At 48.3% G+C, this 71,656-nt stretch overlaps 2 protein-coding genes across 3 annotated transcripts in view; one reads left to right on the top strand and one right to left on the bottom strand.

Moving 5' to 3' along the window:
- LOC141131130 (mitochondrial amidoxime-reducing component 1-like) overlaps positions 1-9,657 on the top strand; it is a 13,930-nt gene extending 4,273 nt beyond the window's left edge. The window contains exons 1-2 of one of the 2 annotated variants that reach the window (XM_073618191.1): positions 1,615-1,751; positions 6,448-9,657. In XM_073618191.1, the coding sequence (XP_073474292.1) occupies positions 6,484-7,509 (1,026 nt within the window). In that variant the 5' untranslated portion in view covers positions 1,615-1,751; positions 6,448-6,483 and the 3' untranslated portion in view covers positions 7,510-9,657. Of the gene's footprint in view, positions 1-1,614; positions 1,752-6,447 lie in introns of those variants that run through there. The other variant, XM_073618196.1, reaches the window with a different exon arrangement.
- A 20,535-nt stretch (positions 9,658-30,192) lies between these two features.
- Positions 30,193-46,306, bottom strand: LOC141131114 (14 kDa phosphohistidine phosphatase-like). The gene is made up of 3 exons (XM_073618189.1): positions 46,097-46,306; positions 33,488-33,612; positions 30,193-30,401 (listed from the first exon to the last, which is right to left on the bottom strand). Exons 1-3 carry the CDS (start codon positions 46,239-46,241, stop codon positions 30,312-30,314), a joined length of 360 nt encoding a protein of 119 aa, XP_073474290.1. The 5' UTR covers positions 46,242-46,306; the 3' UTR covers positions 30,193-30,311.
- Positions 46,307-71,656: the final 25,350 nt, after the last annotated feature.

Here is a 71,656-nt window from a genome sequence, read left to right as displayed (position 1 = left end):
CACACACGATCGGGATTTTGGTCGGAAAAAGGTATGATGGCTTTTCTAGAAGTAGCAGAGTAAGAAAGAAATCACCGCTTCTAGGAAGGCCGATTGAAAACGAACATCTCCATGCTGGAGGTAACAGGTGCTGGCAATGCTTGTACAATGAAGTAATTAGAAAAAGTCCTGGACAGCTGCACTCAAAATGATATCGTTGCCTTTATTGAATAAAAGTCATCAAAGATACATGCCACAGCAGAAAAATGCAGGAAAACTGACGCGTTTCACACTGTAGTCAGTGCTTAATCATAGCTACAGTGTGAAACAGTGTGAAACGCGTCAGTTTTCTGCATTTTTCTGCTGTGGCATGTATCTTTTATTCAATAAAGGCAACATATCATTTTGAGTGTGGCTGTCCAGGACTTTTTCTAATTACTTCATGATGGCTTTTCCGACGGAATTGAAGCTTGCCTTGCATACACACGGTCACACAAAAGTTCGCTGAACTTTCGACCGTCAAGAACGCGGTGAGGTACAACACTACGACGAGCCGAGAAAATGAAGTTCAATGCTTCCGAGCTCGCGTCGAATTGTTTCCGAGCATGTGTAGGAATTTTGCGCGTCGGAAATTGCTACAGACGATCGCATTTTCGAATAGGAGCTTTTTCCGACCGAAAAATTGAGAACCTGCTCTCAATCTTTTGCTGGCTGGAATTCGGCCAGCAAAAGTCCGATGGAGCCTATACACGGTCGCATTTTCCGACCAAAAGCTCTCAACGGTCTTTTGCTGGCCGAATTTCCGATCGTGTGTACGCGGCATAAGACCATCATTTTTACACGGTCAAAAGTGATGTCTTCATCATACACAGGGTGAATGGTGGAGAATTCTTAGGAGGAGTAATCTGCGGAAGTTGAGCAGAGGAGTAACATCAGTCTGCAGGTAAATGCAGGAGGAGATTCACATCTTCTGGCTCTAACCTTGTACTACCCTGTTTCCCCAAAAATAAGACCTAGCGTGATTGTGGGTGATGGCTGCAATATAAGCCCTACCCCCCAAATAAGCCCTAGTTAAAGTCCTTGTAGGTCTTATTTTCAGGGTAGGGCTTATTTTCGGGGAAACAGGGTAGGGCTTATTTGGGGGTAGGGCTTATATTGCAGCCATCACTGACAATCATGCTAGGTCTTATTTTCGGGGAAACAGGGTAATATCTTCTATGGGCATCCCAGATTCCTATTCCCTATCCAAGTGTAAATGAGCCCTTAAACAAACTATTTTAGGAGGCAACATACCACCTCCTCACTACCTTTGAAACTACCACTGTTAGCAATCCACCATAGATCTCTTTTCAGAGGGGCGGTAAGGGCAGGTGCAGTGAGAACAAGCCCTTAAAGTGGAAGCAGACAAAACTATTAACATTGTAAGATGGATAGAAAAACTTTTCATTACTCTTTGTAGAGACTGAGGTCCCCGACATTCCAGTTCACTTACTGAAATCTTTTGAGTGTTAAGTGGCGGAGTCTGCCTGCTAGAACCACCTGATCGGTTACAGTTTTCTAATTAAAGAAAAATGTTTTTTGCCCTGGCACATGTGAATGGGACAAGGCAGGCTCAGTGTGAATGGTGGACTTTGCTCAGAGAATGTCCCCGCCTGTTGCTGGAGCTGTGAATAGCTCAGGCCTCCACCCGCCCCATTCTAGGAAGGTGGAGGACATTGTGGATTCCACACTCTGCTCCGGCCTGCAGACACACAGGACTTTCCAAAAGGACGGTGAGATCTTTTTTTATTCTCTGCTATTCCATGAATTCTCATTCCATCCGAAGCCAAACTTAGAAAACTCTCCTCTGGAGTTCTTATATGCAGACTCAGCATTGTCCACCTAATCCCACATTCTCCGGATTAATCAGAATGTTTACAGCAATGTATACATACACCAGCTGTGCCCATTATGGGGGGCTCCCACCATCCCTGTGCTGAGTTCCCTGGTCTGTACACCTGCTGTGCCCATTATGAGGGGCTCCCACCATCCCTGTGCTGAGTTCCCTGGTCTGTACACCTGCTGTGCCCATTATGAAGGGCTCCCACCATCTCTGTGCTGAGTTCCCTGGTCTGTACACCTGCTGTGCCCATTATGAAGGGCTCCCACCATCCCTGTGCTGAGTTCCCTGGTTTGTACGCCTGCTGTGCCCATTATGAGGGGTTCTCATCATCCCCATGTTGAGTTCCCAGGTCTGTACACCAGCTGTGCCCATTATGAGGGGTTCTCATCATCCCCATGTTGAGTTCCCAGGTTTGCACACCAGCTGTGCCCATTATGAGGGGCTCCCACCATCCCTGTGCTGAGTTCCCTGGTCTGTACGCCTGCTGTGCCCATTATGAGGGGTTCTCATCATCCCCATGTTGAGTTCCCAGGTCTGTACACCAGCTGTGCCCATTATGAGGGGTTCTCATCATCCCCATGTTGAGTTCCCAGGTCTGTACACCTGCTGTGCCCATTATGAGGGGCTCCCACCATCCCTGTACTGAGTTCCCTGGTCTGTACGCCTGCTGTGCCCATTATGAGGGGTTCTCATCATCCCCATGTTGAGTTCCCAAGTCTGTACACCAGCTGTGCCCATTATGAGGGGTTCTCATCATCCCCATGTTGAGTTCCCAGGTTTGCACACCAGCTGTGCCCATTATGAGGGGTTCCCACCATCCCTGTGCTGAGTTCCCAGGTCTGCACACCTGCTGTGCCCATTATGAGGGGTTCTCACCATCCCTGTGCTGAGTTCCCAGGTTTGCACACCAGCTGTGCCCATTATGAGGGGTTCCCACCATCCCTGTGCTGAGTTCACAGGTTTGCACACCAGCTGTGCCCATTATGAGGGGTTCCCACCATCCCTGTGCTGAGTTATCAGGTGTGTACACCTGCTGTGCTCTGTAATACTCTTTATTTACACTTTGTTCATTTCTTCAGGATAAGATTTGGGGAATCAGGTCTTATGCCCCATACACACGATCAGAAATTCCGTCAGAAAAAACTTGGATGGTTTTTCCGACAGAATTCCGCTCAAGCTTGCCTTGCATACACACGGTCACACAAAAGTTTGCTGAACTTTCGACCGTCAAGAACGCGGTGACGTACAACACTACGACGAGCCGAGAAAATGAAGTTCAATGCTTCCGAGCACGCGTCTAATGCCGCGTACACACGAGCGGACTTTACGGCAGACTTTGCCCGGCGGACTTTTCGACTGACTTTACGACGGACTTTCTGAATGAACGGACTTGCCTACACACTATCCACCAAAGTCCGTCGAATTTGTACGTGATGACGTACGACCGGACTAAAACAAGGAAGTTCATAGCCAGTAGCCAATAGCTACCCTAGCTTGGCTTTTTGTCCGTCGAACTAGCATACAGACGAGCGGACTTTTCGACCGGACTCGATTTCGACGGATTGATTTAAAACATGTTTCAAATCTAAGTCCGTCCAACTTTTGAGAAAACAAAGTCCGCTGGAGCCCACACACGATCGAATTGTCAGACGAAATCCCGTCCGCCGGGCAAAGTCTGCCGTAAAGTCCGCTCGTGTGTACGCGACATTATTGTTTCTGAGCATGCATGATTTTTTGCGAGTCCGAATTGCATACAGACGATCGCATTTCCGGATAGGAACTTTTTCCGACCGAAAAAAAGAGAACCTGCTCTCAATCTTTTGCTGGCTGGAATTCTGCCAGCAAAAGTCTGATGGAGCTACACACGGTCGGAATTTCTGACCAAAAGCTCTCATCCGACTTTTGCTAGCAGAATTTCTGATCGTGTGTATGGGGCATTAGTTTAGCAGAATGCCAGGGGGAAGAATGTGAAACTAGTTCTGGCTTGCTCAGCTGGTTATTGAAAAAACAAATGCTGACTATTAACGTTTATAGGTGATAAAACCAGAGATTGCTGATTCCAGGAATATTCGCCTTCTGGGGGTCGGGAAGGACATTTTTCCCTGTTAGAGTAGAAACATACTTAATAAGGTTTTTTTTTTTTTTTTTACCTTCCTCTGGATTACCTGTGGGTATAAGGTGGGGGACTCCAAACTTTTCGGTATAATTTAGAAATAATCATGGGCCAAAAAAAATCATTTTCATAAATCAATTAATAATAACCAAATGAATACTTATTTTGGAATAAGTATAACACGTTTCAGACCAAAAACGGGAGAACTTCAGAAAATTCCCCCCTAACAAACCCCCCCCCCCCATACATCAGGGTTCACCTTTAAAGTCCCCCTTACATTGGGGTCCCCATCAGAGTACCCCTCCCCTTTACATCATGGTCCCCATCAGAGTCCCCTCCTCTTACATTGTGGTCCCCCATCAGAGTCCCCTCCTCTCCTCTTGCATCGTGGTCTCCTCTCCCCCCTTACATTGTTGTGCCCATCAGAATCCCCTACCCTCCCCTTTACATCATGGTCCCCATCAGAGTTCCCCCCCTTTTCATTGAGTTCCCCAGCGGTGCTCCCCTCTTTTCATCAAGGTCCTCATCAGAGCTTCCCCTCTTTACGTCGGGGTCCCCATGAGAATCCCCCCTTTACATCAGGGTCTCCATCAGAGTCCCCTCCTCCCTTTTACATCGTGGCCCCCTTCAGAGTCCCCTCCTCTTACATCGTAGCCCCCTTCAGAGTCCCCTCCTATTTATTACATTGTGGCCCCCCATCAGAGTCCCCTCCCCTCCTCTTACATCGTGGCCCCTCATCAGAGTCCCCTCCTCTCCTCTTGCATTGTGGTCTCCTCTCCCCCCTTACATTGTTGTGCCCATCAGAATCCCCTACCCTCCCCTTTACATCATGGTCCCCATCAGAGTTCCCCCCCTTTTCATTGAGTTCCCCAGCGGTGCTCCCCTCTTTTCATCAAGGTCCTCATCAGAGCTTCCCCTCTTTACATCGGGGTCCCCATGAGAATCCCCTCTTTACATCAGGGTCTCCATCAGAGTCCCCTCCTCCCTTTTACATCGTGGCCCCCTTCAGAGTCCCCTCCTCTTACATCGTAGCCCCCTTAAGAGTCCCCTCCTATTTATTACATTGTGGCCCCCCATCAGAGTCCCCTCCCCTCCTCTTACATCGTGGCCCCTCATCAGAGTCCCCTCCTCTCCTCTTGCATTGTGGTCTCCTCTCCCCCCTTACATTGTTGTGCCCATCAGAATCCCCTACCCTCCCCTTTACATCATGGTCCCCATCAGAGTTCCCCCCCTTTTCATTGAGTTCCCCAGCGGTGCTCCCCTCTTTTCATGAAGGTCCTCATCAGAGCTTCCCCTCTTTACATCGGGGTCCCCATGAGAATCCCCCCTTTACATCAGGGTCTCCATCAGAGTCCCCTCCTCCCTTTTACATTGTGGCCCCCTTCAGAGTCCCCTCCTCTTACATCGTAGCCCCCATCAGAGTCCCCTCCTATTTATTACATTGTGGCCCCCCATCAGAGTCCCCTCCCCTCCTCTTACATCGTGGCCCCTCATCAGAGTCCCCTCCTCTTACATCGTGGCCCCCCATCAGAGCCCCCTTCTCTTACATCTTGGCCCCCCATCAGAGTCCCCTCCTCGTACATCATGGTTCCCCCATCAGAGTCCCCTCCCCTCCTCTTGCATTGTGGTCTCCTCTCCCCCCTTACATTGTTGTGCCCATCAGAATCCCCTCCCCTCCTCTTTACATCGTGGTCCCCATCAGAGCCCCCCCCCCCTTTTCATTGAGTTCCCCAGCGGTGCTCCCCTTTTTCATCAAGGTCCTCATCAGAGCTTTCCCTCTTTACATCGGGGTCCCCATGAGAATCCCCCCCTTTACATCAGGGTCTCCATCAGATTCCCCTCCTCCCTTTTACATTGTGGCCCCCCATCAGAGTCCCCTCCTCTTACATCGTGGCTCCCCATCAGAGCCCCCTACTCTTACATCGTGGCCCCCCATCAGAGTCCCCTCCTCGTACATCATGGTTCCCCCATCAGAGTCCCCTCCCCTCCTCTTGCAGTGTGGTCCCCTCTCCCCCCTTACATCGTTGTGCTCATCATAATCCCCTACCCTCCCCTTTACATCTGGGGTCCCCATCAGAGTCCCCTCCCCTCTTCTTGCATCCTTTTTATTATTGGTTTCCTGTATTTTACACTGTTGAAGGAAGTGCAGTATTGATGGTCAATTAGGCATCCACAGAATTGTGCAGTGCTGTCAGTCTAACACTAGGAGCTTCCTGACAGGGTGATGGAGCAGAGTGATGATTGGTGTGGTGATGCTTCTTGACTGCCCAATCAGCAGCCTGGAAGGTGGGTCAGTCACGGAGCTGTAATGCAGTAGAGACAATGTAACTCACAACTGGCAATACTGTCTTGGCTGCTGAAACGCAAGATTAGCTAAGAGAGATCCCTTAACTTAATTAGCATTTTGTTCAGCTTTAGGTAAATATCTTTTGTTACAATGATAATATGTTGACCCGTTTTTTTGTCATTCTAGGGTTTGACAGTGAAACAGTGACCTCAGCCTTTGACCATGTCGAATTTTCTTCACTCCTTTGTATCAAGCATCTCTGGAGCTGTGCATGACTTTCCTCATCATCGCTTTCCTCTGCTCTGCGCAGCTGGCCTGGGCATCACCGCCATCGCCTCCTGGGTGTGGTGGAGAAGAAAGCAATGGCAGCTGTGTCAGGTGGGCACGGTGTCACAGCTCCTCATATACCCCATTAAGTCATGCCGCCCTATCTCTGTTCAAGAGGCTGAATGCCTAGAACTTGGTTTGAGGAATGGGGAGCTGGAAGATCGGCACTGGCTGGTGGTGACCGAGGACGGTCACATGGTGACGGGCAGGCAGGAGCCACGAATTGTCCTCATCAATGTGAATAAACTTGGAGACTCTCTTTGTCTTGATGCTCCTGGAATGGAGAAGATAACGGTGCCCTTTTCTCAGCCAAAGACCAACAAGGTGTTGGACTGCCGGGTCTTTTCAAGTGACATCCAAGGCCGTGACTGCGGAGATGATGTGTCTCGGTGGCTCACAACTTATTTTCAAAGCAGCCAGCCATACCGCTTGGTGCACTATGAGCCTGGGGTCATGAAACCACGAAAGGCAAAAGATCAGGAAAAACCTTTCCGGGATAAAGACATCATTCCCTATTCAGATGCCGGCCCTGTCATGCTCCTTTCTGAAACGTCCCTGGAGGAGCTGAACAAGCGTTTGGAGAAGCCAGTCACTCTGGGAAATTTCAGGCCCTGCATTGTGGTGTCTGGATGTGAGGCCTTTGCTGAAGATGGCTGGCATGACGTGATAGTGGGCACCACAAGGCTGAAGAGGGTCATGGCCTGTGGCCGTTGTATACTGACCACAGTGGATCCGGATACTGGAGTCATGAGCCGGAAGGAGCCTCTGGAAACACTGAGGACCTTCCGAAACAGCGATTCCTCTTTGAGCCACCTCTACAAGAACTCTCCGCTTTTTGGCCAATACTACGGAGTGGAGCAAACTGGGAAACTAAGTGTGGGAGATCCAGTCTACTCGTATGTCAAGGTCTGCAAAGATTGAAGTTAGCTCTTTACACTGAAGAATCTTTAACCAACTAAATAAATTGAAGTCCAATAAAGGTATCAATAAAAACTTGCTGAACTAACTTCTGTTTTGTTTAGGAAATTTAATCATAGTGTCAATGCCCCACCAAGGCCAAAAGTGCTTTTAAAATTTAACCACTTCCAGACCAGCAACGTACCCATATGCCACTGGACCCTTGGGTGGTTATAACGGGAAGATAAGGCATCACCCTGGTACCGTGTTTTTAGAGCCGGCTGTTGGCTCTCTTTGTAAAAGCAATCCTAGCAGCTAACTAGCCTCTGGACTGCTTTTACAAGCAGTGGAAGGGGACGTCTTCCACCCCCCTCTTCCGCAGCTTGCACAGGCTCTCCTGTCCGACTGGGAGACCCAAGCGACCAGCGGCCACGTCTGCCGTCTGGTTGGACAGCTGAACAAAGACTGGATCAACTTTTTATTTGGCTCTCCGCTAGGATATCCCAGAAGTGATGACCTGACATCACTTCCGGTTTACCCTGATGTCAACAGCGCCTTTTAAAGGAAAAAATTAAAGTATCTGAAAACACGGATCTTGATGTCATCAAATGCTTTTAACGGCAGAGGAGGGATTTATAGTCCCCACATCTCTCTATAAGAGTACCTGTCACATGCCTATTGCTGTCAAGGGGATTTACATTCCTTGTGACAGCAATTAAAGTGATCAAAAATAATAAAGCAACAGTGTAAAAATAAATAAAATAAATGAATGCATGCAAACAGCGAACGTCCCACAGATGTGAACATCAGATCATGGGCAGTAATTCTAGCACCAGACCTCCTGTGTAAATCTGAAGTGGTAACCTGTAAAGGCTTTTAATGCATCGCTATGGATAAATTTACGGTGTTTGCCACCGTTGCATGGGTGAGCTCAATTTTAAAGCGTGACATGTTTGATATCTATGTGCTTGGCATAAGATTATGTTTTATATTTTACAAAAAAATTGGGTTATGTATTGTATTTTTTTTTTTTTGCATTAAAATTCAAATAGTGTATCCCCCCCCTCCAAAACATTGTGTTTGAAAAACTGCTGCGCAAAAACCACCCCCATTTTACTCTCTATGGCCTCTGCTTTAAAAAAAAATGGGGGGGAGGGGATTCTAAGTAATTTTCTAGCAAAAATGACTGTTTGTTACATGTAAACAAAGTGTCAGAAAAGGCCTGGCCTTTAATTAAACTATATGACCAAAAGCATGTAAAAAGAACAGATACCCGCTCCCAACCCCTCCCGGCCCACCCCCGCCGAAAGGTGCCAAATGTGGCACCAGATGGGGAGGAATCGGATAAGCGGAAGTTCCACTTTTGGGTGGAACTCCGTTTTAAAAAAAGTTTTGCCTTTAGTTATACTTTAAAGTTAAGGGACCTATGTAGTACCCCATTGCTGACCTTCTGAAAAAAAAATTCTCAGGAAGTGAAGTGAACAAATGATCGCATATCTACTTCAATCTCTTATCAGAACTTTTAAGTCTCTAATTGCAATTATGAACAATAACAAATTCTTCTAATAATCTTCTAATGAATTGTCTGCAATTCTATATGGAATGCTGCATTTGCTATTGGGTTGAAGCTTCAGAAAACATTTTTTTTGCATATACATACTTCTTATAATTGCTCTTTTCTGTGCCAACATATCCTTTGCATCTACTGCAATTCTTTATGGATACATTTACATTTCACATATTAGTTTTGGACAGATACTGTTCATAATCACCAATTGGCTTCCTGTATTGCTCAGGGCACCCCATGGATAAGAATTTCACAGCTCTGCCAACTTGCTGTGAACATTTTAACAGTGTCTTGGTCCCTGTTAGATTTTTAAAATTTACTATATATTTATAGTTATGCAGCTGCCATGCTCGACTGTGGACCGTGTAATGGTTTATCTGGTAGCATTACTGGGAAATTTAAAGCTGAGTTCCAACTGTGAAATTTTTTTATTTTTGGGATGAATATCTTCATTTTAAAAGATTTATTACTAGCGGAGTGGATGGCATTTATTAAGCGAATGGAAATGTTTGATTTATGCTGTTCCATATCATTGTGAACTATTACTGTGAAATTTTGCCGTATCATTTTCTTTTAATACTTTAATAAAAATGATTGAAACAAAAGATTTATTACTAGCACTCGCGTTTCTCTTTTTATAATAAAAAATTTTATTTATTTATTTTAAACACATTCTGCGTAAATTTTACATGCTCCAACTCTTATTTATAACTTATATCTATGTACATTCAATATTTCACCACCAATACTTTATACATTATTATGGAAAGAGAGAAAAAAAAAACAATAAATAAATAATTCCCTCCTCTTCCCCTCCCTCCCCTCCCCCCCCCATATTTAAATACCAAACACACCCTATCCCCCCTTACTTCACCTTTAAGTTCCCCCCCACTTCATTTATATTACCCACACCACATCATAAGATCAAAGGTCCCTAATCCAAATCTCCACCACAAAAATATTTTCCCCCTTTATATATGTGTATTCCCCCCCTCCCTCCATCCCCATGCTCCCCAAATATCTTCTATGCTCTTGTACCGTTCCCCTTGCTTACACCAGTAGCTCTATATTTAACAGTTTTACATCGTTATATTCACACACATTTCTTCAACAAAATCTCCACCACCAAAAATACATTTCCCCTCACTTCATTTATATTTAACCACTCCACCTGATAAATTCAAAAATCCTTCCACCAAGTCCCCACCGCAAAAATACATACCCCCTTCATCCATGTATTCCCCCCCTCCCTCCATCCCCGTTCTCCCCAAATATCTCCTGTGCTCTTAATCTCTTTCCCTCTTCCACCAGTGTCTTTATATTTTGCTCAAATTTCTTTTTCAAAATCACTATCACAAAAACGCATTCCCCTTTATACATATATATGTCTTCCCCCTTCCCCTCTCCCTCCCTTGTGCGGAGGGGATAGAGAAAAGGTGGGAGAAGAGGAAAAAAAGAAAAAGGAAAAAAAAAAAAAAACCCTTCCAACAACAACCCCCCCTCCTTTCCCTCCCCCTTCTCTCAGATATTTGTTAAGGATAGTTAGGTAGAGCGGGAACTTATCCCTCCACACTCCCCTTCCCCTTCTACACCAGGCACATCCCAATGGGACAAATGCTCCCCCCCTTACTTTGAACGGAGCGGCACGGAAACATCAAACTCATCTGGTATCTCCATATTTCCCATATATCATTAAATTCCTCATATTTATCTTTAATCATATGTACCCATTTTTCAGATTCCATTATTGTATCTACTTCCCTTTTCCATTCAAGCAGTGTAGGGCAATTAAATTGCTTCCAATACCTTGGTATCAATGCCTTTGCCGCGTTCAACAAGTGTGGGGTATGTTTTATTCAAGGCTGGCATTCCGTGGAACAAGAAGTGCATAACCGAAAATTCTATAGGTCTTAAAGTCAACTTCTTGATCCAAGGGGCCACTGCCTCCCAAAATTTTTTAATCTTAGGGCATGTCCACCATAAGTGGAGGAATGTACCCCTTTCATCACATCCCCTCCAACAGCATGCATCGGCTTTTGGAAACATTTGTGCTAAACGAGCTGGGGTAAGATACCATCTAGTCAAAAATGTATATGCCATCTCCTGAATATTATTGAGGAGCTTATTGAGGAGCTAAGGGTTGTTTTAATCATCTTTTGTGTCTGTAAAGCTGAGAACCTCTGTCCTATTTCTCTTTCCCACTCCTTAATATAATAGGGTGTTGATATGTTTTGGGTTTTGAGTATCAATTTATACATCTTAGATAATAAGTGCGTAGCTTCTGGGTTTTCTATACACCAAGATTCAAATGTGGTGAGGGAATTTAGGGGTCTAATCATTGATTTCCTTTTATTATAAAAATCTATTTGGAAATATCTCCAGGTAGACATTGGAATATCTCCCCAGGTCAATATTAAGTCCTTTAAGGGTACCAATGTACCTGATGGGGCTATCCTAGCGCACGTTACCCCGCCATCTCTACCCCAACCTTCTAAATTTCTTCCATCCTCCCCCGGGTAGAACCATGGGTATCCCTCCATTGGTGCTAATGGGGATATTACGGGAGCAAACTTACCGAGGGCATTTAACTTATCCCATACCAAGTAGTCTTAGTTATTGGAGATGTCCATACCGATAATCCCCTACTCCCAGCTGGAATCCAGGGCGCCCCTTCTAAATTCCTGCCAGCTATTTTCTTCTCTAAATTTACCCAAAGTTTATTTAAGGAATCATGTCGCCAATTCATTATTCATACTGAGGCCATAGCTTTATAATACAAATTTATATCTGGGAGTCCTAACCCTCCTTCCGATTTATATCTCCTTAATATGTCATATGACAGCCTTGGGTGCTTATCTCCCCACACAAAGTTCGACAGGGCCCTTCTCATCTGCCTAAAAAAGGATTGTGGGAGCGTCACAGGGACCGTTGATAAAATATAGATGATTCTTGGCAATACATTTATTTTGAGAGCGTTCACTCTTCCAAACCAGGTCAGAAGGTGGCCCTTCCAACTTTGAAAATCCTTTAGTACATTCACTAGCAGCGGGTCATAGTTCAGATCATATAACTTTTTTAAATCTGCTGTAATATGAATACCTAGGTATACCAATGAATCTAAATTCCAAATAAAAGGGAAATTATGTTGGATGGAGGTCATCATCCTAGTAGGGACTTGGCATCAAAACTGATTTTCCAAAGTTTATTTTAAAATTGGACAACACCCCAAATTTATCTATTTCCTGCATTAATTCTTTCAATGATTCTTGAGGTTTAGATAGATAGAATAAAAGGTCATCCGCATATGCCAACACCTTGTGCTCCACTCCCCCAATGCGGATCACTAATTTCTCCTAATCATGCATAGAAAAGGCTCAAGGACCAAGGCGAACAACAATGGGGAAAGTGGGCACCCTTGTCTAGTCCCATTGCGAATACTAAAATGCTCTGATAACCCACCATTTATCTTAACCCTTGCTCTAGGGTTGTTATATAATGCCAAAAACCATCCCATCATACGTTCTCTTAGACCCACCTCCCTCAGAACCTCCGACATAAAGACCCAGCTGACCCTATCAAATGCTTTCTCAGCATCCATTGACAGCACCAGCCTTGGGATTTGCTCTGGTCCATTTTGGGCCCAGTGTAATATCTGTAAAGCTCGGATTGTATTGTCTCTAGCTTCCCGGCCTTTTATAAATCCTGTTTGATCTAGGTGTACTATCTTTGCTATATGATCTTGCATTCTAAGGGCCAGAATTTTTGATAGGATCTTCGTGTCCGAGTTCAGGAGGGAGATGGGTCTATAATTGACACAAAACTGGGGGTCCTTCCCCACCTTCGGGGGAACCGTCACATGTGCCATTAATGATTCCGGAGGCAAAGGGCTAGATGTTGTTATAGAATTAAAGTAGTCGCATAAGGTATGTATTAAAACTGGGAGAAACTTTTTATAATATGCATCATAATAAGCAATCTGGGCCTGGACTTTTACCCAGTGACAGTGCCTTTATTACTTTGCCCAACTCCTCCACCGTAATTGGCTGTTCCAATTCCTCAAGCGCTGCAGTTGGAATAGCGGGTAATTCCGAGGCCCTTAGGTATTCTCGGATCTTATTCAGTACCCTTCCATCCACAGCTCCTGTTGAAACCGAATCTATATTATACAAAGATTTATAATAGCTTTAGAACTCAGCTGCTATCTTTTCGGTGTCAATTATTTGTTTATTGTTTGCTATTAAATTATGAACATGCCTTGCCTCCTGTTGTTTCTTTAATTGTCTTGCCAACAGCTTTCCCCCTTTACTACCCTGTTCGTAAAAGCGATGGGCATAATACCTTTGCTTATTTAGAGGTTTTTATTAAACATATCAATCAACATAGTGATACATATAGACATCGAAGGACACATCATGTATACAAATTTGCATAGATTATAAAGTTGCAAAGAATGGTAATCTAAAATATCAGGATTTGCACTAGATTCCAAAATTACACTAATGCCCCGTACACACAGTCGGACTTTGTTCGGACATTCCGACAACAAAATCCTAGGATTTTTTCCGACGGATGTTGGCTCAAACTTGTCTTGCATACACACGGTCACACAAAGTTGTCGGAAAATCCGATCGTTCTGAACGCGGTGACGTAAAACACGTACGTCGGGACTATAAACGGGGTAGTGGCCAATAGCTTTCATCTCTTTATTTATTCTGAGCATGCGTGGCACTTTGTCCGTCGGATTTGTGTACACACGATCGGAATTCCCGACAACGGATTTTGTTGTTGGAAAATTTTATATCCTGCTCTCAAACTTTGTGTGTCGGAAAATCCGATGGAAAATGTGTGATGGAGCCCACACGGTCGGAATTTCCGACAACAAGGTCCTATCACACATTTTCCGTCGGAAAATCCGACCATGTGTACGGGGCATAAGAATCTTATAAGAGCAACATATACAGATAATATAGCGAAATGCTAATTTCCACTGTTTTTACAAATATATTTGCAGAACTTTATATAACCATTATGATAAAGAAAAAAAAGAAAGAGAAAAAGAGAGATAAATGCAAAACATAACTCGTCAATGTGGAATTAAAGAAGGGCAAGATATTTTCGTAAGTTGGTTCTCATCATGTGTCCGAGCCCAGCAGGACATAGACTGTAGGCTAGAGAGACCTAGAAAAGGGAAGGTAAAAAGAAGGAAGAAGAGGAGAGAGGACCAGAAGAAGGGTAAAAAAGTGAGTGGGACAAAGAATATAGAGAACAATCAGGGAAAAGAAAAGAGGGGGAGAGGGAAGTCCACGGGGTGAGAGGGGTGGAGACTTACTATAGAGAGAGTAATGCTGAGTCAAAACGGGAAGGGTGGGAATATGCCACCCATGGTTGCCAGGTCCGAAGAAATTTATCATGCGTATCTGATAATACGGCTGTCAGTTTTTCATTAACCATGATCTCATTTACACAGTTTTTAACTGCCTCAAAGCTGAGAGCGGGAGTTTTCCAAGCCTTAGCTATGGTTCATTTAGTTGCAGTAAAAATATGGGATGCCAATTGGCGTTCTGGTCTTAGTAATTCTGTGATCAGTTTCCCCAGGATAGCTTCCCTTCCACAGGCGGTGGTCTCAGCGGGGAGCATTGATAGCTTCAAGAAACTATTAGATAATCACCTGAATGACCGCAACATACAGGGATATACAATGTAATACTGACACATAATCACACACATAGGTTGGACTTGATGGACTTGTGTCTTTTTTCAACCTCACCTACTATGTAACTATGTAACTATGTAGCTTCAAAGGGGTCTCTCTTTATATTAGTATTGAAGAGGTTACGCAGCAATGCATAAACTCTAATGCCGCGTACACACGGTCGGACTTTTCGTCTACAAAAGTCCAACGGACGCTGACGGACTAAAGCTGGCTGGTAATCCGATCGTGTGTGGGCTTCTCCGGACTTTCAACGGACTTTTTTAGCCTCAAATCCGACGGACTTTAGATTTGAAACATGCTTCAAATCTTTACGTCGTAAGTACGACGGACCCCGAAATCCGCTCGTCTGTGTGCTAGTCCGACGGACAAAAACCCATGCTAGGGCAGCTATTGGCTACTGGCTATGAACTTCCTTATTTTAGTCCGTTGTACGTCATCACGTACGAATCCGTCGGACTTTTGTGTGGTTGTGTGTAGGCAAGTCCGTTCGTTAGAAAGTCTGCCGCAAGTCCGCCGAAAGTCCGCCGGAAGTCTGTCGGACAGGCTGTCGGACTTTTGTAGCTGAAAAGTCCGACCGTGTGTACGCAGCATAACCCATAGTCTGCATACCTTGGGACACTGCCACCAAATGTGTGCCAGTACCCTCCCGAGAACACCCACGAAAACACAGGGAGGAATAATTTGGGATAAAACTAGTTAATCTGGCTGGGGTGTAATACCATCTATAAAGCACTTTATAGGCATTTTCCAAGAAAAGAACATTCCTGGAGCGTTTGGACAATGCAATAGTCATGACCTGCCAATCCTCCGGGTCCAACTGCTTCCCAAATTCCGCCTCCCACTGGAGATGGTATGATCTCAAGGGTGGTCTTTTGGAGTTAATTATAGCTGTATATATTAAAGAAATCAAACCCGAGGATTGAGGTCGTGATCTACAAAGGCTTTCAAAGGGGGTTAACGTGTAGGGGGTTGGTTGAGATTTTATAAGGGTTTGAAGGAAATGTCGGAGTTGTATATAGCTATAGTTCTCCCTAAGGGGGATAGTATGGGAGGAGCGTAAGACTGCAAATGGGATGATCTTGGTAGGGGTAAGCATTGAGTGGATATCTACAAAGCCACTCTCGGTCCACCACATAAATTGTAATGGGTTATCGCAACAAGGTGGAAATAATGGACACTGAAGAAGGCGAAGTAGGGGGAGGTGGGGAGAGATTAAGCCCGCCGAATATTTGACCGTGTCCCATAACTGAAGAGAGTGGGCCAAACATGGACCAATAGTGGTTGGGCGATAGGCTCGGGGGAGCCAGGGAAGGGAGGCCAATGGTGTCGGGTGCGAGTCCATCAGATCAATAGTGGCCCATAGCGGCATTTGTTGTTTCTCATGAAGGTGAGATAGTGGAGCAATAGCAGCTGCCGTATAATAAGTGTATAGGTTGGGAACCGAGAGGCCACCATTGATCCTTCGGGCGTACAACACCTGCCGTTAAATCCTAGGTTTTTTAGAGCCCCATATAAATTGCATAATTTTACGTTGGTGTATGCGTAGAACATATAAAGGGACCTGGACCGGCAAGACCCGAAAATAATATAGCAGCTTTGGAAGATAGGTCATACGGATGGTTGCAATCCTACCAAACCAGGACAACGGAAGGGTGGACCAGGAAGAAAGCATAGCCGTCAGCTTTCTAAACAATGAAGGAAAGTTAGCTTGATATAGGCCTGAGTATTTTGGGGTGAGCCGAATCACAAGATAGGGTAATGACTCTAGCCATTGGAAGGGAAATGCAGATTGCAGGGCTCCCAACTCAGAGGAGAGTTTGATTGACATTGCTTTGGATTTAGCGGGATTGACTGATAGGCCCGAAAAGGTGGCAAAGGTATCCAAAAGTGTGAGCAGGTTCGGGAGGGAGATTCTAGGTTTAGTGATGGTCAGCAGGATATCATTTGCGAATAATGATAACTTATGCGGAGTACCCGCAGGTTCCATTGTAAGATTAAAATCACCCCCCAGTACTAGAACGCCTTCCCTAGTCCTCTCTAGTTTCTTCAATGTTTTCGATAAGAAATCTATCGTACAGTTATTAGGGGCATAAATTGAGGCGAATGTATACCCCTGTCCGTGTAGTCTCCCCTTTACAAACAAAAAGCGACCTTCAGGATCCACCTCCACTTCCATAAGTGAAAATGGACATGATCTGTTAAAGGCTATTGTGACTCCCCTAGCTCCCCGAATAGGAGAGGACGTATGAAACCATTGGTTGAATGGAAAACAGGGCATACGGGGGATTGACCCTGCTGCGAAGTGCGTCTCCTGGAGAAATACAATATCTGCTCCCAGGGTACGCAGTTCACACCAGAGACGACCCCTCTTGCACGGAGATCCCACACCCCTTACATTATGTGATACTATCTTCACCTCTGCCATTTAATCCTGAATATATATACTTTCCTGTACCCATAGCCGTGCCACTCCATTCCGGGGTTCCCCTTGCCATCTCCACTGAATATATCCGGTCCAAGAGAAAAAAGTGCCTGGGATGGAGAGAAGAAGGGAGAGAGAGAAAAAAAAAAAGGACCCCCCACCCCCCTTTCCTTCCATATTGCAAAACCTGAATGTACAAATTTATATGTGAAAAAAAAAGAGGAAAAAAAAATTCCTATTACCTCCACTAAGGGGAAGACCACTCCCCATGGGGGTGTACCACCCCTCCCTGGGTTTGTCCTCCCTTCTACCAAAATGCAGAATAAGAAGTCCTCCTTTTTGGACCCTTCCTATTGGGGTATAGATGGTTAATGGTATGGATAAGATACCCGGTTTTCCCCCGGGCCCTGAGAGCAAAAAGAGCACCCGCATAAGAAGGAAAAAAAAAGAAGAAAGAAAAGAACCAAAAAAGGAGAGAGAGGAGAGAGAAAAAAAAATACTCCCCTTCCTCCCTCCTAATATGACACCCCCCTTCCAAGGAGGATACATTTCTATGCCTCTCCTCCTCTCCTCTGCCCCTCCCATCCCCTTCCTCTCCTCCTATAGCCAGCTTTCCCTTTAATTAGCTCCAGTTCCATTTTTAAATATGCCCCTTTATAGTTGAATTTTGTCCTTCTTTATTTATCTTCCTCCCTCTGCTTCTAATTGGGATTTGATTCCACTGCTCTGGACGATGCAAAGGAGATCTGATGCTGTTCATTCTCCAATCAGGAAAATCAACGAACGGCAAGCCCAATATTTCTGTAAACTTTTGTAGGTTGTCTTTAGATCTAAGTACTGCTGACTTTCCATCTCGGGTGGCCGTTAAACGGAAAGGGAAACCCCACCGGTATTTCACTTCAGCAGCCTGCATAGCTTCTAATAAGGGTCTAACAGTCCGGCGTTGCATCAATGTTCGATAAGGTCTGGGAACAAGGGTATCTGACAACCTTCATGCTCTATCCTGGGATTATTGCGGGCTGCTTTCATAATTGCCTCTTTCATTGTAAACTTATGCATTTTACAAACAATATCTCGGGGTCTATCCGTATTCTGATGGACATAAGATAGAGATCGGTGTACTCTATCTATTTCGATAACATCTGGTGCCTGGGGCCCCAATATTTGGCAAAACAGACCAGTCACTGTTTGAAACAAGTCCATGGCCCCTTTTACCTCAGCTAGACCCCGTATGCGGATATTCTGCCTGCGGTCTCTATTTTCCTGGTCGTCCATTTGATCTAATAGAGAGTTTAATTTTTCTTCATGATTCTTTACTGCTTCTTGAGTGTCAGCCACTGCTTGCTTAATATCATCTTGACTTATCTCCATCTCCTCCACTCTATGTCCCAAAGCTATCGTATCCTCTCTGAGCCCATCCACCATTTGCTTACATGACAGTTCAACTGCAGAAATAAGTAGTTGTATATAATTTTTAGTAGGAAGGGATCTCAGATGTTCTCTGAGTTCTTTGTCCAAGTCTATACTTGTTACTTCCGCTTGGGATATCACTTGGTCTAAGGCGGGGATTTGAGTCGGAGGTATCAATTGCTGTATTTGTATATCTGAGTGATCATCTCCCCTCAGGGTTAATCCCTGGTTAGCAGACACCTAATCCCAGCCAGGGGTTTCATCCTCACATTCAGCCCCCCGGACATTCTCCCCCAGGATATCCCCCAGTATCACCACTCCACTTCCTCCTATATCTTGCCCCCACAGTCCACCTTCAGACTCAATACCTGCTCCCAGATGGTCTTTAGGGCTCAATCCAGCATTCAAATGGTTATCCCTCTCAGAGAAAACATCCCGCTCAGCCCTCTCAGGTCCTCACACCGCCAGGTCCTCTGTCACCACTGGGCTCCTCCGGCCATAACCCGGTGAGCCCCGGCCCTTCAGTGGTGTCTCCTTATCGTACCTTTGTCTGTTTTTGAGCTCAGGGGGATCGATCTTTATCCCTTCATGCTCAGATACCCTCCGGTCTGTCTTTCCTCGATCCGCGCTCTGTGGGGATAGATATGCTCTCAATCCGCCTGTCTGTACCTTCCCTTTGCTAGGAGGGTGTGGGGTAGTACGCCGGAGTGTCGCCATTCCTAGGCTGCGATTTCCGGAAGGATGAGGAGAAGGGAAGCTATCACTGCAGCTCGCTGCTCTTCGTGTCTCTCAGAGCCCGGGATCCTCCGCACATTCACGCAGCGTGTCTTCTCTCCATACCACGCCCCCCTCGCGTTTATCTTTTTAATCGCTGCCCGATTGCCGATTTAATGGAGCAAGATTTGTTATATTCCTTGTTCTTGGCACTTTCCATCTTGCTTGTGGGCATGTGAAGCCCACAAGCACTATCTTCCGGGCTCTGGTGCAGCTGAGCGACCAGCATGCACCGTCCGTGCTCGCGCATGCGCCGTATGTACGGCGCAGCGCCGTACACTCCTGACTTTACCATCACAACGGGCGTCGTCGTCGGAAGTGCTGCCCCCATTGTGATGGCAACGAAGCCCTCAGCGCTGCCTACTGACTCCTGGGAAATGATGACAAGCATCTCCCAGGAACACTAGTGAGCACGGGCGCCGAGGGAAATGACGTCAGGCGCCAGGGAGAGGAAGAGGCAGATTCCAAGGCACCCCTTAGCAACAGACATCAAAACGTGAGTAAAAAAAAAAATACAAATGTTGTTTATTAGGTTTAATACTGCTGAATAATGAAAAGATCTCAAAGAAACACAGATGAGTGACAGTGGACAGAAGACCAAGAGGCAAATCAAGTCTGCCTTACTTTCCCCTTTTTTTTTTCCGATTTCAAATATAATTATTATTTTTTTTCTCAATAAATTTTTATTGATGAATAAAAGCAATATACATCCATATTATTTGTACAAATGAGTGCAAAAGAGAACAGTTTGGGTTTTATTTGTTTTTTTTTTTTTACTTTTTCGCTGAAGTATAGATCTAAGTTTGTCAAGCATCTAACCAATGCAAAACTGGAAGAGATATAAGAAAAATATATATGTGAGGGGGTTGAATCGAGATTTTTTAAAATTATTAATCGAGCAGCTCCAAATATATATATTTTAGAGCTGCACGATTAATCATTAATCCAGCATTTCCACCATTCATGTAACAAGCGCACAGCTGTCAAAAAAAGAAAAAGCAGCCACTGAAAGAGAAAAAAAAAAAGAAAAATTGTATCCTTCTGCTCTTTTAGAGATCAAAGGGGTGAACTTTGGTCTGTAAATGAGGTCAGTTTAACCACCTAAAGGCTAAACCTTTGTCTGACACTTACAATCATATAGTGATTCCGCGCTACAGCAATAATGTGCAAAAAGTGCTCAATGAATAAGATAAATAGACACTGTGTAAATGGTGCCCAATAAATTGGGGTAATAAAAGTGCAAAAGTGATTAGTCCATAAGTTGGTATATCAATCTAGGGGCATTAGATTCAATATGATGATGGTCTCTTAATTCAACATTTTTCAGTAAATGTCCAAAAAAAAGAGTGTTTTCTCAAAAATGTGTTTAAATAAATTGCACAGCAAACAGGCGAGAAGTGTATAATCCCATTAATGAGCTCACAGAACCCTCACCATCATATCTTGAAATGTCAGCATAAGGTAATATACAGGGATCTATTCCGTTATTCCAACTTCCACCGCTAGGGGGTCCTCCGTTCCATTAAGTGTAAAACCTTGATATCTTGAAATGTCAGCATAAAGTAATGTACAGGAATCTATTCCTCTATTTTAACATCCACCACCAGGGGGTCCTCCGTTCCACTAAGTATATGACCTGAATGGATACTCCACATCCACGTCCTCATGCAATCTCGTGCCCGCAGAAAGGGGGGGAGGGGGGGAGAAATGGGTAAGGATGGGAGAGATAGAAACTCCAATGCTGTGGTATGTTAGCGATTAAATATAATTTTATTAAAAGATAAAGCTTGACTCTTACATTAAAGGATTAAAAAACAAGCATAAACAACTAATTTGGCGTCTGGCGTCTGGACGCCGTTCTCACATCACTTCCGGTATACTTCAATCTCCGGCCACTCCCTACGCATTACGTCATCACGTGACTTCATCAGGGGATCCCTGATCACTTTTATTACCCCAATTTATTGGGCACCATTTACACAGTGTCTATTTACCTTATTCATTGAGCACTTTTTGCACATTATTGCTGTAGCGCGGAATCACTTTATGATTGTATGTACTTATGAGTGGAATGTGAACACTGGAAGATCCTGCTGCAGACAGCTTTTTTCACTTCATTTGATTGCACTTTAATGCACGGTACGCACTTTGGTTATTTAATTGTTTATCTATAAAATTTCATAGTTTACGAGGGTTTCCCTCTTTTAGTGATTAAGAGATTATTTTGAACACATCTTAGCGCGAAGGCCTTCTGTACTTTTACAATTTGTCTGACACTTGTTGCTTACAAGTTAAAATCAGTATTTTTTTCTATAAAATTTCTTAGAACCTAGAGAATAAAATGGCGGTCGTTGCAATATTTTATGTCACACTGTATTTGCGCAGCGGTCGTTTAAACGCACTTTTTTTGGGAAGAAATACACTTCAATGAATTAAAAAAAAAAACAAACAGTAACGTTAGCCCAATTTTTTTGTATAATTTGAAAGATGATGTTACACCACGAGAATTGTGAGAGAATCGTGATCTTTAGTTCAAGCAAAAAAAGAAAAAAATCTTGATTCTCATTTTATCCAAAATCGGGCAGCTCTAATATATATATATATATATATATATATATATATATATATATATATATATATATAATATCTAACTCAGCCTCCTGAAATATTTACTTATTGATTTTTTTTTTAAATACAAAATACATATTTTTTCTGTAAAATAGCTATCAAATGGATAATCTGTGATTAGATTTTATAAACAATCTAGTCTAATAATACTAACTAATATAAACAAGCTTTAATCAAGTAATAATTGTATTACTGTTGTAATTAAATTGCCATTAGTAGCACATTTATAATGTCATTAGCTGCTAATAAAACTACAACTGTAAATTATTTTGTGTTTGCTTCTTTAACATCATCTTTTCTGTTATTAGAAAGAAGATAATACTGAGATATGATCAAAAGGATGTAAACATCCCTCTAAATGAGTTAAATTAGTTCTAAAGCCTAAACATTTTTTACCTTAATACATTCCTTGCATTTAGGTGAAAAATATTTAGGCATCGAATTTGGCCCCTCACCCCCCTTATACTTGAACCCTCATTTGATCCAGCGCTGTGCACGTCTGCAGCTCTTCTCTCCCCTCACTTCCATTTCTCACTGGCTTTGCTGGGGCACCAGAAGCCATTGGCCCCCAGTGCTGTCAATCAAAGCCAGTGACAAGGGAGCGGGAGGACCGGGCCGAGTCCCACTGTCTGTGTCAATGGACACGGCAGCGGTGCTCAGGAGGGCGCACGCACAAGTGCGCCTATATGCACTGGAGAGGGAGGAGGGGCCAGGCAAGCACATGATTGGATGGATAATAAAGAGGACCAATAATGTGGAAGTTACTGTATGTCCAAAAAAATCAAGTAGAGGACAAAGCACAAGTCACTAGTATTTGCTGTTATCTCCCAGAAGCAGATTTTTTTTTCTCATTAGTGACTTAATGGGTTGGGTTTACCAAAACTGGAGAATGCAAAATCTGGTGCAGCTCTGCATTATAACCAATCAACTTTTAAATTCACCTTGTTCAATTAGGGCCGGTGTCTTGCCGAGAAAGTTCCCTCGGCGCATAAGTTACTCCCCTGTACTGCGCAGGCAGTACGAACTACTGCCAGCCGACGGAGATAGCCGAAGCTCAAACTTTTCAATCAGCTGTACACGGCGCCTGCGCCCTGGGTCCAGGTTCCTTCCCCACCATCCAAGTGGACCTAGAGGGGGAATCAAAAAGAGCCAAGCGAAGCGAGGCCGTGCCCGAAGCGTGGCGAGCAAAGCGAGCCCGCGAGGGGCCCTCTTACAGGCGCCGTGTACAGCTGGTTTTCAGCTATTCTCCTTCGGCTATTTCCGAGGGGGGTCCTTATCCACCGAGCAGAACTTTCTCGGCAGAACACCGGCCAGCCAGCTTCCAGGTTTTATTGCCAAAGCTTAATTGAACAAGCTGAGGTTTGGAAGCTGATTGGCTACCATGAGCAGCTGCACCAGAATCTGAGTCAATCAGCTTTAGTAAATCTACCCCTATGTCTTCTCCCGGTGGGAGCAGGGGAAGCCATCCCCGCCAGGAAAAGACAGTCATTATTGTTACTGGCTATAGCAGCCGCTTGCAATAATCTGCAGGGAATCCGGCAGGCTGGTTGTACCCAAGTTGCACGATCAATCAGCCTGCCCATTAATGGTTCGAATCTCAGCTGCTGAACCAGCCAAGATTTGAACCGTGTATGGCCGGCCTAAGCTTTGACAAAAACCTTGAAGATAATTGGTTTCTTTGAAGAGGCGTGCAAGATTTTGCACTTAGTAAAATCAACCACAGTGTGCTTTGTTCTGCACTGTGTGTTTGGGTGGCCATCTTGTTTTTTTTTAAATCAAAAAAGGTTTTATTGAACATTCACATATTATCCATTGATCAACGTCACCAATTCTACAATTACATAGGATTTGTTGTAGCAGAAATCCTTCATGTACATACATACAGTGTTTATTGCAACTTTGCTCTTCATCACACCACGACACTTCTGCAAACCCAAGTACACATTATCCTCACCCCCCCCCCCCTCATCTTATAATATTTACACTTTCCTGCACCTCCTCGTTTTATTTACAGAGATTGTAAGAGTCTGGACATCACTAGCTCTCTCGGGCTTAGCCCCGGTGTGTCCAACCATTTGGACCAAATTCGTTCAAACCTGGTAGGGCACCCTCTGTGTTGATATATATACTTTTCCCTTATGAGGGTTTGTCCCATGTGTTCCACCCATGTGCGACTAGTAGGTGGTTCCACTGACTTCCAACCCATAAGTATAAGTTTTCTGGCTTGAAATAAAGCTCTGGAGAATGCGACCCTGACCAATTCTTCCGGGATCTCATCCTCCAGGACCCCTAGTATACAGCACATGGGGTCTATGGGGACTTTCGTTTGAAATACCTCATTGAGCGTACCCATCACCTCCCTCCAATATCTGTGGAGCTTCGGGCATCTCCACAGAAGGTGGATAAGGTCCCCATCTTGTTGACGGCAGCGGGAACATAGAGGGTCTATCGTCCTGTCCATTTTAAATAGCTTTTTTGGGGTGTAGTGTACTCTTAACGCTATAAACAATTGGGAAACCTTTTGTGCAACGTTGAGGGAGCAAGTGGGAATAGACTGCAGGGCCTCCTCCCATTGCTCCTCTGTAATCTGACCAAGGTCCCTTTCCCAGGCCAGCTTTGCCTTGCATGGGTATGCTCGCAAGTGCCTCACTAATAACATCTGATAGCATTGAGATATAATACCCTTGGTCTCGCTACTGGATTGCAATACATGAAACACCGGTGTGGGTGACAGTGTCCAACCCCCCACGTCCCCCTGTGTGAGAATTGCATGTCGCAGCTGAAGGTATGAATAGAGCATGTTATCTGGAAGGTTAAATTTATCCTGCAGTTCTGTAAAGGAGAGTAGTTTACCGTTTGCGAATATTTGTGGTAGCAGTTTGACCCCATATTTGCGCCATCTTGGCCCTTGTAATAATTTATCCAGCTCCGTATAAGAGCGATTGCCCCATATTGGGCTAAAATCAGTGAAGCCTTGTACCCCCTGAAGCTGTCTAACTTTATTCCAAATTTTTTGTACTAGTGATAGTGTTGGGGTCTGTTTGTTGGACTTTGCAAATAACTGTGCCTCAAGGCCCATGGGAATGGTCTCTGCCCCCGTCGCCATTAACATCAGCCGCGCCGACGAGCCTTTTGGTTCTGGTGTCATAGAGCCGACCAGCTGCTGCAATTGGGACGCTATATAGTATAACCAGGGGTTGGGAACTGCCAACCCCCCACTGTCCTTTGATTGTTGCAGCTGCTCCAGCTTAATTCTGGGGTTTTTGTTGTTCCATAGTAACTGACGAAAGAGTGTATTCACTATTCTGAAAATTTTTAGTGGGATCACTACAGGAGTATTATGTAGGAAGTATAGCAGCTGTGGCATTAGGATCATTTTAATTAGGTTGGCTTTGCCTGCCAAGGACATCTTCAGGTTGTTCCAGGTATTTATTTTATCTCGAAAACGAGAAAGCAGGGGGTAGATGTCTAAAGCGCAGTAGTCTCCAATCCTGGGCGCCACTTGGATGCCCAGGTATTTGAAACCAGTGACCAGGGGAATGGGGCAGCCCTCAGGGAGTGCAACCCCGTGATCCCCTTCCAACAACATCAGAGCCGACTTGGACCAGTTGATGGTTAGCCCGGAATAGTGACCGAACGTTTTTATTATGGACATCACCTCCACTAACGAGCGACCAGTGTCCCTCAAGAAGAGTAGCATGTCATCAGCATACAACATTATTTTTTCATGTAGGTTTCCGTATTGGAACCCCTGTATCCGGGCACTATCTCTTATCAGGGCTGCTAGGGGCTCTATCGCGATCGCAAAGAGCAGGGGGGACAGAGGGCAACCCTGCCTTGTCCCCCTGCCCAGAGCGAAGGCGTGTGATACCCTGTCTGTCACTCTAATATTGGCCTGAGGGGACGCATACAGCAACTTAACCCAGGCTATAAACCGTGCACCGAAACCAAACTTTTCCAACACTGCCCATACATATCTCCAGCTAACGCTGTCAAAGGCCTTGTTGGCATCTAGAGACAACAGTGCCCTTTGACCCCCATTATCCGCTTGCATCTGCATATTCAGGAACAGTCTCCTAAGATTTGTAGCCGTTGACTTTTGTGGCATAAAACCTGCCTGATCCTGGTGTATAATGGAGGAGATGACCCCATTGACCCGCAGCGCCAGGACCTTTGCTAGGATCTTCACGTCACTCTGGAGTAACGATATAGGTCTGTAGGAGCCGGGGTCAACCGGGTCCTTCCCCTGTTTGAGTAGTAGGATTACGTTGGCTCTCGTCATGGATTCGGGAAGTCTACCCGCCTCTAGGCTAGCATTAAAAACCTTTAACAGTTCGGGGAGTATCTGTTCACCATATTCATTAAACACCTCCATGGGGAGGCCATCCTCTCCCGGCGCCTTACATGTGGGAAAAGAGCAGGCCGCGGTGTGTAGCTCCTCCAGGGTTATAGGAGCATCTAACTGATTTCGAGCTGCCACCGACAGCAAGGGTAAATCTATTTTTGTCATGTACATGGTTAGGTCTGCATCCGAGTAGGCATCTCCCGATTTATACAAGTCGCCATAGAAAGATGCCAGCTCGGAGACAACCACCTCCGGAGAATTAACTATTTTCCCATTGGCTGCTCTAATAGCCCCAATGGCCGGTGACTGCTGTTGGGATCGTGCGATTTTTGCAAGTAAACGGCCTGTCTTTTCCCCCTCTTCATAGAACGCCAGTTTCGAGAAAAATCTCTTTTTCTCCGCTGTGGAGGATCTCAGCCGGTCCAGGGAGTCCTGGGCCGACATCCATGCCTCCCTGGCGGAGTCGGAGGGGCTGGTAACATAAGTCAATTCCAGTTGTCGCACCAAGTCCCCAGCCTGTTCTAACAGGACCGAGGAATTGTGTTTGACCTTCTGTATTTCCTGGATAAATGTCCCTCTTAAGTGTGCTTTAAAGGTTTCCCATTTCAGATGAGTATTAGTTAGATGTCTATGCATTTTAAAAAAGGTCTGGATTTGGGCGGCTATTCTATCTTGTGAAGTGAAAAGTTTCAGCCAGAAGGCATTTAACTTCCAGGGGGCTCTAGGTAGGTTACTAGGGGGCCTAGTAGTTAGCCATACAGCTAATGGGGAGTGGTCCGAGACACCTCGCGGGAAATATTCTATTTTAGATATACTACCAGCCAGGTTTGGGGTGCCTATACATAAATCAATGCGAGATAGCGACCCATGGGTCTTAGAGAAACAAGAAAATTGCTTGTTACTTGGATTTCTGTTACGCCACATTTCCATCCATCCTATTTCTGTAAGTAAACGGCTCAGAGCTGTGCCTCGTCCGCCCCCAGGAGGCTGTACAGGAGGGTGTCTGTCTAATTTTGGGTCCAGGTAACAGTTAAAGTCACCCATGATTAATACCGGAATATCTGGTTTGTTAACTAAATATGAGATTAATAGCTGCAGAACCTCTCTGGAGAACGGAGGGGGCACATACACAAAGGCTAATATCAATGTGAATGTGTACAATTTACAGTGCAAAAACACAAACCTTCCAGATATATCTATCAATGAGTCAAGTTCCTGGTACACTAGGGCTTTGTGTATCAAAACACTTACTCCACGCGAAAAAGCAGAGTAAGTGGAGTGATAGGCTTTACCTACCCAGGCATATTGCAAAAAATTAACTGTGTCGCTCTTCAAGTGGGTTTCCTGCAAGCCTATTATGGCCGGGTGAAACTTCCGCAGCCCAGCAGAGATCATGGATCTTTTTAATGGGTCATTCACGCCTCGCACGTTCCAGGACACTTTAGGTGTATCAGACATAGCGAGGGTATGAACCATTTCTGATAGGCATGTCCCTGTCCTGTGTCATTTGGCTTTGCACCCGGTGTCTTCCAAGACGCAGTCCTCGTGCAGGCAGAATGACCATCCGAATGTGTGGGGCGTGAGGCAGGTCGACGAGGCATAGTACGCAGTGGAGAAGCAACAAATCCCTGCAGAAAATAAACCAGCTCAATGGTGTAGTGACACTGAGCACATGATGTATCCATAGATGAAGTAGAACTTGTAAAACAGGTCCCGCTGACAGTGCCCAGCGGAAAGAGATCAAAAACTGTGGGGCTCCATATGCCCAAACCGTGCCAACAGGGCACACAAACTCAAGCCATATCAACAATGGCAACTTGTATTGTGCGGAGTTGAGGCACATTCACAGCCCACCCGACTGGTTAGACAAAAAATGTGCCGAGCTCTGTAAGGTTTGGTGTTCAATCGCTGTCGCTGGATGATAAGGAAACGTCCTCTGTGTAAGGAGCAATATAAGAAGTGGAATGTATGCGCCCTGTTATATATGGGGTAAGTTGGTTAGTTGAAATCAGCCTTCCTCATTTTCACGTCTGCGGCGTTGCAGATCCTGTTCGTTCTGGTCCAGCCATTCTGCTGCATCCTGTGCAGTTTCAAAAAAGTGATTCTGGTCTCCGGCCATGACTCTCAGCTTAGCGGGAAACAGCATTGCATATTTGAGTTGCAGTCGCTGTAGCCTTTTTTTGACGTCAGCAAACTTGGATCTTCTGCGCTGCACTTCGGCAGAGAAGTCAGGATAGAAGGATATTTTGGTACCGTTGAACTGCACAGTCCCCTTTTCTCTGGCCAACCTTAGAACCACTTCACGGTCCCTATAGTTGAGTACATCTGTGGACTGCATGGAGTATTTCACTCAGCGTGGGCTGGGGGGTGTCCTCCACCTGCATATCAAACAGGCCTGGCATAGGGTCAGGTACAGACTCCATGGTGTCAGTGTCTTCTGGCCTGTCTGTGTCACCCCTGCCTGCCTGTCCCATAGAAGCTGCAGGAAGCTGTGTGCTGCTCTGTGTGGATTCTGCTGAGCCTGTTAACTTCTGGGCATAGTAGAGCATGTCCCTGGGCTGATCTTTAGTCTTAGGGGGTTTCTGTGACTTACCCCCCTGCTCCGTTTTCTTCTCCTGGCCTCGTGGTGTTCTCTGAGGCTGAGATGACCAGGCGCCATCTTGGAAGTCAGCCGCGGCCGAGGCCGCTTGTTCTCCGCGGTTCCCTCGGGTCATCATGCCCCAGTCTGGTGCTGTTACTGTGGCCTGGGATGTCAGGGAGGCTGTAGGTACCGGTACTGTGACTTTTGGGCGTCTGGACAAGCGAGGAAAGGATCGGTCTCAGGATCAACAGCGGGAGCTCCGGTGAACAGGTCTGTTCACATGCCGCGCTAGGCCACGCCCCGGGTGGCCATCTTGTTAGAGGAGCAGGGCTTTACTTCCTCATGTCAGGGTTGCCCCCCTTATAATGGTGATTTGATGAGTGCTGGGGTAATGATAAAGAAGCAGTGGGAGAGGGGGAAGAAGCACAGACCCACAGAATGGATGAAGCAGAAGCAGGGAGAGTCTTGCACTGCAGGTCTTCTGGTACAGCTTCCTCTCCAGCAAGGAGAGCAGTGAACAACACAGTAGTGACATCACCAAATCTAACTTCAAATCTCTTAAAGTGGACTATACTAAATAAAAATGCTACCAGGTAGGTACTGTACATTCGGGCAGTCCTTTAACCAGTCCAACAGAGGTATGTAGCACTACCCTTGAAGAAGCTGTAGAAAATGTTGGGTTCTTCTACTGCTCCAAGCAATGACCCAGCTTGTACTGAACCCAACAGCACCATGGTGATAAATCGGCCAGTGGTGGGGCTTGTTACCTAGACTTGCGGTGCGTTCAACCGTCAAATGAAAGTATTTGTAATCTGAGAGAGGAATAACACTCGCAGTGTATTTCCTAGGATGGCTGAAGATGGAAGTATGAGGAAGACAACTTTAAATAGAGTTTGACTGGCAGCAGCAAGATCTGGCAGTAACAAACAGATTCAGTACCCACAAGGGTGGCCAAGGTATGGTCGGTTCCAGCAACCATCGCCAGCGTCTGATTCACATGGTGCAGGAATACCTAGGGGCAAGATCAGACACCTTTCCCACCGAAAATCCTCTGGGTTACTGGGTCCCCAACTTGGCTGTCGTGTTTGGATCATAAGACTAACCATGGTAAACAGAAGTTACCATTTTACTGGCAGAGAACAATTCTGATACATATGCATTTCAGTGCCTTCTTTTATGAAGGCAACATTGTCATTCTTGTTCTAGATGTGGGCAGAAGACTGGAGGTGAAACGAACAAGATCCCGTAAAAAAAAAAAAAAAAAAAAAACATTCTCAGGGTTCATTTTATTAACATGATCAATATTTAACTTATTATGTGACTCTTTATACAATGTTCAGAAATAATTGCTGATGGTGTCACTTCTGCCATGCACGAGGCGCGGTGTCACTTCTTGTCCTCCCAAACCACCTCATAGTCCTTGTAGGCATGTCTGAGTTTGTCCGCTGTGACGGAGTGATCTGCTCGGCCGTATCCCTGCGAAGGATCAAAAATCAGATATTTCATATCGGTGCATGAGGATGAAAAAAAAAAAAAAAAAAGAACAACTTTAAAGCAGTCTAATGACTTTTTTTACCAGGAATTTAGCGGTGACACAAATAATGACTTAACCGCTTGCCGACCAGCGCACGACGATATACGTCAGCACAATGGCACGGCTGCGCAAATGGGCGTACAGGTACATCCCCTTTAAGAAGCGGCATTGTGCCTGTGACTGTGCCCACGGGACCCGCGGACCGCCGGTGTCCCGTGATCGTGTCACGGAGCGGCAGAATGGGGGGATGCCTATGTAAACAAGGCATTTCCCCGTTCTGCCTAGTGACAAGACAGAGATCTACTGCTCCCTGTCATCGGGGAGCAGTGATCTCTGTCATGTCAGTGGTAGCCCATCCCCCCCCCCCACAGTTAGAATCACTCCCTAGGACACACTTAACCCCTTCATCGCCCCCTAGTGTTTAACCCCTTCCCTGCCAGTGTCATTTACACAGTAATCAGTGCATTTTTATAGCACTGATCACTGTATAAATGACAATGGTCCCAAAATAGTGTCAAAAGTGTCCAATCTGTCCGCCATAATGTCGCAGTCATGATAAAAAAAAAAAAAAAAAAAAAAAAAAAAAAAAAAAAGCAGATCGCCGCCATTACTAATAAAAAAAATAAAATTAATAATAAAAATGCTATAAATCTAATAAATTTATCCTCTATTTTGTAGACGCTATAACTTTTGCGCAAACCAAATCAATATACGCTTATTGCGATTTATTTTTTTACCAAAAATATGTAGAAGAATACATATTGGCCTAAAATGAGGAAGACATTTTTTTTTTCTATTTATTTATTTTTTGGATATTTATTATAGCAAAAAGTAAAAAATATATATTTTTTTTTCAAAATTGTCGCTCTTTTTTTGTTTATAGCGCAAAAAATAAAAACCACAGAGGTGATCAAATACCACCAAAAGAAAGCTCTACTTGTGAGGGAAAAAAATGACAGAAATTTTGTTTGGGTACAGTGTCGTACGACCACGCAGTTGTCAGCTAAAGCGATGCAGTGCCGTATCGCACAAAATGGCCTGGTCATTAAGGGGGCAAATCCTTTCGGGCCTTAAGTGGTTAACGTGCGTTGTGTTAAATCTAGGGCTGAAATGATTAATCGATAAAATCGATAATGAAAATCGTTGTCAACGATTAGTTGGTCTAACGGCACGCACCTTCCTCCCTGCCAGTCCCGCCTCTATCCCAGTGTTAGAATCCCGTGTACAAGCCGGTGGCGCCGCCGCATTCTCATGAGAATGTGGCGGCGCTCATGTGACCAGGCACGTCCGCCTCTCTCCTCCTCCCTGACGTCAGCCCCCCCCCGATATTCTCAGCCCCGCCCGTTCCTGCCTCGAGGGAATAGAGAGAGGCGAGAAGCAGCCGTGAGCGCCGAGCTGCACCTGCAATATAAGGTAACGGCTTTTACAATACTCGGTGTACTTTCATTTCTGTGATAACAAGTGCCCCATAATAAGTATTTCTGGGGGGGCAGGGGGGGGGTGGAATAGTGCCCCATCATTGGTTTTCCTGGGGGGGGAGGGGATAGTGTCCCATTGCTTTTCCTGGGAGGGGGGGCAATAGTGCCCCATTGATTTTCCTGGGAGGGGGGGAGAATAGTGCCCCATTGATTTTTCTGGGAGGGAGGGCAATAGTGCCCCATTGATTTTCCTGGGAGGGGGGGCAATAGTGCCCCATTGATTTTCCTGGGAGGGGGGGGCAATAGTGCCCCATTGGTGTTCCTAGGAGGGGGGGAATAATGCCCCATTGATTTTCCTGGGGGTGGGGGGGGGGGAATAGTGCCCTATCATTGGTGTTCCCGGGTGGAACAGTGCCCCATCATTGGTGTTCCCGGGTGGAACAGTGCCCCATCATTAGTGTTCCCGGGTGGAACAGTGCCCCATCATTGGTGTTCCCGGGAGGAACAGTGCCCCATCATTGGTGTTCCCGGGAGGAACAGTGCCCCATCATTGGTGTTCCCGGGAGGAACAGTGCCCCATCATTGGTGTTCCCGGGAGGAACAGTGCCCCATCATTGGTGTTCCCGGGAGGAACAGTGCCCCATCATTGGTGTTCCCGGGAGGAACAGTGCCCCATCATTGGTGTTCCCGGGAGGAACAGTGCCCCATCATTGGTGTTCCCGGGAGGAACAGTGCCCCATCATTGGTGTTCCCGGGAGGCATAGTGCCCCATCATTGGTGTTCCCGGGAGGCATAGTGCCCCATCATTGGTGTTCCCGGGAGGCATAGTGCCCCATCATTGGTGTTTCCGGGAGGCATAGTGCCCCATCATTGGTGTTTCCGGGAGGCGTAGTGCCCCATCATTGGTGTTCCCGGGAGGAATAGTGCCCCATCATCGGTGTTCCCGGGAGGAATAGTGCCCCATCATCGGTGTTCCCGGGAGGAATAGTGCCCCATCTTTGGTGTTCCCGGGAGGCATAGCATATTAAGTTTTTTTTTAATGATTTTATCCGATTTATCAAGCCAATAAATCGGTCAACTAATCGATTATGAAAATAATCATTAGTTGCAGCCCTAGTCAAATCAGCCTATTCATTATGAATGGGCTGCCAATGCTCCATAAGGGATGAAAACCCCCCATACATGACCCTTTTTTGGTTATGCAGCGCTCCACAATGCATGGTGGCGTTGGTGCATGGTGTCACAATCTGTGGTGTTTTGCACTCTACTGTACAATGCATCGGGATGCTATTTATAATGAATGGCGCCACAAAGCAACACATACAAAAGCAGGTGCCTTGTGGTAACTCGTGTTATCGGACATATTTTAGCGTGCCTTCCCACAACGCACAGAGAGGTGAATGGGCCCTTAAACTTTTTTTTTTTCAGTGGGCCCTCCGTGTCCACAACAAAAACACTTTTTTTTCCAGTGCCTGGTGCCTTTGTTGAGTATGTTTGCATGTTGAGGTGGCATTAATAAAAAAAAAAAAAACAACACATGGGCACACACACCCCATGTCATATTGTTGTAGCATGCGCGGCAGTGTGACTACAGCCATAAACATACGTACCGTCGATTCGCCGTACACCCGGATCTTCTTCTCCGCACTGTTGTGTTCGATCTTCCCTCCTCCGAGGCATTTACATTGCAGGCCCAGCGCTTGCATCTCGGGGTTGACTTTGTCAAAGATGTGATCTACGGAGAAGGTAGAGAGAGTCTCAGTATGTAGTGTAGGAGGCCAGAACAGGATCCAAAAGATAATTCTGGTACAATTTGACACATTTAGGGCTCATTGACACTTGTGTTCAGGGTGGGGGGGTGGAAAAAATAGGCAGTTGGGCCTTGTTTTTACCACCTAATGACTGTCAGCTGCTAATGCAGTAGGTTATATACAAATTCTGCAGGCCAAACCGCAGCAATACATGACCCATTCAACTAAATAGGACTGTGCTGCAACCGCAAGCCAAATGCTAGGCATGTGGTTGTGGCACAGGATTCCTATACCAAAACCCTGTTCGGCTGTTCTTAAAAAAAAAAAATATAGGCGGCAGTGTTCCCTTCTGAATGCCTGTCAACCACTTCTGTAGCACTCCTAAAAGTGATCCACCTTGGATTGTGTTGGAATACATTGTTCATGTATTTTCGTATAACTACAGATATACTGTTCAGCCAGTAGATGGCAGTGTTTATACGTTTTTAGCTGCATCTATGGTATGCTCCATGTCTGTTTTCTCTGCATAATAAAAATTCTTGTTTCCTGCCTGCAGTTAAGCAGCAAATCCCACGTGGACTGTGCACTGTCTGTTCTGTAGGGTTATATGGATGTCGGGGGGGATAGTCTGGATGTCACAGGGGGGGCGTATAGTCTGGATGTCACGGGGGGGGGGGGCTGTATAGTCTGGATGTCACAGGGGGGGCTGTATAGTCTGGATATCACAGGGGGGGGCACCAGATGTAAAGATGATTCTGCTGATGGGGACCCCTGATGTGAGGGGGGGGGCTCCGCTGGGGACTCCTGGTGTGAGGGGGGGGCTCCGCTGGGGACTCCTGGTGTGAGGGGGGGGCTCCGCTGGGGACTCCTGGTGTGAGGGGGGGACTCCGCTGGGGACTCCTGGTGTGAGGGGGGGACTCCGCTGGGGACTCCTGGTGTGAGGGGGAGGCTCCGCTGGGAACTCCTGGTGTGAGGGGGAGGCTCCGCTGGGAACTCCTGGTGTGAGGGGGAGGCTCCGCTGGGAACTCCTGGTGTGAGGGGGAGGCTCCGCTGGGAACTCCTGGTGTGAGGGGGAGGCTCCGCTGGGAACTCCTGGTGTGAGGGGGGGCCCCGCTGGGAACTCCTGGTGTGAGGGGGGGCCCCGCTGGGAACTCCTGGTGTGAGGGGGGGCCCCGCTGGGAACTCCTGGTGTGAGGGGGAGGCTCCGCTGGGAACTCCTGGTGTGAGGGGGGGCCCCGCTGGGAACTCCTGGTGTGAGGGGGGGCCCCGCTGGGAACTCCTGGTGTGAGGGGGGGCCCCGCTGGGGACATCTGATGTGAGGGGGGGCCCCGCTGGGGACATCTGATGTGAGAGGGGGCTCCGCTGGGGACACCTGATGTAAGGGGGGGCTCCACTGGGGACATCTGATGTAAGGGGGGCTCCTCTGGGGACATCTGATGTAAGGGGGGCTCCTCTGGGGACATCTGATGTAAGGGGGGGCTCCGCTGGGGACATCTGATGTAAGGGGGGGGCTCCGCTGGGGACATCTGATGTAAGGGGGGCTCTGCTGGGGGCACCTAATGCAAGGACGGACTCTGCTGGGGGCACCTGATGCAAGGACGGACGGCTGGTGGCAGGCGACGTGGCAGGTGACACGCTCAGGGATCCCACTGATTCAGCATTATGGTGAGTTGAATGATTTCATTTTATATTACAATGTAATAATAGAAATAATGCACTTCAATCATCCTGACCCCATAACAACCATGGTGCCGGGATGATTGAAGTGCTAACACCAGGTGTTTGGAGTATCTTTATCTGCTGATTGTTAAACTTTCTAGAATACACAGATTTCCATTGTTGTGTAGGATCTGGGACTGCTGTCCCTCCATCCCTCTCCTCCTCTTTCCCTCTCCATCCCTCATTCATCTCAGACTCTAACCACACGCCCTTTGAGCCATGCCCATTTAAGACACGCCCATTTTCCGCCATTTTTCCTTTCCCATTATGCAACGCCCAAAAACGCATGCCCTGCCCCCTGATTATAACAAGACTCCGCCTACAGCCAAAAAAGTGTCCCTAAATTTTTTTTTACAATGTTGGCAACTATGTCAGTGTATCCTTACTGTGGAGGAGAGTGGGGTGTACCAAGATGGCGGCGACAGAACGTCACTTCCGTTACCATTTCTGACGGGTCGTCTAATCTGACGGAACACCTGCAAAAGAATCTCCAGGTCAACCTGCGTCAGGAAGTGCCGTTATGGGCAGGATCTCCAGGTCAGCCTGCAACAGGAAGTGCCATTGTTGGCAGGATCTCCAGTCAACCTGCAACAGGAAATGCTGTTACTGGCAGGATCTCCGGGTTAGCCTGCAACAGGATCTCCAGGTTGGTGCGCTACAGGAAGTGCCCTTACTGGCAGAATCTCCAGGTCAACCTGCAACAGGAAGTGCCCCTACTGGCAGGATCTTCAGGTCAGCCTGCAACATGAAGTGCCCTTACTGGCAGGATTTTCAGGTCAACCTGCAACGGGAAGTGCAGTTACTGGCAGGATCTTCTGGTTATCCTGCAACAGGATCTCCAGGTTGGTCTGCTACTGGAAGTGCCCTTACTGGCAGGATCTCCAGGTCAACCTGCAACAGGAAGTGCACTTACTGGCAGGATCTCCAGGTCAACCTGCAACAGGAAGTTCCCTTACTGGCAGGATCTCCAGGTCAACCTGCAACAAGAAGTGCCCTTACTGGCATGATCTCCAGGTCAACCTGCAACAGGAAGTGCCCTTACTAGTAGGATCTCCAGGTCAACCTACAACAGGACGTGCAGTTACTGGCAGGATCTTCTGGTTAGCCTGCAACAGGATCTCCAGGACAACCTGCAACAGGAAGTGCCCTTACTGGCAGGATCTCCAGGTCAACCTGCAACAGGAAGTGCCCTTACTGGCAGAATTTTCAGGTCAACCTGCAACGGGAAGTGCAATTACTGGCAGGATCTTCTGGTTATCCTGCAACAGGATCTCCAGGTTGGTCCGCTACAGGAAGTGCACTTACTGGCAGGATCTCCAAGTCAACCTGCAACAGGAAGTGCCCTTACTGGCAGGATCTCCAGGTCAACCTGCAACAGGAAGTGCCCTTACTGGCAGGATCTCCAGGTCAACCTGCAACAGGAAGTGCCCTTACTGGCAGGATCTCCAGGTCAACCTGCAACAGGAAGTGCCCCTACTGGCAGGATCTCCAGGTCAACCTGCAACAGGAAGTGCCCTTACTGGCAGGATCTCCAGGTCAACCTGCAACAGGAAGTGCCCCTACTGGCAGGATCTCCAGGTCAGCCTGCAACAGGAAGTGCCCCTACTGGCAGGATCTCCAGGTCAGCCTGCAACAGGAAGTGCCCCTACTGGCAAGATCTCCAGGTCAACCTGCAACAGGAAGTGCCCTTACTGGCAGGATTTTCAGGTCAACCTGCAACGGAAGTGCAGTTACTGGCAGGATCTTCTGGTTAGCCTGCAACAGGTTCTTCAGGTTGGTCCGCTACAGGAAGTGCCATTACTGGCAGGATCTCCAGGTCAACCTGCTACAGGAAGTGCCCTTATTGGCAGGATCTCCAGGTCAACCTGCAACAGGAAGTGCCCTTACTGGCAAGATCTCCAGGTCAACCTGCAACAGGAAGTGCCCTTACTGGCAGGATCTCCAGGTCAACCTGCAACAGGAAGTGCCCTTACTGGCAGGATCTCCAGGTCAACCTGCAACAGGAAGTGCCCTTACTGGCAGGATCTTCTGGTTAGCCTGCAACAGTATCTCCAGGTTGGTCTGCAACAGGAAGTGCCCTTACTGGCAGGATCTCCAGGTCAACCTGCAACAGGAAGTGCCTTTACTGGCAGGATCTCCAGGTCAACCTGCAACAGGAAGTGCCCTTACTGGCAGGATCTCCAGGTCAACCTGCAACAGGAAGTGCCCCTACTGGCAGGATCTCCGGGTCAACCTGCAACAGGAAGTGCCCCTACTGGCAGGATCTCCGGGTCAACCTGCAAAAGGAAGTGCCCTTACTGGCAGGATCTCCGGGTCAACCTGCAAAAGGAAGTGCCCCTACTGGCAGGATCTCCGGGTCAACCTGCAACAGGAAGTGCCCCTACTGGCAGGATCTCCGGGTCAACCTGCAACAGGAAGTGCCCTTACTGGCAGGATCTCCGGGTCAACCTGCAACAGGAAGTGCCCTTACTGGCAGGATCTCCGGGTCAACCTGCAACAGGAAGTGCCCTTACTAGTAGGATCTCCAGGTCAACCTACAACAGGAAGTGCAGTTACTGGCAGGATCTTCTGGTTAGCCTGCAACAGGATCTCCAGGACAACCTGCAACAGGAAGTGCCCTTACTGGCAGGATCTCCAGGTCAACCTGCAACAGGAAGTGCCCTTACTGGCAGAATTTTCAGGTCAACCTGCAACGGGAAGTGCAATTACTGGCAGGATCTTCTGGTTATCCTGCAACAGGATCTCCAGGTTGGTCCGCTACAGGAAGTGCACTTACTGGCAGGATCTCCAAGTCAACCTGCAACAGGAAGTGCCCTTACTGGCAGGATCTCCAGGTCAACCTGCAACAGGAAGTGCCCTTACTGGCAGGATCTCCAGGTCAACCTGCAACAGGAAGTGCCCTTACTGGCAGGATCTCCAGGTCAACCTGCAACAGGAAGTGCCCCTACTGGCAGGATCTCCAGGTCAACCTGCAACAGGAAGTGCCCTTACTGGCAGGATCTCCAGGTCAACCTGCAACAGGAAGTGCCCCTACTGGCAGGATCTCCAGGTCAGCCTGCAACAGGAAGTGCCCCTACTGGCAGGATCTCCAGGTCAGCCTGCAACAGGAAGTGCCCCTACTGGCAAGATCTCCAGGTCAACCTGCAACAGGAAGTGCCCTTACTGGCAGGATTTTCAGGTCAACCTGCAACGGAAGTGCAGTTACTGGCAGGATCTTCTGGTTAGCCTGCAACAGGTTCTTCAGGTTGGTCCGCTACAGGAAGTGCCATTACTGGCAGGATCTCCAGGTCAACCTGCTACAGGAAGTGCCCTTATTGGCAGGATCTCCAGGTCAACCTGCAACAGGAAGTGCCCTTACTGGCAAGATCTCCAGGTCAACCTGCAACAGGAAGTGCCCTTACTGGCAGGATCTCCAGGTCAACCTGCAACAGGAAGTGCCCTTACTGGCAGGATCTCCAGGTCAACCTGCAACAGGAAGTGCCCTTACTGGCAGGATCTTCTGGTTAGCCTGCAACAGTATCTCCAGGTTGGTCTGCAACAGGAAGTGCCCTTACTGGCAGGATCTCCAGGTCAACCTGCAACAGGAAGTGCCTTTACTGGCAGGATCTCCAGGTCAACCTGCAACAGGAAGTGCCCTTACTGGCAGGATCTCCAGGTCAACCTGCAACAGGAAGTGCCCCTACTGGCAGGATCTCTGGGTCAACCTGCAAAAGGAAGTGCCCTTACTGGCAGGATCTCCGGGTCAACCTGCAAAAGGAAGTGCCCCTACTGGCAGGATCTCCGGGTCAACCTGCAACAGGAAGTGCCCTTACTGGCAGGATCTCCAGGTCAACCTGCAACAGGAAGTGCCCTTACTGGCAGGATCTCCAGGTCAACCTGCAACAGGAAGTGCCCCTACTGGCAGGATCTCCAGGTCAGCCTGCAACAGGAAGTGCCCCTACTGGCAGGATCTCCAGGTCAGCCTGCAACAGGAAGTGCCCCTACTGGCAAGATCTCCAGGTCAACCTGCAACAGGAAGTGCCCTTACTGGCAGGATTTTCAGGTCAACCTGCAACGGAAGTGCAGTTACTGGCAGGATCTTCTGGTTAGCCTGCAACAGGTTCTTCAGGTTGGTCCGCTACAGGAAGTGCCATTACTGGCAGGATCTCCAGGTCAACCTGCTACAGGAAGTGCCCTTATTGGCAGGATCTCCAGGTCAACCTGCAACAGGAAGTGCCCTTACTGGCAAGATCTCCAGGTCAACCTGCAACAGGAAGTGCCCTTACTGGCAGGATCTCCAGGTCAACCTGCAACAGGAAGTGCCCTTACTGGCAGGATCTCCAGGTCAACCTGCAACAGGAAGTGCCCTTACTGGCAGGATCTTCTGGTTAGCCTGCAACAGTATCTCCAGGTTGGTCTGCAACAGGAAGTGCCCTTACTGGCAGGATCTCCAGGTCAACCTGCAACAGGAAGTGCCTTTACTGGCAGGATCTCCAGGTCAACCTGCAACAGGAAGTGCCCTTACTGGCAGGATCTCCAGGTCAACCTGCAACAGGAAGTGCCCCTACTGGCAGGATCTCCGGGTCAACCTGCAACAGGAAGTGCCCCTACTGGCAGGATCTCCGGGTCAACCTGCAAAAGGAAGTGCCCTTACTGGCAGGATCTCCGGGTCAACCTGCAAAAGGAAGTGCCCCTACTGGCAGGATCTCCGGGTCAACCTGCAACAGGAAGTGCCCCTACTGGCAGGATCTCCGGGTCAACCTGCAACAGGAAGTGCCCTTACTGGCAGGATCTCCGGGTCAACCTGCAACAGGAAGTGCCCTTACTGGCAGGATCTCCGGGTCAACCTGCAACAGGAAGTGCCCTTACTAGTAGGATCTCCAGGTCAACCTACAACAGGAAGTGCAGTTACTGGCAGGATCTTCTGGTTAGCCTGCAACAGGATCTCCAGGACAACCTGCAACAGGAAGTGCCCTTACTGGCAGGATCTCCAGGTCAACCTGCAACAGGAAGTGCCCTTACTGGCAGAATTTTCAGGTCAACCTGCAACGGGAAGTGCAATTACTGGCAGGATCTTCTGGTTATCCTGCAACAGGATCTCCAGGTTGGTCCGCTACAGGAAGTGCACTTACTGGCAGGATCTCCAAGTCAACCTGCAACAGGAAGTGCCCTTACTGGCAGGATCTCCAGGTCAACCTGCAACAGGAAGTGCCCTTACTGGCAGGATCTCCAGGTCAACCTGCAACAGGAAGTGCCCTTACTGGCAGGATCTCCAGGTCAACCTGCAACAGGAAGTGCCCCTACTGGCAGGATCTCCAGGTCAACCTGCAACAGGAAGTGCCCTTACTGGCAGGATCTCCAGGTCAACCTGCAACAGGAAGTGCCCCTACTGGCAGGATCTCCAGGTCAGCCTGCAACAGGAAGTGCCCCTACTGGCAGGATCTCCAGGTCAGCCTGCAACAGGAAGTGCCCCTACTGGCAAGATCTCCAGGTCAACCTGCAACAGGAAGTGCCCTTACTGGCAGGATTTTCAGGTCAACCTGCAACGGAAGTGCAGTTACTGGCAGGATCTTCTGGTTAGCCTGCAACAGGTTCTTCAGGTTGGTCCGCTACAGGAAGTGCCATTACTGGCAGGATCTCCAGGTCAACCTGCTACAGGAAGTGCCCTTATTGGCAGGATCTCCAGGTCAACCTGCAACAGGAAGTGCCCTTACTGGCAAGATCTCCAGGTCAACCTGCAACAGGAAGTGCCCTTACTGGCAGGATCTCCAGGTCAACCTGCAACAGGAAGTGCCCTTACTGGCAGGATCTCCAGGTCAACCTGCAACAGGAAGTGCCCTTACTGGCAGGATCTTCTGGTTAGCCTGCAACAGTATCTCCAGGTTGGTCTGCAACAGGAAGTGCCCTTACTGGCAGGATCTCCAGGTCAACCTGCAACAGGAAGTGCCTTTACTGGCAGGATCTCCAGGTCAACCTGCAACAGGAAGTGCCCTTACTGGCAGGATCTCCAGGTCAACCTGCAACAGGAAGTGCCCCTACTGGCAGGATCTCTGGGTCAACCTGCAAAAGGAAGTGCCCTTACTGGCAGGATCTCCGGGTCAACCTGCAAAAGGAAGTGCCCCTACTGGCAGGATCTCCGGGTCAACCTGCAACAGGAAGTGCCCTTACTGGCAGGATCTCCAGGTCAACCTGCAACAGGAAGTGCCCTTACTGGCAGGATCTCCAGGTCAACCTGCAACAGGAAGTGCCCCTACTGGCAGGATCTCCAGGTCAGCCTGCAACAGGAAGTGCCCCTACTGGCAGGATCTCCAGGTCAGCCTGCAACAGGAAGTGCCCCTACTGGCAAGATCTCCAGGTCAACCTGCAACAGGAAGTGCCCTTACTGGCAGGATTTTCAGGTCAACCTGCAACGGAAGTGCAGTTACTGGCAGGATCTTCTGGTTAGCCTGCAACAGGTTCTTCAGGTTGGTCCGCTACAGGAAGTGCCATTACTGGCAGGATCTCCAGGTCAACCTGCTACAGGAAGTGCCCTTATTGGCAGGATCTCCAGGTCAACCTGCAACAGGAAGTGCCCTTACTGGCAAGATCTCCAGGTCAACCTGCAACAGGAAGTGCCCTTACTGGCAGGATCTCCAGGTCAACCTGCAACAGGAAGTGCCCTTACTGGCAGGATCTCCAGGTCAACCTGCAACAGGAAGTGCCCTTACTGGCAGGATCTTCTGGTTAGCCTGCAACAGTATCTCCAGGTTGGTCTGCAACAGGAAGTGCCCTTACTGGCAGGATCTCCAGGTCAACCTGCAACAGGAAGTGCCTTTACTGGCAGGATCTCCAGGTCAACCTGCAACAGGAAGTGCCCTTACTGGCAGGATCTCCAGGTCAACCTGCAACAGGAAGTGCCCCTACTGGCAGGATCTCCGGGTCAACCTGCAACAGGAAGTGCCCCTACTGGCAGGATCTCCGGGTCAACCTGCAAAAGGAAGTGCCCTTACTGGCAGGATCTCCGGGTCAACCTGCAAAAGGAAGTGCCCCTACTGGCAGGATCTCCGGGTCAACCTGCAACAGGAAGTGCCCCTACTGGCAGGATCTCCGGGTCAACCTGCAACAGGAAGTGCCCTTACTGGCAGGATCTCCGGGTCAACCTGCAACAGGAAGTGCCCTTACTGGCAGGATCTCCGGGTCAACCTGCAACAGGAAGTGCCCTTACTAGTAGGATCTCCAGGTCAACCTACAACAGGAAGTGCAGTTACTGGCAGGATCTTCTGGTTAGCCTGCAACAGGATCTCCAGGACAACCTGCAACAGGAAGTGCCCTTACTGGCAGGATCTCCAGGTCAACCTGCAACAGGAAGTGCCCTTACTGGCAGAATTTTCAGGTCAACCTGCAACGGGAAGTGCAATTACTGGCAGGATCTTCTGGTTATCCTGCAACAGGATCTCCAGGTTGGTCCGCTACAGGAAGTGCACTTACTGGCAGGATCTCCAAGTCAACCTGCAACAGGAAGTGCCCTTACTGGCAGGATCTCCAGGTCAACCTGCAACAGGAAGTGCCCTTACTGGCAGGATCTCCAGGTCAACCTGCAACAGGAAGTGCCCTTACTGGCAGGATCTCCAGGTCAACCTGCAACAGGAAGTGCCCCTACTGGCAGGATCTCCAGGTCAACCTGCAACAGGAAGTGCCCTTACTGGCAGGATCTCCAGGTCAACCTGCAACAGGAAGTGCCCCTACTGGCAGGATCTCCAGGTCAGCCTGCAACAGGAAGTGCCCCTACTGGCAGGATCTCCAGGTCAGCCTGCAACAGGAAGTGCCCCTACTGGCAAGATCTCCAGGTCAACCTGCAACAGGAAGTGCCCTTACTGGCAGGATTTTCAGGTCAACCTGCAACGGAAGTGCAGTTACTGGCAGGATCTTCTGGTTAGCCTGCAACAGGTTCTTCAGGTTGGTCCGCTACAGGAAGTGCCATTACTGGCAGGATCTCCAGGTCAACCTGCTACAGGAAGTGCCCTTATTGGCAGGATCTCCAGGTCAACCTGCAACAGGAAGTGCCCTTACTGGCAAGATCTCCAGGTCAACCTGCAACAGGAAGTGCCCTTACTGGCAGGATCTCCAGGTCAACCTGCAACAGGAAGTGCCCTTACTGGCAGGATCTCCAGGTCAACCTGCAACAGGAAGTGCCCTTACTGGCAGGATCTTCTGGTTAGCCTGCAACAGTATCTCCAGGTTGGTCTGCAACAGGAAGTGCCCTTACTGGCAGGATCTCCAGGTCAACCTGCAACAGGAAGTGCCTTTACTGGCAGGATCTCCAGGTCAACCTGCAACAGGAAGTGCCCTTACTGGCAGGATCTCCAGGTCAACCTGCAACAGGAAGTGCCCCTACTGGCAGGATCTCCGGGTCAACCTGCAACAGGAAGTGCCCCTACTGGCAGGATCTCCGGGTCAACCTGCAAAAGGAAGTGCCCTTACTGGCAGGATCTCCGGGTCAACCTGCAAAAGGAAGTGCCCCTACTGGCAGGATCTCCGGGTCAACCTGCAACAGGAAGTGCCCTTACTGGCAGGATCTCCGGGTCAACCTGCAACAGGAAGTGCCCTTACTGGCAGGATCTCCGGGTCAACCTGCAACAGGAAGTGCCCTTACTAGTAGGATCTCCAGGTCAACCTACAACAGGAAGTGCAGTTACTGGCAGGATCTTCTGGTTAGCCTGCAACAGGATCTCCAGGACAACCTGCAACAGGAAGTGCCCTTACTGGCAGGATCTCCAGGTCAACCTGCAACAGGAAGTGCCCTTACTGGCAGAATTTTCAGGTCAACCTGCAACGGGAAGTGCAATTACTGGCAGGATCTTCTGGTTATCCTGCAACAGGATCTCCAGGTTGGTCCGCTACAGGAAGTGCACTTACTGGCAGGATCTCCAAGTCAACCTGCAACAGGAAGTGCCCTTACTGGCAGGATCTCCAGGTCAACCTGCAACAGGAAGTGCCCTTACTGGCAGGATCTCCAGGTCAACCTGCAACAGGAAGTGCCCTTACTGGCAGGATCTCCAGGTCAACCTGCAACAGGAAGTGCCCCTACTGGCAGGATCTCCAGGTCAACCTGCAACAGGAAGTGCCCTTACTGGCAGGATCTCCAGGTCAACCTGCAACAGGAAGTGCCCCTACTGGCAGGATCTCCAGGTCAGCCTGCAACAGGAAGTGCCCCTACTGGCAGGATCTCCAGGTCAGCCTGCAACAGGAAGTGCCCCTACTGGCAAGATCTCCAGGTCAACCTGCAACAGGAAGTGCCCTTACTGGCAGGATTTTCAGGTCAACCTGCAACGGAAGTGCAGTTACTGGCAGGATCTTCTGGTTAGCCTGCAACAGGTTCTTCAGGTTGGTCCGCTACAGGAAGTGCCATTACTGGCAGGATCTCCAGGTCAACCTGCTACAGGAAGTGCCCTTATTGGCAGGATCTCCAGGTCAACCTGCAACAGGAAGTGCCCTTACTGGCAAGATCTCCAGGTCAACCTGCAACAGGAAGTGCCCTTACTGGCAGGATCTCCAGGTCAACCTGCAACAGGAAGTGCCCTTACTGGCAGGATCTCCAGGTCAACCTGCAACAGGAAGTGCCCTTACTGGCAGGATCTTCTGGTTAGCCTGCAACAGTATCTCCAGGTTGGTCTGCAACAGGAAGTGCCCTTACTGGCAGGATCTCCAGGTCAACCTGCAACAGGAAGTGCCTTTACTGGCAGGATCTCCAGGTCAACCTGCAACAGGAAGTGCCCTTACTGGCAGGATCTCCAGGTCAACCTGCAACAGGAAGTGCCCCTACTGGCAGGATCTCTGGGTCAACCTGCAAAAGGAAGTGCCCTTACTGGCAGGATCTCCGGGTCAACCTGCAAAAGGAAGTGCCCCTACTGGCAGGATCTCCGGGTCAACCTGCAACAGGAAGTGCCCTTACTGGCAGGATCTCCAGGTCAACCTGCAACAGGAAGTGCCCTTACTGGCAGGATCTTCTGGTTAGCCTGCAACAGGTTCTTCAGGTTGGTCCGCTACAGGAAGTGCCATTACTGGCAGGATCTCCAGGTCAACCTGCTACAGGAAGTGCCCTTATTGGCAGGATCTCCAGGTCAACCTGCAACAGGAAGTGCCCTTACTGGCAGGATCTCCAGGTCAACCTGCAACAGGAAGTGCCCTTACTGGCAGGATCTCCAGGTCAACCTGCAACAGGAAGTGCCCCTACTGGCAGGATCTCCGGGTCAACCTGCAAAAGGAAGTGCCCTTACTGGCAGGATCTCCGGGTCAACCTGCAAAAGGAAGTGCCCCTACTGGCAGGATCTCCGGGTCAACCTGCAACAGGAAGTGCCCCTACTGGCAGGAACTCCGGGTCAACCTGCAACAGGAAGTGCCCTTACTGGCAGGAACTCCGGGTCAACCTGCAACAGGAAGTGCCCTTACTGGCAGGATCTCCAGGTCAACCTGCAACAGGAAGTGCTGTTACTAGCAGGTTTTCCAGGTCAACCTGCAACAGGAAGTGCCCTTATTGGCAGGATCTCCAGGTCAACCTGCAACAGGAAGTGTTGTTACTGGCAGGATCTCCAGATAAGAAACTTTGAAACACAAATTGGATAAGAAGACTGTATAGAGGGAGGCGTGATGCCAAACATACAGAATTATAGAGGTCTGGTCTATATAAGGGATGGCATTAGATAACCTTCCATGACGGGTTCATTATCCCAGGCGCCCCCCTGGCATGGATTGGACCCCCTGGCACCGAGCGCTCTCCCCCCTTCCACTCACTGTGGTACTCGGCGCTCTTGGTCCCCCGGACGACATCTCGGTGAGGTTCTGATTGGCCGGCCCCGGCGCTCACCCTGATGAGGATATATTTGAACGTCCCCTCCGGGTCTATCTGCACCTCGGCCACCGACTCTAGATTCGCCATGGCCGCTCAGGATCCCTACAGAGAAGGGGGAGGGGCTGAGAGGGGGACGCCTATTTATAGCAAGCTGACAAATTTCATAGAAAGTGTCCTTAAAGGGACAGTGCCAGAAAATAAAACACCTGTGTGATTAGGCTCTGGTGGAAGTAGCCCTCCGCTCTATAGAAGTCCTCCTGTTTTATTTACCCTCATAGCCCTGGATGTAGTTGGAGTCAGAGAACGGTGTTTCAAGGTTTTGTTTTCACAAATTCCCTTTAAATTGGATAAAAAAAAAGTATCCTTATCCTAAAACTTTTAACCCTTCAGCTTAATCCTCCTTCTAAACGAATTAACCTGACACTGAGTTAACCCCTTACCCTCCACCCAGTTATCTGCAGACGAATGGGTTAAGATGGCAACACATGTAGTGATATGATAATTCGATGTGACTAATAATGACCATAGACCTAAAGATCTGATCAAAGGATTCTTCACATCATCAATCAATATGATCAACTCTATGAATCACCGAAAAGACCCATTATTGTGTCATCGATTGATTTCAAGCAAAACTGATTTTATTACAATTATTATGATCGATTAATCAATAGGATTAAGTTTACGGTGCACAGTGGCGGCTGGTACTCAATAGTTTTGGGGGGGGGGCAGCAACCCCCCCTTCCCGCGGGAGATGGAAGAGAAGGCAGCGACCCCCCCCGGCGGTAGATGGATGGAAAGGCAGCGATCCCCCCCTCCCCACGGTTGATCAATGGAAAGGCGGCAATCCCCCCCCCCCCTCCTCACGGTAGATGGATGGGAAGGCGGCGATCAGCTCCCCCGTGCAGGAAACGGACAGGAAGGCAGTGAGTCCTAAGAATCCCGGCCAATCGGGTCTCAGGACCCACTTGCTGATTGGCCGGGCAGAGAATCAGGATGACTAAAACGAGTATTAATTGGCTAGTGTCACACAACTGGGTGGGCTCAGGGCGTAGTGCTCTGCACCGAGACCCCACCCATTTTTGAAGCCAATTAGAACTCTAATCATGTGCTTAAAAAAACAAAACAAAAAAAAAAAGCATTGATATCCATGCGTCCGGCACCCTGCATGTAGATGGATTAGGGGGGCCCCTGCCCCACTTATGGACGGGCCGCCACTGATGGGGCATCAAAAGTTCTTTTCAATCATTTCCTGTTTCCGATTGTAATTTTCTCCTGGACAGTAAATTGATCAACAATACAATCATTTATAACATCCTCGCATGTACGGCGTACCATAGCTGGCCGCACACGTAGTGATGTGATCATCCTATCGATCCAAAATGATTGAACTGAATGAGGAGTGTAAACAACAGAGCCTCTATTCGATCGATTTAATGAGCTTTTGATCAATTTCAAGATCGGTCACAGCGGAATGCTATAGATCGTTTCTAGTTGATCTAAGGAACATCTGCCTGTGCGTCAGGCGACTGATCCATTAACGTTTTTTTGTTAGAAAATGACTTTGAAAACTCAAAACATGATATAGTTTTCTGAAAGCAGAGGCCCTGGAGAACAAAACAGTGGCTGTTGAATTTTTTTTTTTATGTCACATGATATTTGCACAGCCATTTATCAAAAGCAAATTTTCAGGAAAAAAAAAAAGACTAAAATGAATTTTACTGCACACAAACACAATATTACATAGTTACATAGTAGGTGAGGTTGAAAAAAGACACATCAAGTCCAACCTATGTGTGTGATTATGTTAATGTGTATGTATATTATATTATACAATTTTGGTAAAATATAAAACATGATGTTTTGTCGTGTAAGAAGATACCATACATGTCAAGATCTGAAATGGCAAGCAGTACCTAATATTGTCCATAGGTGGCGCTTTAAAAGCCTTTACAGGTTCTCAGTTTAGGGTTAACCGCTTCTAGACCGCCCCACATACATTTACTGCAGCGGGTCGGCCCCTCGGGGCAAAATCACGTACATGTACATGATTTCACCCTTCCTGGTCTGGGGCGCGCACGCGCTCCGTCGGCAACCAGCTCCCACTGTGATTGGACACAGCGGGAGCCAATCAGTGGGTCTGGTGGACCCGCTGTTCGCCGGGACCTGCCGATCATTCCCGAGGCAGATAGAACAGCGGTCTGCCTATGTAAACAAGACAGATTGCCGTTCTGTGATAGGAGAAGACAGACATCTTGTGTTTCTGCTAAGCAGGAACACGGATCTCTGTCTTCTTACAATACAAGCACCTCCCCCCACTGTTAGAAAGCACTCACAGGGACACATTTAACCCTGATATTAACCCCTTCCCTGCCAGTGTCATTAGTACAGTGACAGTGCATATTTTTTTAGCACTGATCACTGTATTGGTGTCACTGGTCCCCCAAAAAAGTGTCAAAAGTGTCCGATTTGTCCGACGCAATGTCGCAGTCCCGCCATAAGTCCCTGATCGCCGCCATTACTGGTAAAAAAATTTAAATTCCATAAAAATATCCCATAGTTTGTAGACGCGATAACGTTTGCGCAACCAATCAATATACGCTTATTGGGTTTTTTTTTTTTTTTTTTTACCAAAAATATGTAGCAGAATACATATTGGCCTAAATTGATGAAGAAATTCTATTTTTTTTTTACATTTTTTAATGTATTGGCTATGTTTTATAGCAGAAAGTAAAAAATATTGTTTTTTTTTCAAAATTGTCGGTCTTTATTTGTTTATAGCGCAAAAAATAAAAACAGCAGAGGTGATCAAATACCACCAAAAGAAATCTCTATTTGTGGGGGAAAAAAATACATCAATTTTATTTGGGTACAGCATAGCTCCCAACTGTCCCTGATTTCGAGGGACTATCCCTGATTTGGAGCAATGTCCCTCTGTCCCTCTTTCCTCCTCATTTGTCCCTCATTTTGGTCTGATCTATATAGATGTATATAAAAGGCACTTTTTATCTTTCAAAAAGTGTTTCCCAGCGCTAAAACTTTTCATCCAATATCTAAATTGCAGCATTTCTAAATGTCAAAACCCAGTATAATGGAGTAGTAGTGGTAAAAAAAAAAAAAAAAAAAAAAAGCAATTGTGTGTTTAATAATTTTTTTTTGCATAATTCTCCTTTAGGGGGTGTGGCAGAGGGTGTGTCCTATGCCTATATACTTTTGCTGATAGGTGTCCCTCGTTTCTATCTCAAAAAGTTGGGAGGTATGGTAAAGCGTTGCACGACTGTGCAATTGTCAGTCAAAGTAACTCAGTGCCGTATCGCAAAAGATGGGCTGGTCATGAAAGGGGGGGGGGGTTAAAACCTTCTGGGGCTGAAGTGGTTAATCAAGATTTATGACCCTAGAATTATTGCTCTCACTGCAGCATTTTTAGTGATACCTAACAGGAGGGGTGCAAGCACTGTTTACATATGCATGCCGCACCTACACCACACGTGGGGGAAGGGGAGGGGCTAAAATATTTTTTTTTAATAATTTTTATTTATTTTATTTGACACTTTTTATTTATTTATCTTTATTGCTGTCACAAGGTGGCTAACAAGCTCCCTTGTGATAGCTTTTGCTAGGTGACAGAGCAGCTAACCAAGTGCACCTCATGCTTGATTAGCTTCCTCCCTGGCTGTTACAGTTCAGCTGAAACTGGAAGTGATAAAATCCTCATCACTTGCGATTTAATTGGTCACAGAGGAGATCAGGGAAGGGCTGTTCCTCCATTCTCTCTGTCTCAAGCCTTCCTGGCCACTTACCGCAGAATGGTAGATCCCAGAGCTACCGCAGGCCGCAGTGGGCGGGGTGGAAGGACAACCTTTATGGAGGCCTGGATCACTTTTACAAAACATATGTGAGCATTGTCCGGTATTTTAATTATTGATGAATCACTTGTTTGGGATGACTTGTCCCAAGATCGAAGATTAATTGATACATACCCAGATAGCAAGTAATCGCATACCTCCCAACTTTTTGAGATGTGAATGAGGGACACCTATCAGTAAAAGTATGCAGGCATAGGACACACCCCTTTCCACGCCCCCTTAAAGGAGAATTGTACAAAAAAAATCAAGATTGGTTAAACTCACAAGTGCTTTTTTTTACCACTACCATTCCTTTATATTGGCTTTTGGAATTGACAAATGCAGCAATTTAGAAATCAGATGAAAGGTTTAGAGCTGGGAAACACTTTTTGATAGATAAAAAGTGCATTTTATATACTTTATATATTTTATCTACCTGTATATAGATCAGACTAAAATGAGGGACAAATGAGGAGGAATGAGGGACAGAGGGACATTGCTCCAAATCAGGGACAGTCCCTCCAAATCCGGGACAGTTGGGAGCTATGTAATCGTGCTGCAAGTTTGAAAATGACTTGCTAAGCTATTGCTAGACTTGCCAGTCTTTTCAAGTTTGTTGCACAATTGCAACAAGTCCGCATTGCATGACTCCGGATCAACTTTCTTTGCAAACATTCTGCCAATTCTGGATCAGTTATGTTGTGCCTTAGTCATCCCACCACAGGGGGGCACTGTGGCTGAATTTTCATGCTGTAGAATTGCAGAGCTCTTGCTGTAGACTCACCACTTCAACTTTGCTCTTGCTAGAGACTTGCCACGCAAATTTGCTACAAATTGGAAAAGTGTCAACAGGAACTTGTGCTTCAGGTGCTCTGCAAGTGTACAACTTGCCAGTAAAAATGTGCAGCGAGTTAACAAGACTTACAATTCAACACTGCCACACATTTGTGGCAAGTAATCCTTGCTATCTGGGTATATGGGTCCCTGACATTTCTTTCTTCTTCATTGTAACAGAAAGACAAACAGCATAGGGTTCCCCCCAAAATCTATACCAAGCCCTTACCTGAGCATGCAGCCTGGTAAGCCAGGAAAAGGGGGGGGGGGGCGAGTGTGAGTGCGATACTGTCAGGGCTGGGCTCAGCCCTTCCTTCTTAGAGCTGGCCACTCAGCTGTTGGCTAATTGCCAGCTCCTATCTCTCTCCACAGTTACTCAGCTGTTGATGATATCCTGCTCGTCAGTCCTGCCTACATAAGCCGTCCAGTCCAGTGGATCTCTGCCTTTGCCTTGGTCAACATCACAGAAACTATCTCCTGCGATCCTGTTCAAGACTTGCTTTGCTGACATCCCTTCTGGCTCCAGATGCTGCTTGCTGTTCCACTACATTGATCCCTGACTTCTGGCTTGGCTGACTATGCGTTCCAGTTAGTGAAATTTAGCTATGTTTTGACTACGTTTGTTCTTTTTACTTTTATTATTAAACAAGTGTGATTTAACTGTACTTCTGTCTCGGTCTGATTTAATGGTTTCTGACAGATACCCCCTTCCTGAACCATAGCATAGCAAGATCTCCCTGGCAGAACACCTTGCTGCTCCTTACAATCATGGTCCAGTGGTTGGGGGGGGGGCTCATTGGAATCTGGAAGCCCCCTTCAATAATAAGGGGGCCCCAACTACTGCTCCCCATTTTCGCCCATTCTTGCATTGCATTTGGCTGTGGGGAGTGTTTGCGACACTTCTCCATTTGCTCGAATGTGTAGTGCTGATTGCTACATGTCAGGTAAGTGTTCCCGAGGGCGCAAGGCATAACAACTGCGACATATAAATTTCCCCCATCCACTGTCTATTAAGGGGGGGCAGCTTAGGGGGGGGGCAGTTGGCAGGAGGCTAAAACGTGGCTCAAACGCACATTTTTGCCTCTTCCCCAACCACATGAACACGCTACACACTGGCAAATCTTCTATGACAATAAAATATATATTCTCATAATGTAAGTCCATCATCATTCACAATAAGTCCTTCTCAATCACCTGCCGACCCGCTAAACGAAAACCTGCCGACCACCGAGACAATACCTGGGATGAGAATAGTAGAGTATACCGTATATATCCCTCTGATCCCGATTATTCCACAATTAGTATAATAATTGCATGTAGTACCCAGTATCAGCCTGTAGGTGGCGGTATGAGCCTTGACTTCAGTTACCTGTAGAATAGATGGTTTCCTTATAGAACTTCAAGGTGTCTCCAGGATTTACATTTTTAAAGGGCATTGTGTTAAAATGTTGAACTCACCAGATACAGCCAGACAACACCGTACTGACTAGAAGATGAAGAGTATCTCATATACAGTCCGGTACATGAAACCAAAATTCGTGCCAAACCTTCTACACTGATTGTATGGCCTACCTGTTTTTTTCATTTCTATCACATGTGCCTGGCTGTTAGAGGCATGTTGTCATGTATGTTTTATTTATTTATTATTTATTTTATATATATATATATATATATATATATATATATATATATATATATATATATATATATATATATTAATATATACAGTGCCTTGAAAAGTATTCATACCCCTTGAAATTTTCCACATTTTGTCATGTTACAACCAAAAACGTAAATGTATTTTATTGAGATTTTAGTGAAGTGTGAAGTGGAAGGAAAATGATAAATGGTTTTAACATTTTTTACAAATAAATATCTGAAAAGTGTGGAGTGCATTTGTATTCAGCCCCCATTACTCTGATACCCCTAACTAAAATCTAGCGGAACCAATTGCCTTCAGAAGTCACCTAATTAGTAAATAGAGCCCACCTGTGTGTAATTTAATCTTAGTATAAATACAGCTGTTCTGTGAATCCCTCAGAGCATTGTTAGAGAACCTTAGTGAACAAACAGCATCATGAAGGCCAAGGAACACACCAGACATGTCAGGGATAAAGTTGTGGAGAAGTTTAAAGCAGGGTTAGGTTATAAAAAAATATCCCAAGCTTTGAACATCTCACAGAGCTCTGTTCAATCCATCATCCGAAAATGGAAAGAGTATGGCACAACTGCAAACCTACCAAGACATGGCCGTCCACCTAAACTGACAGGCCGGGCAAGGAGAGCATTCATCAGAGAAGCAGCCAAGAGGTCCATGGTAACTCTGGAGGAGCTGCAGAGATCCACAGCTCAGGTGGGAGAATCTGTCCACAGGACAATTATTAGTCGTGCACTCCACAAATCTGACCTTTATGGAAGAGTGACAAGAAGAAAGACATTGTTGAAAGAAAGCCATAAGAAGTCCCTTTTGCAGTTTGTGAGAAGCCATGTGGAGGACACAGCAAACATGTGGAAGAAGGTGCTCTGGTCAGATGAGACCAAAATTTATTTCTTTGGCCTAAAAGCAAAACGCTATGTGTGGTGGAAAACTAACACTGCACATCACCCTGAACACACCATCCCCACTGTGAAACATGGTGGTGGCAGCATCATGTTGTGCGGATGCTTTTCTTCAGCAGGGAAAAGGAAACTGATCAGAGTTGATGGGAAGATGGATGGAGCCAAATACAGGGCAATATTAGAAGAAAACCTGTTAGAGTCTGCAAAAGACTTTAGACAGGGGTGGAGGTTCACCTTCCAGCAGAACAACGACCCTAAACATACAGCCAGAGCTACAATGAAATGGTTTAGATCAAAGCATATTCATGTGTTAGAATGGCCCAGTCACAGTCCAGACCTAAATCCAATTGAGAATCTGTGGGAAGACTTGAAAATCGCTGTTCACAGACGCTCTCCATCCAATCTGACAGAGCTTGAGATATTTTGCAAAGAAGAATGGGCAGAAATGTCCCTCTCTAGATGTACAAAGCTGGTAGAGACATCCCCAAAAAGACTTGCAGCTGTAATTGCAGTGAAAGGCGGTTCTACAGAGTATTGACTCCGGGGGGCTGAATACAAATGTACCCCACACTTTTCACATATTTATTTTTAAACATTTTTGAAAACCATTTATCATTTTCCTTTCATTTCACAATTATGTGCCACTTTGTGTTGGTCTATCACATAAAATCCCAATAAAATACATTTACGTTTTTGATTGTAACATAACAAAATGTGGAAAATTTCAAGGGGTATGAATACTTTTTCAAGGCACTGTATGTATATATATATATATATATATATATATATATATATATATATATATATATACACAGTATCTCACAAAAGTGAGTACACCCCTCACATTTCTGTAAATATTTTCTTCTATCTTTTCATGTGACAACACTGAAGAAATGACACTTTTCTACAATGTAAAGTAGTGAGTGTACAGCTTGTATAACAGTGTAAATTTGTTGTCCTCTCAAAATATCTCAACACACAGCCATTAATGTCTAAACCGCTGTCAACAAAAGTGAAAATGTCCAAATTGCACCCAAAGTGTCAATATTTTGTGTGGCCACCATTATTTTCCAGCACTGCCTTAACCCCCTTGGGCATGGAGTTCACCAGAGCTTCACAGGTTGTCACTGGAGTCCTCTTCTACTCCTCCATGACGACATCACAGAGCTGCTGGATGTTAGAGACCTTGTACTCCTCCACCTTCTGTTTCAGGATGCCCCACAGATGATCAATAGGGTTTAGGTCTGGAGACATGCTTGGCCAGTCCATCACCTTTACCCTCAGCTTCTTTAGCAAGGCAGTGGTCATCTTGGAGGTGTGTTTGGGGTCATTATCATGTTGGAATACTGCCCTGCGGCCCAGTCTCTGAGGGGAGGGGATCATTCTCTGCTTCAGTATGTCACAGTACATGTTGGTATTCATGGTTCCCTCATTGAACTGTAGTTCCCCAGTGGCGGCAGCACTCATGCATCCCCAGACCATGACACTCCCACCACCATGCTTGACTGTAGGCTGTGGGGTAAAGGGGCACAAAGAGGGGGCAGCAGATGGAAAGGGGCGCATGTGCTAGAACCAATCTCCCTGCAGTGCAACCAGAGAGGGAAAGAAGAGGAGAATCTGGCAGTGCTGCAGGGGAAGACAGAAGAGAATTGGTGTCTGCAATAAGACAGTACAAGTGGACCTCCTGCTAAGCAGGTGCCAGGGCCCCCCCCCCTTGAACTGATGGGGCCCGGGCCAAGTACAGGAGGGCTGGCTGTTCTGCCTAATCAGCGGCCCTGCCTGGACCTGCCCTAGTAGAATGATCATCAGTCTGCTCTCCTCTCCTGTAGGTATATTTGGTTTTTAGACTGACATCAGGCTGAGAGCGTGGTTCTATTCCTTTTCCTGACAGGGAATGAAGGGAGGCTAGTATGAAGAGAACATTAGGTACTTACACTAGCTGTGTTCAAATAAGTTTTGCTGGCCCCTTTTGTACAGAAAAGAACAAAGGATACAAGTTTTTTGTCACCAAAGACTGAGTGCAGGGCAGGTTCACATCTGTAGTGGTGGTTCTCACTGCACCAGTTCCTGCAGCCGCAACCACCCGCACTGAAAAATGCGCTGGGTGCGCGCGGGTGCCATTAATCCTATGTTGCACTTGCGGTTCCCATGTGGGCTGTGACTTCTAAAATGCTGCAGGAACCTTTTCCATGCGTTTCAGAAGGCAATGCCCGTGCAGCTTGCTAGGGCTGGTGAGCTGCTGCTGTGGGGATTTACTATCTGCTGCTAGAAAGACTGAGCCCTTTAGGAAATTACCCTACAGCCATCTAGTAGCCTTATTACTGCCTACAGGCATGATTGGGACAATTCTCATGTGCACCAACACTACAACTGTGCCCCAATGCTAGACGGCTGAAGATTTAGAACTAAAGACTGCCCCTTTACAGCTGCTACACAGAGACCTTCACCTATTGCTTATGCTAAGAGGTATCTAGCAGATGACATTGCGCCATATCCTAGCCATACTCCTATAGTGCACTCTAGCCTAGGTATGTATTATTATTTACATTGTAGCTAATGCTTATATGCTATTATTTATTGCTGACTTTGCTGATGCTAGTGGTATAGAACTCTATTCTAAGTTACCTTGGCATAGTGATCATACTGTCTAGAGCAGTGGTCCCTAACCTTTTTCTGAGCCAGGGACTGGTATCGTGCGGCTAATTTTTTCAGGGTCCGGGGGGGTTTGTGTCGTAGGCGGGGGTTGTGGATGGTGGCGATGGGGGTTAGGTGATATTATTTTCACTCACTGATTTTCACAGATCATTAGCAGAGAGGTTTGACTGCACAGAGACTCCTATGGAAACGGTATTAGTGAGTGGATCACTGCACAGAGCTCACGAGCACCTCAGATCACCAGGCTCCTGCATCCATTCATCTCTTCTCACCTTGCATCTGGGAGAAGGTGGGCTTTTCCGAGTCCTGTATGTGTTTGTTGTGCCCCGGGGCTTCAGAAGGAGGAGAGCAGCCGCCACTTATTGGTGCTCTGGACCAGGGGTCCCCAACCCTTGGGCCGCAGACCGGTGCCGGTCTTTGACCTGTTGGGGGCCGCGTGGCGGGGGGGGTTGGCAACAACTCAATCTCTATGCCGCTTGTATTGCCGCCTCTTGTTGGTTGGCAGTGGGGGACCTGTATGTGTTTGTTGTGCCTCCGGGCGTCAGAAGGAGGAGAGCAGCCACCACTTATTGACAGGGGGTGGAGCTTCACTACAATGCAAGGCTATTATATTCAATTGCCGCACAGCAGGGGGTGAGCGGCTGGTGAGTGAGTGAAGCTCCACCCCCTGTCAATAAGTGGCGGCTGCTCTCCTCCTTCTGACGCCCCTGGGCACAACAAACACATACAGGTCCCCCGCTGCCAACCAACAAGAGGTGGCAATACAACTGGCCCCCAACAGAGATTGAGTTACCATCAACTCCCCCCCCGCCGCGCTGCCCCAACAGGTTAAGGACCGGCACCGGACTGTGACCCAAGGGTTGGGGACGCCTGGTCCAGAGGACTGTGTCTGAATCTACCTTCTGTGTGTTAATTAATGCTTAAACCACCATTTATTCTAATCTGTACCAATACAGTGGAACCTTGGATTACGAGCATAATCCGTTCCAGGAGAATGCTTGTAATCCAAATCACTCGCATATCAAAGCGAGTTTCCCCATAGAAGTAAATGGAAACGAAAATAATTTATTTCCGCATTGACTTCTATTGCATGCAATACCACATATGGCCAGAGGTGGGGGGGAGCCAGAGAGACTCGGAAATACTTGGGGACAGCTCGGCTGAACTCGGAAAGGCTTGGAAACACTCGGGAATGGAGTGATTCCGAGTATTTCCGAACGGCTCCGAACCATTCCGAGTGTCACCGGCGCCCCCGCACCTCTGGCCAAATGCGATACTGCACACCCCATTAGCTTGAATTCTGCTCGTTTTGTGAGACAACATTCGCAAACCGAGTCAGGATTTTCTTCAAAACGTTGCTCGTCTTTCAAAACACTCGTTAACCATGTTATTCATTAACCAAGATTCCACTGTACATTGAGTTCATTTACCACTAAACGATCTGGTGTCTATTTTCTGGTGCTAATTCACAGCCAAGTTGCTCGTGTTCTTATAAGTGCCGGTGTTTCATCAGATTAGGCGACCCATCACAATTTGTAACGGAAGTAATGCTTCGTCGCCGCCATCTTGCTACACCCAGCACTCGTCCACAGTAAGGATACAGTGAGAAGGTGGCAGGCGGACATCTTGTTACACCCACCAGAGTCTTGCATTTCACACTTATTTTTAACAGTAAACGGAGCTTATATGGTGAAATACAGGATTTAGAAATCCGTCTGACTGTTTAGATGTTGAATTTTAAAAGCAGCGGCAAGCCTGCTGATCTCACAGGTTTGCAAATCTGACAGAACACCGCTGCTTATTTCATTCAACATGTAAAATACAATTCATGCCTCCATGCTGCCAAACAAGCCTACTTTGTCTCTCTTATTAATACTTTGTCATCCAGTCCCCGTCGGCTCTTCTCAACCTTTAACTCTCTGCTTCGTCCCCCACCCCCTCTACCCACTAACTCACTCACTGCCCAAGAGATTGCCAATCACTTCAAAGACAAGATTGATGCAATTCGTGAGGATACCTCCACTATGCGTACATCTTCCCCACCCAACATACCTTGCCTAACAGCACATTCAACACTCTCCTCTTTTGAATTGGCTACTACTGAAGAGGTTACAAAACTTTTCTCAGATACCCACCTAACCAATTGTCCTTTGGATCCTTTTCCTTCACAACTACTACGGTCACCCTCTTCTTCTATCCTATGCTCCCTCACCCACATCTTCAATCTCTCCCTCTCTAGTGGCACCTTCCCCTCCCCTCTAAAACATGCGCAGATCACTCCCATACTTAAAAAGCCCTCACTGGACCCTACCGACCTGAACAACTTAAGACCCATCTCATTGCTCCTATTCACCTCTAAACTTCTAGAACGCTTAGTCTACAACCATCTTAGCTCCTACCTCAGTGAAAATAACCTTCTTGACCCCTTACAGTCTGGCTTTCACTCACAGCACTCCACAGAAACTGCCTTACTAAAACTCACTAACGATTTACTAACTGCTAAAACCAACAGCCAGCACTCCATACTCCTACTACTTGACCTCTCTGCAGCCTTTGATACTGTTGACCACCCGCTCCTTCTGAATAAACTACATTCCCTTGGCCTCCAAGATTCTGCTCTATCCTGGTTCTCTGCCTATCTATCCAAGCGCTCCTTCAGTGTCACCTACAACTCTGTCTCCTCCTCTCCATTGCCCCTTTCTGTGGGGGTCCCCCAAGGCTCGGTTCTTGGACCTCTTCCCTTCTCTATCTACACCTCCTCCCTCGGTCACTTAATAACCTCCCACGGCTTCCAATACCACTTATACGCTGATGACACCCAAATCTATCTGTCTACTCCTCACCTCACTCCTTCAGTCTCCTCTCGCATTACTAACTTACTAACTGGACATATCAGCATGGATGTCGCACCACTTCCTTAAACTAAATCTCTCTAAAACTGAGCTATTAATATTCCCCCCCGCCCATGCCCCCCTCCATGACTTTTCCAGTGTCTGTCAACCCTCTCCTCCAATCCCTACACTGGTCTCCATACAGTGTCTGTGAACCCTCTCCTCCAATCCCTACACTGGTCTCCATTCAGTGTCTGCCAACCCTCTCCTCCAATCCCTACACTGGTCTCCATACAGTGTCTGCCAACCCTCTCCTCCAATCCCTACACTGGTCTCCATTCAGTGTCTGCCAACCCTCTCCTCCAATCCCTACACTGGTCTCCATTCAGTGTCTGCCAACCCTCTCCTCCAATCCCTACACTGGTCTCCATACAGTGTCTGCCAACCCTCTCCTCCAATCCCTACACTGGTCTCCATTCAGTGTCTGCCAACCCTCTCCTCCAATCCCTACACTGGTCTCCATACAGTGTCTGTGAACCCTCTCCTCCAATCCCTACACTGGTCTCCATTCAGTGTCTGCCAACCCTCTCCTCCAATCCCTACACTGGTCTCCATTCAGTGTCTGCCAACCCTCTCCTCCAATCCCTACACTGGTCTCCATTCAGTGTCTGCCAACCCTCTCCTCCAATCCCTACACTGGTCTCCATTCAGTGTCTGCCAACCCTCTCCTCCAATCCCTACACTGGTCTCCATACAGTGTCTGTGAACCCTCTCCTCCAATCCCTACACTGGTCTCCATTCAGTGTCTGCCAACCCTCTCCTCCCAATCCCTACACTGGTCTCCATTCAGTGTCTGCCAACCCTCTCCTGCAATCCCTACACTGGTCTCCATTCAGTGTCTGCCAACCCTTCTCCTCCAATCCCTACACTGGTCTCCATACAGTGTCTGCCAACCCTCTCCTCCAATCCCTACACTGGTCTCCATTCAGTGTCTGCCAACCCTCTCCTCCAATCCCTACACTGGTCTCCATTCAGTGTCTGCCAACCCTCTCCTGCAATCCCTACACTGGTCTCCATTCAGTGTCTGCCAACCCCTCTCCTCCAATCCCTACACTGGTCTCCATTCAGTGTCTGCCAACCCTCTCCTGCAATCCCTACACTGGTCTCCATTCAGTGTCTGCCAACCCTCTACTCCAATCCCTACACTGGTCTCCATTCAGTGTCTGCCAACCCTCTGCTCCAATCCCTACACTGGTCTCCATTCAGTGTCTGCCAACCCTCTACTCCAATCCCTACACTGGTCTCCATTCAGTGTCTGCCAACCCTCTACTCCAATCCCTACACTGGTCTCCATTCAGTGTCTGTCAACCCTCTCCTCCCAATCCCTACACTGGCTCCCAATCACCCAGCGAATTATATTCAAAATACTAACCACAACATACAAAGCCATTCACAACTCTGCCTCGAGCTACATCACCAATCTTGTTTCCAAATATCACCCAAATCGTCCTCTCTGCTCTTCTCAAGACCTCCTACTCTCAAGCTCTCTCATCTCCTCCTCCCATGCTCGTCTCCAGGATTTCTCCAGAGCCTCTCCCATCCTCTGGAACTCGCTACCACCATCTATCCGGCTATCCCCTACTCTTGCTACCTTCAGGCGATCCCTGAAAACTCATCTCTTTAGGAAAGCCTATATCGTCTCTAACTAATCTTTTGCCATTTCCATCAGCTCATTCCCCACAGTTACAACATTTTGTACCACCTGCCCCACCCTATTAGATTGTAAGCTCTTCTGAGCAGGGCCCTCTTAATCCTCTTGTATCTTATCGTATTATAACTGTATTGTCTCCTTTTATATTGTAAAGCGCTGCGTAAACTTTTGGCGCTACATAAATCCTGTATGATAATAATAAACAGTCCGACGGATTTCAGAATACTGTATTTCACCACATAAGCTCCATTTACTGTTAGAAATAAGTGTGAAATGCAAAACTCCGGTGGGTGTAACAAGATGTCCCCTTGCCACCTTCATTGCTATGGATGAGTGTGGGGTTTAGCAAGATGGCGACGGCGAAACGTCAATTCCATTACAAATTCTGATGGGTTGCCTATTCTGACAAAACACCTGCAGTAACTTTCATTAAACCAGAGGCATATGTCTCAACATTTTGAGATAGGAAAGAGGGACACCTACTAGAAAAAAGTATGTAGGCATGGGACACACCCCCTGCCACCCCCCCCCCCCCCTTAAAGGGGAGTTCTACAAAAAAAAATGACTAGTTAAACCCACAAGTGCTTTTTTTTTTACCACTATCATTCCTTTATATTGGCTTTTGTAATTTACAAATGCAGCAATTTAGAATTTGGAGGAAAGGTTTAGCGCTGGAAAACACTTTTTGATAGATCAGTAGTGCATTTTTTTTATACAACTATATAGATCAGACCAAAATGAGGGACAAATAAGGAGGAAAGAGGGACAGAGGGACTTTGTTCGAAATCAGGGACAGTCCCTTGAAATCAGGGACAGTTGGGAGCTATGCAGATGTGTCAGAGGGGCTGAGGGTGTTCTTGAAAGTTGAGGCACAGTATAGAGAACCCAAATTACCAAGTGGCTCCTGCAGGGGGAGCTCTACACCAGATTGCAGGGAAGTGACATTTGACTTCTTCATGCTAGAGAAGATGAGATCTGACTGAGGCGGGAGATAGAAAGGTCAGACATAATAACAGGTCATTATAAAGTGACTTCTGTATAACATAATATCATTTTACTTAATGACAGTGACATTTACCTTTAAAGCCGCCCGTCCAGCCCATCAAGTCATCCTTTGCCAAGGTTTGATAAAGTGGAATTTTTAGGAGAATTTAACCGATTTATTAAAGCTAAACTCCGGGGAAAAGTAAAAAAAAAATAAAAATAATGATGTCACAGTGTAATGGTAAAATGCTGGTTTAGGCTTCCCGCACTGAGGTCCCTTTAAAAGGTTTTGAACTCCAAGGGGGTGGGAAGGATCGGCAATCGTGTGACTGCTGTGATTGGCTATTACAGTGGTCACATGATCGGGAGCTAGTCTCGCTGGTTCCATAGTGGGGGCTTAGAGTGGTCTTTGACAGTTCGTTCTCTGTGCTGGGAGCAGGAATTGAGTCCATTCTCAGAATTGAAACATCGCCCCCCGCGAAACATATGCGTGGCGTGTGGATGTTAAAGCCCACCCTTTTGCCACCACACATATGTGTTTCGCTGGCAGCGAACTTACCTCTTCCCTCACTCCCCCTGCAGTCAGCACTCTCGTCTTCCCTTCAATGCTCCGGGTACAACTGCTGGCCCTGCATTGTAGTTGATGACATCTGTGCTATGACTGCCAGCTGGATGCCTTAAAGTGGTGTTCCGGCCGAAATGATACTTTTTAAATAAAAATACCCCTATAATACACAAGCTTAATGTATTCTAGTAAAGTTAGTCTGTAAACTAAGGTCTGTTTTGTTAGTTTATAGCAGTAGTTTGTTATTTTATAAACTTACAGCAGGCCGTGGCCATCTTAAGTCTGGGCATCTGAAGCCAGACTGTATTTCTTCCTGGATCTCATCCTTGCAGATCTCGCACATGCTCAGTGCAGCACAAGCAGTGTAATAGGTTTCAGGTCAGGTTTCTATAGCAAAGGCAGTTTCAGAGGAAGTTGCCGCCCCTTCCCAGAATGCATTGCAAACAGGAAATGATGCGATGGGCCGCGGCCAAGGAGGAGGAAGTGAAAAATGAATACAGCAGATATACAGTAGGTGCTGAGAAAAAAAATTTAAAAAATATCCAATTTGTTTACAGTGCACAGTTTAGTGAGGGATGCTGAAGAGTTGTAAAAGTGGGTGGAACTCCACTTTAAGCTGACCATATACAGTATGTCACAAAAGTGAGTACACCCCTCACATTTTTGTAAATATTTTATTATATCTTTTCATGTGACAACATTGAAGAAATAACACTTTTCTACAATGTAAAGTAGTGAGTGTACAGCTTGTATAACAGTGTAAATTTACTGTCCCCTCAAAATAACTCAACACACAGCCATTAATGTCTAAACCACTGGCAACAAAAGTGAGTACACCCCTAAGTGAAAATGTCAGATTTGTGAGATACTGTACTACACTAACTGATTGTACGATCTGTTTTAGAGTTTCTATCAACAGTAGACATGTGCGGTTTGTTTCGTTCCGAATTAAACTGTTCGTTATTCGGAAATAGTACCGGATTTAAACGAATCCAAAATAATGAAAAAAAAATCGTATAAAATTCGAATCGTTTTCAAATTCGAATACTTTTCCAATTTGAATAGTTTTCCGGTTTCCAAAGAGAATAAAATAGAATAGAAAACAAAGGAATAGAATAGAAAAAATATTTTTTTTTCTATTCTATTTCTTTATTTTCTATTCTGTTTTATTCTTTTTGGAAATTGGAAAACTTTTCGAATTTGAAAACTATTCGAAATTGATTCGAAAACTTTTTGAATTGATTTGAAAATAAATAAACAAAGCGAATTCCGAAAACGAATGAAACAAATGAAACAAATTTATGTAAAGGCATGATGGGACTTGTAGTTCTGCAACAGCTGGAGGGCCGCCAGTTTGAGACCCCCTGATTTAAACCTAGAATTCAGTTGGGTTTTAAGGCCGACTTACCTCTAGGTTTGCCCCTTTCCAACACTGACAGCTCCAAGATCCCTATTGTGCTCCATCTACCGCTTCTGCCATCTTCTCTTCCCTTTCTTTAGTGTCCGACCACTCATGGTGTACCATCTGTGCATGTGTGCTGGAGATGCAATGCTTTGGTTCCCTAGTGTCTGAAGCTCCTGAAGGTGGCAGTATAACCCACTTGTCCAGGAATGCACCTTAACCCACTTTAATGTAAGGGGGGACTCTAATGGGGGGCTTTGATGTAAAGGGGGACTCCGATGGGCTCATGTTTATTTGTAATTTCTTAGCTTTGTTTCACTGACGTTCTTTCTCGGCTGTTCAGAATCTGATAAAAAAACTCCAATCAAATGTACATAGATTGTAAGCTCTAAGTGAGCAGGGCCCTCTGATTCCTACTGTATCAAATTGTATTGTATTTGTACTGTCTACCCTCAAGTTGTAAAGCGCTACGTAAACTGTTGGCGCTATATAAATATTGTATAATAATAATAATAATAATTTGATTCCTTTTGACTCCGGGGTCAGAAGAGTTTGCAGATCTCTGATGTGACCTATGAGATCTTCCCGATACAGAGCTGTGACCGGTCCTCTTAAATGTTCTCTCCCAGTGATAAATATATAGACCACCACCCAGTGCTATGTGATTAGGATGGGGGGGGCACCCAGTGCTGTGTGATTAGGATGGGGGGGGAGCACCCAGTGCTGTGTGATTAGGATGGGGGAGGGGGAGCACCCAGTGCTGTGTGATTAGGATGGGGGGGGGGCACCCAGTGCTGTGTGATTAGGATGGGGGGGGGGAGCACCCAGTGCTGTGTGATTAGGATGGGGGGGGGGGGGAGCACCCAGTGCTGTGTGATTAGGATGGGGGGGGGAGCACCCAGTGCTGTGTGATTAGGATGGGGGGGGGGGAGCACCCAGTGCTGTGTGATTAGGATGGGGGGGGGCACCCAGTGCTGTGTGATTAGGATGGGGGGGGGAGCACCCAGTGCTGTGTGATTAGGATGGGGGGAGCACCCAGTGCTGTGTGATTAGGATGGGGGGGGGGGCACCCAGTGCTGTGTGATTAGGATGGGGGGGGAGCACCCAGTGCTGTGTGATTAGGATGGGGGGAGCACCCAGTGCTGTGTGATTAGGATGGGGGGGGGGAGCACCCAGTGCTGTGTGATTAGGATGGGGGGGGGCACCCAGTGCTGTGTGATTAGGATGGGGGGGGGGGAGCACCCAGTGCTGTGTGATTAGGATGGGGGGGGGGCACCCAGTGCTGTGTGATTAGGATGGGGGGGGAGCACCCAGTGCTGTGTGATTAGGATGGGGGGAGCACCCAGTGCTGTGTGATTAGGATGGGGGGGGGGAGCACCCAGTGCTGTGTGATTAGGATGGGGGGGGGCACCCAGTGCTGTGTGATTAGGATGGGGGAGGGGGAGCACCCAGTGCTGTGTGATTAGGATGGGGGGGGCACCCAGTGCTGTGTGATTAGGATGGGGGAGGGGGAGCACCCAGTGCTGTGTGATTAGGATGGGGGAGGGGGAGCACCCAGTGCTGTGTGATTAGGATGGGGGGGGGGCACCCAGTGCTGTGTGATTAGGATGGGGGAGGGGGAGCACCCAGTGCTGTGTGATTAGGATGGGGGGGAGCACCCAGTGCTGTGTGATTAGGATGGGGGGGGGGCACCCAGTGCTGTGTGATTAGGATGGGGGAGGGGGAGCACCCAGTGCTGTGTGATTAGGATGGGGGGGCACCCAGTGCTGTGTGATTAGGATGGGGGAGGGGGAGCACCCAGTGCTGTGTGATTAGGATGGGGGAGGGGGAGCACCCAGTGCTGTGTGATTAGGATGGGGGAGGGGGAGCACCCAGTGCTGTGTGATTAGGATGGGGGGGGGGAGCACCCAGTGCTGTGTGATTAGGATGGGGGAGGGAGCACCCAGTGCTGTGTGATTAGGATGGGGGAGGGGGAGCACCCAGTGCTGTGTGATTAGGATGGGGGGGGGCACCCAGTGCTGTGTGATTAGGATGGGGGAGGGGGAGCACCCAGTGCTGTGTGATTAGGATGGGGGAGGGGGAGCACCCAGTGCTGTGTGATTAGGATGGGGGGGGGGCACCCAGTGCTGTGTGATTAGGATGGGGGAGGGGGAGCACCCAGTGCTGTGTGATTAGGATGGGGGGGAGCACCCAGTGCTGTGTGATTAGGATGGGGGAGGGGGAGCACCCAGTGCTGTGTGATTAGGATGGGGGAGGGGGAGCACCCAGTGCTGTGTGATTAGGATGGGGGGGGGAGCACCCAGTGCTGTGTGATTAGGATGGGGGGAGCAACCGGTGCTGTGTGATTAGGATGGGGGGAGCACCCAGTGCTGTGTGATTAGTAGGGGGGAGCACCTAGTGCTGTGTGATTAGTAGGGGGGAGCACCCAGTGCTGTGTGATTAGTATGGGGGAGCACCCAGTGCTGTGTGATTAGGATGGGGGGGAGCACCCCGTGCTATGTGATTAGGATGGGGGGGAGAACCCAGTGCTATGTGATTAGGATGGGGGGGGCACCCAGTGCTGTGTGATTAGGATGGGGGGGGGAACCTAGTGCTATGTGATTAGGATGGGGGGAGCACCCAGTGCTGTGTGATTAGGATGGGGGGGGGGGAGAACCCAGTGCTATGTGATTAGGATGGGGGGGAGCACCCAGTGCTGTGTGATTAGGATGGGGGAGCACCCAGTGCTATGTGATTAGGATGGGGGGGCACCCAGTGCTGTGTGATTAGGATGGGGGGGGGCACCCAGTGCTGTGTGATTAGGATGGGGGGAGCTCCCAGTGCTGTGTGATTAGGATGGGGGGAGCACCCAGTGCTGTGTGATTAGGATGGGGGGGGGAACCTAGTGCTATGTGATTAGGATGGGGGGAGCACCCAGTGCTGTGTGATTAGGATGGGGGGGGGGAGAACTCAGTGCTATGTGATTAGGATGGGGGGGAGCACCCAGTGCTGTGTGATTAGGATGGGGGAGCACCCAGTGCTATGTGATTAGGATGGGGGGGGAGCACCCAGTGCTGTGTGATTAGGATGGGGGGGGGGGCACCCAGTGCTGTGTGATTAGGATGGGGGGGGGAGCACCCAGTGCTGTTTGATTAGGATGGAGGGGGGGGGGGGCACCCAGTGCTACGTGATTAGGATGGGAGGGGGGGCACCCAGTGCTGTGTGATTAGGATGGGGGGGAGCACCCAGTGCTGTTTGATTAGGATGGGGGGGGAGCACCCAGTGCTGTGTGATTAGGATGGGGGGGGGAGCACCCAGTGCTGTGTGATTAGGATGGGGGAGGGGGAGCACCCAGTGCTGTGTGATTAGGATGGGGGGGGAGCACCCAGTGCTGTGTGATTAGGATGGGGGGGAGCACCCAGTGCTATGTGATTAGGATGGGGGGGGGAGCACCCAGTGCTGTGTGATTAGGATGGGGGGGAGCACCCAGTGCTGTTTGATTAGGATGGGGGGGGGGAGCACCCAGTGCTGTGTGATTAGGATGGGGGGGAGCACCCAGTGCTGTGTGATTAGGATGGGGGAGGGGGAGCACCCAGTGCTGTGTGATTAGGATGGGGGGGGGAACACCCAGTGCTGTGTGATTAGGATGGGGGGGAGCACCCAGTGCTGTGTGATTAGGATGGGGGGAGCACCCAGTGCTGTGTGATTAGGATGGGGGGGAGCACCCAGTGCTGTATGATTAAGTAGGGGGGGAGCACCCAGTGCTGTGTGATTAGTAGGGGGGAGCACCCAGTGCTGTGTGATTAGTAGGGGGGAGGGGGGAGCACCCAGTGCTGTGTGATTGGGATGGGGGGAGCACCCAGTGCTGTGTGATTAGGATGGGGGGAGCACCCAGTGCTGTGTGATTAGGATGGGGGGGGGGCACCCAGTGCTGTGTGATTAGTAGGGGGGAGCACCCAGTGCTGTGTGATTAGTAGGGGGGAGGGAGGAGCACCCAGTGCTGTGTGATTAGTAGGGGGGAGGGAGGAGCACCCAGTGCTGTGTGATTAGGATGGGGGGGGGGGAGCACCCAGTGCTGTGTGATTAGGATGGGGGGAGCACCCAGTGCTGTGTGATTAGGAAGGGGGGGAGCACCCAGTGCTGTGTGATTAGGATGGGGGGGGAGCACCCAGTGCTGTGTGATTAGGATGGGGGGGAGCACCCAGTGCTGTGTGATTAGGATGGGGGGGGAGCACCCAGTGCTGTGTGATTAGGATGGGGGGGGAGCACCCAGTGCTGTGTGATTAGGATGGGGGGGAGCACCCAGTGCTGTGTGATTAGGATGGGGGGGGAGCACCCAGTGCTGTGTGATTAGTAGGGGGGAGCACCCAGTGCTGTGTGATTAGTAGGGGGGAGGGAGGAGCACCCAGTGCTGTGTGCTTAGGATGGGGGGGGAGCACCCAGTGCTGTGTGATTAGGATGGGGGGAGCACCCAGTGCTGTGTGATTAGGAAGGGGGGAGCACCCAGTGCTGTGTGATTAGGATGGGGGGGAGCACCCAGTGCTGTGTGATTAGGATGGGGGGGAGCACCCAGTGCTGTGTGATTAGGATGGGGGGGAGCACCCAGTGCTGTGTGATTAGGATGCGGGGGGAGCACCCAGTGCTGTGTGATTAGGATGCGGGGGGAGCACCCAGTGCTGTATGATTAGGTAGGGGGGGAGCACCCAGTGCTGTGTGATTAGTAGGGGGGAGGGGGGAGCACCCAGTGCTGTGTGATTAGTATGGGGGAGGGGGGAGCACCCAGTGCTGTGTGATTAGTATGGGGGGAGCACCCAGTTTCCGGTATAATGTCAGGATTGGTACTCTGCTGTTGCTGTATTAGTCTCCCCCATGTTGCCATGGTAACCTGTTGTCTCTAAACATGTCCAGTCAGTGCAGCTTCCTCCGCACGCTTTGCGCCCACTCTTCCCGGCCCACCTCCACCCCCCCCCCCTGTGTATGTGAGTGCGGGGGTGACACTGAATCACAAGGACACACTTCTTCCTGGTCCGTCACCCCCTATCATCCTCCTCCTCCTGGGTGACAACCAGCCGGAAACATCTTCCCGTCTTCTCTCCGTCAGCGCACGACGGCTGCTGAATACATCCCATTCATTCCACAATTCAATACCAATCTACAATCCTCTGTTTTTTATTCAGCAAATGGAATGGAAGGGTTAGAGCCTCTGTCAGGTTTTTCATTGCTCTGTGTGTCACAGAGACAGGAAGTGAAGGGAAATCTCCCCAGTGGAGACATTGATATAAATGGCGTTCATGTCAAAAGCCAGGACGCTGCATGGGGGGGGGGGGGGGGGGGCTCAAAAAAAAAAAAAAAAAAAAGAGACACATCCACCAAAGTTTCTGGGCTTCCTAAAAGCATAGTTCGCCTTTACCAAAAAACTGTCTATGTGGTTAAGGGGCCCCCTATAGATAAAAACAATCTGTGTAGCTTTGACTGATGTTGGATAATGCCCTTGCTATAGGTGTAGGCCATTTACTTATCTCCCGAAGCCTGACTGAAAAACTCTCAGAGATGGCATCATCCCGTCCTGCCTTGTTGACGTTGCAAAGGCAACTCCCAGCTATTACTGCTCACATCCACCATCACAGGAGAGAGCTCTCTCTCTCATTCAAACCCCCTCACATCCTTTTTCTCTCCTCTGATGCAGCGTTTGAGAGCTCTCTCCTGTGATGGGGGAGGTGAGCAGTAACAGCTGGGAGTGCCTTTGCAACGTCCTAGCAACACGGCAGGGTGGGATGTGCCATCTTTGGGAATACATATATATATATATATATATATATATACATATATATATATATACATACATACATACATACATACATACATACATACATATATACATATATATATATATATAATGTTTTGGGGGTTTTAAGTAATCTCCAAGCCTATTTTTTTTTTTTTTACATGTGTGCAATGGCCTGACACCCAAAGGGTAAATTGATCCCTGTCCTCTGCCCTGCCTGTGGTGACCCCTGTCCTCTGCCCTGCTTGTGGTGATCCCTGTCCTCTGCCCTGCCTGTGGTGAACCCTGTCCTCTGCCCTGCCTGTGGTGACCCCTGTCCTCTGCCTCTCCTGTGGTGACCCCTGTCCTCTGCCTCTCCTGTGGTGACCCCTGTCCTCTGCCCTGCCTGTGGTGACCCCTGTCCTCTGCCTCTCCTGTGGTGACCCCTGTCCTTTGCTCTGCCTCTCCTGTGGTGACCCCTGTCCTCTGCCCTGCCTGTGGTGACCCCTGTCCTCTGCCCTGCCTGTGGTGACCCCTGTCCTCTGCCCTGCCTGTGGTGACCCCTGTCCTCTGCCCTGCCTGTGGTGACCCCTGTCCTCTGCCTCTCCTGTGGTGACCCCTGTCCTCCGCCCTGCCTGTGGTGACCCCTGTCCTCTGCCCTGCCTGTGGTGACCCCTGTCCTCTGCCTCTCCTGTGGTGACCCCTGTCCTCTGCCCTGCCTGTGGTGACCCCTGTCCTTTGCTCTGCCTCTCCTGTGGTGACCCCTGTCCTCTGCCCTGCCTGTGGTGACCCCTGTCCTCTGCCCTGCCTGTGGTGACCCCTGTCCTCTGCCCTGCCTGTGGTGACCCCTGTCCTCTGCCCTGCCTGTGGTGACCCCTGTCCTCTGCCTCTCCTGTGGTGACCCCTGTCCTCCACCCTGCCTGTGGTGACCCCTGTCCTCTGCCCTGCCTGTGGTGACCCCTGTCCTCTGCCTCTCCTGTGGTGACCCCTGTCCTCTGCCCTGCCTGTGGTGACCCCTGTCCTCTGCCTCTCCTGTGGTGACCCCTGTCCTCCGCCCTGCCTGTGGTGACCCCTGTCCTCTGCCCTGCCTGTGGTGACCCCTGTCCTCTGCCTCTCCTGTGGTGACCCCTGTCCTCTGCTCTGCCTGTGGTGACCCCTGTCCTCTGCCCTGCCTGTGGTGACCCCTGTCCTCTGCCTCTCCTGTGGTGACCCCTCTCCTCTGCCTCTCCTATGGTGACCCCTGTCCTCTGCCCTGCCTGTGGTGACCCCTGTCCTCTGCCTCTCCTGTGGTGACCCCTGTCCTCTGCCCTGCCTGTGGTGACCCCTGTCCTCTGCCCTGCCTGTGGTGACCCCTGTCCTCTGCTCTGCCTGTGGTGACCCCTGTCCTCTGCTCTGCCTGTGGTTATTCCTGTTCTGTGCTTCTCCAGTGGTGATCCCTTTTCTGTGCTTCTGTGCTGATCCCTGTTCTGTGCTTCTCCAGTGGTGACCCCTGTCCTCTGCTCTGCCCATGGTGATCCCTTTTATCTGCCTCTCCAGTGCTGATCCCTGTTCTCTGCTTCTCCAGTGGTGATCCCTGCTCTCTGCTTCTCCAGTGGTGACCCCTTTTCTGTGCTTCTCCTGTGGTGACTCCGGTCCTCTGTCTTGCCTGTGGTGATCCCTGACATCTGCCTCTCCGGTGTTGATCCCTGTCCTCTGCCTCTCCAGTGGTGATCTTTGTTCTCTGCCTCTCCAGAGGTGACCCCTGTCCTTTGCTCTGCCTCTCCTGTGGTGACCCCTGTCCTCTGCCCTGCCTGTGGTGACCCCTGTCCTCTGCCCTGCCTGTGGTGACCCCTGTCCTCTGCCCTGCCTGTGGTGACCCCTGTCCTCTGCCTCTCCTGTGGTGACCCCTGTCCTCCGCCCTGCCTGTGGTGACCCCTGTCCTCTGCCCTGCCTGTGGTGACCCCTGTCCTCTGCCTCTCCTGTGGTAACCCCTGTCCTCTGCCCTGCCTGTGGTGACCCCTGTCCTTTGCTCTGCCTCTCCTGTGGTGACCCCTGTCCTCTGCCCTGCCTGTGGTGACCCCTGTCCTCTGCCCTGCCTGTGGTGACCCCTGTCCTCTGCCCTGCCTGTGGTGACCCCTGTCCTCTGCCCTGCCTGTGGTGACCCCTGTCCTCTGCGTCTCCTGTGGTGACCCCTGTCCTCCGCCCTGCCTGTGGTGACCCCTGTCCTCTGCCCTGCCTGTGGTGACCCCTGTCCTCTGCCTCTCCTGTGGTGACCCCTGTCCTCTGCCCTGCCTGTGGTGACCCCTGTCCTCTGCCCTGCCTGTGGTGACCCCTGTCCTCTGCCTCTCCTGTGGTGACCCCTGTCCTCTGCCTCTCCTATGGTGACCCCTGTCC

The sequence above is a fragment of the Aquarana catesbeiana genome, linkage group LG01 (assembly GCF_042186555.1).
Source record: "Aquarana catesbeiana isolate 2022-GZ linkage group LG01, ASM4218655v1, whole genome shotgun sequence".
NCBI classification, from domain to species: Eukaryota; Metazoa; Chordata; class Amphibia; order Anura; family Ranidae; genus Aquarana; species Aquarana catesbeiana.
The sequence above is the reverse complement of the archived record's forward strand: the minus strand, read 5'-3'. Positions and strand labels throughout refer to the sequence as shown.

What these genes read in the sequence shown, in the direction of transcription:
- LOC141131114 (XM_073618189.1), bottom strand. Translation starts at nt 46,241, where the DNA reads ATGGCGAATCTAGAGTCGGTGGCCGAGGTGCAGATAGACCCGGAGGGG. An exon ending in CAAGAGCGCCGAGTACCACA is followed by an intron (nt 33,613 to 46,096) that starts GTGAGTGGAAGG and finishes CCTTCTCCGTAG; the next exon opens with ATCACATCTTTGACAAAGTC. An exon ending in GGGTGTACGGCGAATCGACG is followed by an intron (nt 30,402 to 33,487) that starts GTACGTATGTTT and finishes GATCCTTCGCAG; the next exon opens with GGATACGGCCGAGCAGATCA.